This window comes from Lissotriton vulgaris, chromosome 11 (assembly GCF_964263255.1).
Source record: "Lissotriton vulgaris chromosome 11, aLisVul1.2, whole genome shotgun sequence".
Lineage (NCBI taxonomy): Eukaryota > Metazoa > Chordata > Amphibia > Caudata > Salamandridae > Lissotriton > Lissotriton vulgaris.
Window position 1 is genome coordinate 790,603,584 of NC_141699.1, and position 72,089 is coordinate 790,675,672.

Here is a 72,089-nt window from a genome sequence, read left to right on the forward strand (position 1 = left end):
CTGTTGCACTCAATGGAGTGCAATATTTTATTTTAAAGACTGTTAAATATTTTAATGTTTTAATTTATAATATCATTTTTTAATTAGATTTAATGTTATAAGTGTATGTAAATATATATATGTGTAATTTTTTATATGTATAAAATTATAAAATAAAATTTAATTATTAGTTTAATAATTGTTTTAAAGGAAATAAATATGTATAAATATATTACATTTTACATATGTTTGTTTAAATATTTTTTTAATTAGATTTGTTGTATTATATTTGTTAAAATGTATAATAAATTAAGTAATTTTTTTAAGTTACTTTTATTATTTAATATATTTAACATATATTTGATTAAAATAAAAAAATCGATATTTTGTACATCTATATTTTTTACATCAATTTTTTTGTTTCGATATTATTGCACTTACAATTTTAAATACAGGATGTGGATATTTCTGCATCAACATTTGTGTATGGGGATATTTTTGGAAATTATTTTCTATCAGTGATCCGTGTTAGACACACAACTGCAACATGTCATCTTATCGGCAAGAGAAAACCCAGAAAGATTTCTGAAACTGACAGTTTGTTTGCCATCCTGGGTCCTATCCATTGAGTAGGCGAGTCCATCTATGAAAATCAGTAAATAGCTATAGCGTTGAGGTAGCAAACTTAAATACAATTATACTAGTAAAAGTAAAGTGAAAGCAGGTGTTCCTCTCTTCCCAAACGATTTTTTGTTGTTGGCAGAAGGATAAGTCCTTGCTTGAAGTACAACACAAAGAACCACACTCATTTATAGTAAAGTTGGTTCTTTTATTTGCATAGGATAATTTATAAATCCATTTCACTCATTTGGTTTTTTTGTATAGCCAGATTTTGTACAGTGGAACAGCGGACATGTGTTTCGCCCTATTTGGCATATATAACCAAGGGCTTTCTCAAGGCGTCTCCTCATCTTCCATCCCCGCGACTCCTGAAGATCCACTTTACATGGTTTTCGTTCACTATCTGTATGTTTTTTGACGTAAAAAAACATACAGTTAGTGAACGTGTCTGCACTTTTGGGAAATATATATAGATATATATATATATATATATATATATATATATATATATATATATATATATATATATATATATATATATATATATATATATATATATATATATATATATATATATATATATATATATATATATATATATATATATATTACCTACTGGCGTTCGCCAGTAGGTATATATAGTTAGGATTATTTGTCTATGGGATTTTTGAAAATTCTATGTCTAATAACTTTGGCGTTTGTGGACGGAATCGGCTGAAATTTTCAGGAAAATGGCACATTTTGTTTCTGAGCAGCCCCTGAAAATTTGGTGGGGTTTCGTCAAGGGGGGGCTGAGAAAAAAGGGGGGTCCCAAAACGCGTTTTTTACATTGAGTTTTCCATAGGGCGGTTGGACTCACTTTTAGCTCGAACGGCTGAATGGATTTGCACGAAACTTGGCAAAATTGTAGGGACTGTTAGCCCGATGTGCCTTTGCTAGGTCTCAATATATGTGCTTCAGTGGATTTTGAGAAATTAACGTTCAAAACAAGATATATATCTGTAACAGCGCTCTGGGCAGCGATCCGGTCCGCTTACTTTTCGCGAAACGGAACTTTGCGCGCAGAAAGCTGATTGGCTCTCCGGTGTCTGTCAACATTCTAAACAGTCCGGAGCGGCCGCCATCTTGTCTCTCGGTAGGATCGAGAGAGAAGAAGAGGTGAAAAACGAAAGGGGAATTTAATGAAAGGGGGCAAGGTATCCCCCTCTTGACCCCCTAGGAATGTTGTTGGGGTTATTAAAGGGTCCCGTGGGGAAAAGAAAAAAAAAATGATTTTTCACGGTAGAAGCGCTTCACGGGCCGCGAACTGGGCCGCAAACTGGTAGCGAAACGGGAATTCGCCATTTTGTGCTTCGTTAAATAAATTATTAGGTATAAGGGGGTGCGGGAGACGTATCCTAATCCCCTATGTTTCCTGCGGGTGGCTGAGGAGGCTGATATATGTTGATACATCTCTTCCAGCGGCTGTGCGTGAGCTTTTTTTTTTTTTGCTGCGTGACAGTCCGGAGCGGCCGCCATCTTGTCTCTCGGTAGGATCGAGAGAGAAGAAGAGGTGAAAAACGAAAGGGGAATTTAATGAAAGGGGGCAAGGTATCCCCCTCTTGACCCCCTAGGAATGTTGTTGGGGTTATTAAAGGGTCCCGTGGGGAAAAGAAAAAAAAAAGATTTTTCACGGTAGAAGCGCTTCACGGGCCGCGAACTGGGCCGCAAACTGGTAGCGAAACGGGAATTCGCCATTTTGTGCTTCGTTTTAATTGTTTAGAGATAAAAATTATCGCCGCACATCGGCCACAATGCATGAGTATCGTTGAAAAGTCAGCGATATTCATGCATTATCCAGCAAATGCTCTTAGCCGTGTTATCCACCTTCCATTGGATAACATGGTTAAAAACTGCTCTGTGCGTGAGCTTTTTTTTTTTTTTTTTTTTTTTTTGCTGCGTGACGTTTGTTAACGTTCGATTCGATGGAAATCAGGAAGTGTTGACCACCATTTTGTCACTGCGAGTAAATATTTTGTTATAAATGAATCCTTATTGAAAAACATTGTCTGCGCCATCTTGCCTTTTTGTCCAATGCCACAATTTTGTCGTGCACGGCAGCCATTTTAGATGCCTTGACCAGGCCCACTCTCTGCACGCCGCCGATCCTCAGCATGGCTTCCCACCCTCGCAAGCATCTCCCCCACGCACTGGTCATCCCCGCTCTCTCTCTCATGCATGGGCCATATACTTCCCCCCATCTGCGCTGCTCTTCTCTGAGAATCACACCCTGTGCCCTCCCGACACCTCTCTTTCACCCTATTCACTACCGCACCCTCTGACACTCCTCTTCCTCTGTGTCCGATTGTCCAGGCCGGACCTAGGCTATCACCTACCCCTGCGGATGTAGTTTATGGCCCCAGCTGTAGAGAATTCAGACATGCCAACCCTCCCGATTCAGGCGTGTGACTACTGATTTCAGTGCTAGTCTCCCGCCTCCCGATTTCTGCAAGCAAAAATTCGGGGGCATATTACGAACAACTAGCGATAATTTTTGTCTCTAACTTGTTTAGAGACAAAAATTATCGCCGCACATCGGCGATTTTTATCGCAGATAAACCTTGCTATTATCGCAGAAAAGTCAGCGATATTCATGTATTATCGAGCAAATGCTCTTAGCCATGTTATCCACCTCCCATTGGATAACATGGCTAAGAACTGCTCCGGGCAGGTGTTAGATTTTGGAGATATTCGCGCTTAGCGCGAATATCTCCAAAAGTTGGTAATAGGAGATAGCGATGTTAGGGACTGTTTCCAGTCGCTAACATCTTGGCACGCCCGCTTTGCATGTCATTAGTGATAAGTATCACTGACATGCAAAGCGGGGCCCAAGATGGTCGCTATCTCCTTTTAGCTGTCACTAACTGGTGTTAGCGACAGCTTGGTAATAGGGAGATATTTTTATCTCCGCTTTCTTGGCTTTTAAAGCCAAAAAAGCGGAGATAAACCCCCTTGATAATATGCCCCACGATTCCTTGGGGGTTTCAGCTGACAGGGCTTGGTATTGTGTTACATGGTAATTTTTCCAGGAAACGTCAGAGGGTCGATGCAGGGGTTCTAGAAGAGGTGATAAACCATTTAAGCCTCATGAACAAGCGCATGGTCTTTTAAAGATTTGTGAAGTACTCGGGGCGGCGGTGTGTGTGTGTCCTCTTTCAGGAGCGGGCGGGGGGGGCACTGCCAGCAACTTGCCAGGTCAGGTAGTGTTCAACACGTGCATCACCCTTTCTCTGCCTGCTATTGCGCTCCATGCTTCGGAAAGGTAAGAAAAAGAACGTGCATTTGAGTTTGAAATGTCCGATCCTGCAGCAGCACACTTCCAAAGCCCACACATGAAAATAACCCGATTCAAGGCCCCATTCACCCGTTTTTAAAAAAATAGATAACACTCCAACAAAGTAAGATTATAAAACTTTATTAACTATTAACTATAACGAACGGAACAAAAACTAAAAACATTTAAACATTTTTCAACACAAAAAGCAACAATGGTTAGAAGCTGTCTTTTGTGCGAATAGTCCCAAGGCAGCACAACGTGCAGAGTTCTGGACGGCACCCAGGTGATGTCGCCTGGGTGCCGCACTGGTTTTGGGATCCTACAATGCAGCACAGAAAAACAGCGTGGGGCGTCCCGGGTGGTGCGGGGGGAGGCCTCGTCAGTAGCGGTCTGTTGTGCGAAGAGTCCCAAGGCAGCAGAACGCGTTGAGATGTTGATGGGACTGTGTCCAGTGTCACATGGCTGACACAACATGTACGACAGGCACCCAGGTGATGTCCAGTAAACTGCCGCACTGGTTTTGGTATCCTACAATGCTGCTCCGAAAATTGGCGTGCGGCGGCCCGGGGGTGGGGGAGGCGGCGTGAACGGGCCTCCCCAGGTGGCGGCCATCTAGCTGAGTTGCGCTCGCTTTTGCGGCTACAGCGTCTCGCTCACCATGTTGTTGAGTTGCTTCCACTCTTGCAGTTCAGCGATAGGCGGCTGCCACATGGCTCTTAAAATGGCGGACGGCTCCTCGGTTATGGGCCTGGTCCACTGAAATGGCCCTGGGACACCTTGGAACTCGGACGCTTGCCTGCTAGGGCTTGGGCTCCATTCTCGAAAAGCGTCCCCTCAGCCGTGAAGATTCTACAAAAGTCTTGGGGGCCCCCGACTCCCGCAGGCTTCCGGTGGGGAGCGGCTGCCATGATTGCTCGCGGAATGACCACGACGGAGCCACGAGATGGTGGTGCTCTCATGCTGACGCCAGCTTCAGTCTGAATGATCCAGAAACAAGGTGGGGCTTTCATCGTTTGGGAAAAAAAAATGTTCTAAACCAATGAAAAGTGTTATTTTTAGGTCATATGACCAAGCCTTCCATCTTTAGGAAACCAAAAGTAAAATGAACCAATGAAAAGTTTTATAAACAAGTCACATGACCTGTTATGCGGCATAGGGCTACAAAAAGCGTAGAAAATCCGTTGGCACGTGAGGCGGCGTCAGTAGCGGACCGATGTGCGAATAGGCCGAAGGCAGCACAACGCGCCGAGATCCGGATGGCACCGAGGTGGTGTCCAGCAAATTGCCGCACTGGTGTGGCCATCCTACAATGCTGCGCCGAAAGACGGCGTGTCCAGCTGAGTTGCGGTCACTGTTGCGGTACAGTGACTCGAACGCGCCGAGATCCGGATGGCACCGAGGTGGTGTCCAGCAAATTGCCGCACTGGTGTGTCCATCCTACAATGCTGCGCCGAAAGACGGCGTGTCCAGCTGAATTGCGGTCACTGTTGCGGTACAGTGACTCGAACGCGCCGAGATCCGGATGGCACCGAGGTGGTGTCCAGCAAATTGCCGCACTGGTGTGGCCATCCTACAATGCTGCGCCGAAAGACGGCGTGTCCAGCTGAGTTGCGGTCACTGTTGCGGTACAGTGAGTCGAATGCGCCGAGATCTGGATGGCCCCGATGTTGTGTCCAGCAAGTTGCCGCACTGGTGTGGCCATCCTACAATGCTGCGCCGAAAGTCGGCGTGGGGTGCCCCGTTGGCTTATGAGGTGATGTCAGTAGTGGACCGATGTGTGAATAGGTCGGAACCAGCACAAGGCGCCAAGATCCGAATGGCAAGTCCTGGATGTTGAGTGCCTCAGTTGAGAGTTCTGAGCAGTGCTTGTAAGACTATCTGAAGTTTATTATAAGAATCAGAGTAAGTTGAAGACTGTCTAAAGCTTATTTGCACCTTTTGCAGCTTCACTATTGCCCAAGGTGGTGTTCAGCTGAACTTTTTTCCTTTTCCTTTCTGCTTCTTTTCCTACAATCCGTTTCATCTGAAGTCACGACCAGGTCCCTGAATGTGTGTAGGGGGACGCTATTGAGTGAATGAAAATGGCGGCTTGTCCAGCTGAATTGCGGTCACTGTTGCGGTACAGTGAGTCGAACGCGCCGAGATCCAGGACCGATGTGTGAATAGGTCGGAACCAGCACAAGGCGCCAAGATTCGAATGGCAAGTCCTGGATGTTGAGTGCCTCAGTTGAGATTTCTGAGCAGTGCTTGTAAGATTGTCTGAAGCTTATTTGCATCTGCTGCAGCTTCACTATTGCCCTTGTGTGGCCAAAGGTCGCACATGACATAGGCGGCCGGCTCCCGAGGTCCGGCGGAACTTTTTGCCTTTTCCTTTCTGCTTCTTTTCCTACAATCCGTTTCATCTGAAGACACGACCAGGTCCCTGAATGTGTGCAGGGGGACGCTATTGATTGAATGAAAATGGCGGCTTGACACAAAGCTGACTCAAGCGTTACTGTTGATGCTATACAGACAAAAATTGGTTTTCAGTTTGTACATTCTTCATGTTTTTTTTTTCCATCCAAGTCTGATTGAGAGTTTGTAGAAAAATGGCTTCAGATTTTCCACATACTACTCTTCAACATTCTTCCTAAATGTAACAATGTGAAACTCACTAGGAGAACGGCTGTTTCTGTTTCCTTTCAAAATGCTGCCAACAATATTTTCTGAATGGAAGACACCATCTTGTAGCATAAAGGGCCGAAAGGGGTTCTGGTCTGGCCGATGGTTGGTGGAGACATTTTGACTATATCTTGGACCTGCCCGGCCTCGCCCAAAATGGCGCCGGTATAAATGGGACTCGTAACTCCTTGCCCGCAAATGTATATCTAGAAAATGTTATTGTAAGTGGCCCTGTCCTATTTTAATTACAAAATGTATGTCCACCGATTCCGCAACTGTTAGACACCTTAGTTCTTGCAACCTAATGGCCCGCTCGTTACGTTCCTCTACAGTGTAAATGTCTCCTCATCATATACGATTTCAGTTTGCTCCGTGGCCGGCCCACGTGGTTATAGGCCCGTATTTGTATACTGACATTTTCACAATAAAGGTTTTTAAAACAAAACACCGTAGTAGTATTTACATTGGTAAAGTTTTTACTTTTAGTCACTGTTTTCGAATCAGTAAAAGGCAAGTGAAATAAAGCAGTCCAATTACATGACGGATAAAAGGTATAATATGTAGGAACGCAGTAAAGATAAATGGTCAAGGGCAGTTGTGTTTTTCATGTCTGCAACATAAAGTGATCGATAAGAATCTGATAATCAGGCGTATCGGCGACTAAGACAGCAGGCCGAATCTCTTTTACTCAACGGTTCCGTCATGGAAGGAAGAAACGCCCTTTTTCTCGAAAAAGGAATATATTTTACTTGCAAGACAGTTGTAAATTTTCCGGGAAAGTACATTAGCCTGGAATATTATAACATATGTTTGAAAAAAAAATATTGTTCGAAAACAATAAAAAGCGTAATTTTTAGGTCATATGACCAAGCTTTTCATCATTAAATTAACAAAAGTAAAATGAACCAATGAAAAGTTTTATTAACAAGTCACATGACCTGTTATGCTTACGTTACGCGCTGCGCGCCGCGCCTCGGATCACTTCCGGGTGCGCTAACGCGGCGTGTCATATAACGCATTACGCGACAACGTAGGTCAAGAATATAGTCAAAATGTCTCCACCAACCAGCGTTCAGAACACAACCCCTTTCAGCAGTCCAAAAAGTTCTGTTAAATGACAACAGAGGGGACAGGCAACAAGAACCATCAGTCAAAGAGGGGAGGGCAAGTTCTTCTCTTCCGGGTCATGTTGGGGCGCTACCGGAACTGATCGAATTGGTAGTCTACAGTGTTTCTGGATGTTTCAGACTAAAGCTGGCGTCAGCATGAGACCACTACCATCTCGTAGCTCCGTCGTGGCCATTCCACGAGCAATCATGGCAGCCGCTCCCCACCAGAAGCCTGCGGGAGTCGGAGGCCCCCAAGACTTTTGTAGAATCTTCACGGCTGAGGGGACGCTTTTCGAGAATGGGACCCAAGCCCTATCAGGGAAGCGTCCGAGTTCCAAGGTGTCCCAGGCCATTTTAGTGGACCAGGCCCAAAACCGAAGAGCCGGCCGCCATTTTGAGAGTCCTGTGGCAGCCGCCTATCGCTGCACCGCAAGAGCGGGAGCAACTCAACTACATGATGAGCGAGACGCTGTAGTCGCAAGAGCGGGCGGTAAACAGCTGAATGGCGGAAGAGACACAGTGTAGCAAAAGCGGGCGGAATGGCAACTAAAATGGTAAAGGGGCGCCCCACTACAGCTTGTCTTCAGGTGAAACGGATTGTGGGACAAGGTCCAGAATTGAAGAGTCATCAAAAGGCAAAAAGTTCCGCCGGACCCCGGGAGCCGGCCGCCTATGTCGGGGGCGATCTCAGGCTACACCAGTGCTATAAGACTTGGGGAGGGTGTCGGAGCCAAGCGTCTTCTCCGAGTCCATGGCCATCACACCGCCCAAGTTTTCTAATGCAGTCAGGTCCACAAACGACACTCACTTACTTTGAGAATAGTGAAGCTGCAGTAGGTGGAAATAAGCTTCAGACAGTGTTACAAGCGCTGCTCAGAACTCTGAACTATGGCACCCAACATCCAGAACTTATGCTATTTGAGAATGGCAGTGACATCGAAGCATCTCAGGGACCAAAACCATTAACGTACTTTCACGTATGAAAATCTTACTTGGGGAGGGGGCAGGAGCGAAGCGCCCCCTCCCAGTCAGCGCCACCACACCGTATGTTGAAAATTTGAAGCCATCGTTCTACAAAGTCAACCAAACTTGGATTGAAAAATCTAGAAAAATGTACAAACTGAAAACCAGTTTTGGTCTGCATAGCATCAGTAGCAACGCTTGAGTCAGCTTTGTGTCAAGCCGCCATTTTGATTCAACAAAGCACAGGCATTGAAAAAGGCTCAAATTCAGAACTCTAAACTATGGCACCCAACATCCAGGAGCTTGCCATCCGGATCTTGGAGCCTTGTGCTGCTTTCGATCTATTCACACATCGGTCCACTACTGATATCATCTTATAAACCAACGTTATGTAAATAGTTTTTTAATAAAATGTTTTACCCTGTTTCTTTGCTGGTGTGTTGTCTATATTTTTAATATTTGCATAGGGTTTGTCGTTATTTTGTGCGGGATGGGTGATGGAGCCGAGCTGTCTTGCAGCCCTCATGGTGTGGAGCTCAGTTCATCTCACTATTTTCGTATTTCTCATGTATGGTTGTTCCTAATATTTCTATTTTAGCGAGGTCAAAAAGAGATCCAATTAGTGGCCTACTGATTTTGCTCGATTACTGTTATTTTTTTTACACGATTTTTCACTATCTGCAAAGACTAAACAGAGTATTGCGACTTTGTGCTTGTTTGTAATAGAGAATGATCCAAAGAGAACCAATTCTAAAACAGTAAATGCTTGGACAACAATCAATCAAATGGAGAGACAAGCAGGCACGACGGATTAAAAAGAGGGGAAAGGCTTGCGTTAACTACCGTTCACTATCTGCAAAGAGAGAGTACTACTAAGACAAAAGAGGGGAGGGGGGGGGGGTGCAGCGTTCAAAGCACATCAGCGTGCATAAATACGAAAATGTTTTCATCTATCACGTACTTGACATTTTAAAGCTTTTCATATTTGCTATTACAAAACCAATGAAATTCACAGAAAAAACATAGGTTATAGTGGATATATAGTTAGGAATTTGCATTTACAAAACCTTGAAAATTCAATGAAAAAACCATTGGTTTTAGGCCATATATAGTTAGGGATTTGCATTTACAAAACCTTATTTTACTCGCATAAAACCATTGAAATTCCATATATAGTTATAAGCACTAACTATATATCGCGCACCCGCAATCCACTGCTGATGATGTCACATATTACATCATTCATGACATGGTTAGTGACATCACTGATGACATCACTGATGACATCTCAAATGACATCACTGATGACATCACTGAAAACATCTCATTTGACATGACTGATAACATCACTGATGATATCATTCATGTGATAATACGATGAACCTCTTCAGACTCTAATATAACCTTAGATACAATCAGTGTAAACAGACACTCACAGACTGTCACTCATCCATGGAGTTACTCACACACCTAGTCAGTCATGCAAAGAATCAATCACACCTCCATTTCCTCAACTATACAGTTATACAAAATTTACTTATTCAAACATATACTAACACATATTTACTCTATTATACAATCCCTGATACAAGTTCACAATGATCCATACAGCCACTCACACATTCACTGGCTCTTATGCACAGTTATTTATATATGTCAACTCTCACATGTACTGTGTTTTACATATGTACTTACTTTGACATGTAGCACTGAGATATCCATTCACTCTCCAATGCACTCATGCACACAGTCAACCGCCCATACAGCTGTTTCCACATGCACTTTTGAAACCATACATCTAGTGAATCAACTGCTCACACATCTATGCACAGAGTCATACACCTCCCAGCCACCTACACACACACTCAGTATCCCATACAAATACTTGGGCAACCAATCAATAACCCATATAGTTACTCATATAGCTACTTATCAACACATGCAACAGTTCACAGAACAACAGACATAATGATGCACAAATTAAGACAGTTTAGTCACTAACCCATGCACTCAGTGAGACACATTTAATCACTCACTCATACAGTCAGTCATGCACCTACTAAATCCTTCATCCAGACACTTATATATCCACTCATTCTTCAATATGTAAGAGATATTTTAACTTTACAGAAACATACAGTCACTGCATGTTGTCATCAGTGATGTCATCAGTGATGTCATTTGAGATGTCATCAGTGATGTCATCAGTGATGTCACTAACCATGTCATGAATGATGTAATATGTGACATCATCAGCAGTGGATTGCGGGTGCGCGATATATAGTTAGCGCTTATAACTATATATGGAATTTCAATGGTTTTATGCGAGTAAAATAAGGTTTTGTAAATGCAAATCCCTAACTATATATGGCCTAAAACCAATGGTTTTTTCATTGAATATATATATATATATATATATATATATATATATATATATATATATATATATATATATATATATATATATATATATATCAACAAACTCCTGGTAGTTTCGAGCTAATAAATCAGCAACACACCAGAGCCGGGGCCCAAATGTTCGTTCAAAGTGCTAAATATTTATTGGCACATGGACAAACCCTACGCGTTTCGAAGCTTGCGCCTCTTGCTCACGGGTAAAGTGTTTTGGTGGCCATTCATTACTTAAAGTGATACAGACATGGTTCACGTGCACGTGATCACGAATAAACATGAAAGAGTTACTTTGTTGCATACAAGGTTTTCAGTATCGTGTTACCAGGTTGCAAATAATAATACACATTTTTCTTTTATGGAACTCAAGTGAAATAAATGCCTTTCACAATAAACAATAAAACAGTATCTACAAAGCATGATGTATCATGAAAATAAAACCCGCTTTTTAGTTGATTGGATTCATGCTATTCCAGCGTGAAAAATATCAAAATGAACACGGTTGTTAAAGTTCATGAATATAAGTAAATGAAAGCGTCTAGCCCCAGTGGGCACAGAAGATATAGTTCTCAACTTCTTTTTGTTGACAAAGATAATCCATGGCTCATGTTTGTAGGTGTCATGCCCCAGTGGGCTTGTTAGTTCCAAATATCGTGTGTATATTCAGCATACCTAGAAATTCAAAGTTAAAAAACAATGTATCAGAGATTTGCTATACCCAAATATCGTGTCACGTGACAAAATGTGCATATTTAAAACAGACAGAATGGAAATTATAGGAAAGCAGACATAATATATCAATCATGATTGTAAGTGTACTGATAATTCTTCCCCCATATTGTGCCCAAAGGGCTGCGTGGTGTTGTACCGGATGATGTATTTGGATTCCAGTTTGCGTAGCTCTAGTAACCTGTTACCACCTCTCTCATTTCTGGTTACACAATCGATCACATAAAATTGTACAAGATTGGGGTTTTGTTGATGCTCAACTGCAAAATGCCTGGCCACAGGGTATTGTGGATTTGCATTTTTAATGGCACGAAGGTGTTCCAATGCCCGCAGTTTTGCTTTCTTAGTCGTCATTCCAATGTAAAACTTTTCACACGGGCATTTGAGTGCATACACTGCATACTCAGTGTTGCAGCCTAGCATTTTGGTGATTTTGTGCTCAGTCTGATCCTTACAAATTCTGAGGCTCTTACATTTATGGCTGTTTTTGCATGCTTTGCATTTGGTGCATGGAAAAAATCCACTCACTTGGGGGGATTTGACGGGTTCCTGTAGTGTGGCCTTACTGAGAGAATCTTTTAATGATCTTGCTTTCCTGAAAGTAAGTGAAGGATTCTCACTGAGTACCTCATTAAGGTCATGATCAAGTTTGAGGATGCTCCAGTGTTTATCCAGACTCCCCCTAAGTTGCCAAGTTTGGCTGTCAAAGCTGGTTATAAACCTGATTTGTTCAGACTCTTTTCGTTTTTTTGGGACCAACAGTTCGGTCCTTTGCATGGTATCAACCTTGGTAACAGCCTGTATGATAACTTTACTACTGTACCCCCTTTCCTTGAACCTGTCACACATTGTAATTTTCTCTGCCTCAAAATTTTCCTGAGCACTACAATTGCGTTTAGCTCTGATAAGTTCCCCCAATGGGATGCTCCGTATTAATGATGGAGGGTGGCAACTCTTGGCGTGGAGCAAACTGTTCCCAGCAGTGGGTTTACGAAAAAGAGAGCTAATTAATGACCCATTGATAATTTCTAGACTCACATCTAGAAATTCCAATTTTTTGGTGCTCATGTGGCTAGTAAATTGTAGATTCAATGAGTTGTCATTGAGGATGTTCTCAAAATCATTAGCTTGCTCAAAGGTTCCCTTCCACACACAAAAAATATCATCGATGTAGCGTGCCCAGAGAACTACGTGGTCAGTGAAGTGGGAGATGTTATTCACCACTTGCTCCTCCCACCAGCCCAGGTACAACCCTGCGAAACTGGGGGCGAAGCAACTGCCCATCGAAGTTCCCCGGGTTTGCTGATACATCTGTTTGTTAAAGATAAAAAAATTATTCTTTAAACAAATCTCAATCATGTCGAGTAACATGTGTGTGTGGAGCAGATGGGAAACAGATCTTTTTCCCAAAAAATGTTTACAAGCATCAACCCCCAAGTCATGGGGTATACAAGTATATAAACTTGTGACGTCAAAGCTGATAAGCCAGTATTCTTCTTGCCATACCAGGTCACTAATGACTTTCAAAAAGTCAGAGGTATCTCTGACAAAAGAGGGAAGGGACTGTACTAGTGGCTGTAGGAAATAATCAATATACCTGGAGGTATTTTCCAGCAGGCTACCATTGGAAGAAACAATGGGTCTTCCTGGGGGCACTTCAAAGTTTTTGTGTAACTTCGGGAGTAGATAGAGTGCAGGAATGCGAGGATATTTGCACATCAGAAAATTATACTCGTCCTCCTCCAAAACACCTCTATCTCTCCAGTCACCAAGTTTGCAGAAATATATTTCTTTGGATGCGTTATACTCATGTATGTTAGATATTTTGTAATTCTCAGTATTGTTTAACTGCATAAGACCCTCTTTCAAATACATATCTAGAGGCCAGATGACCACATTGCCTCCTTTGTCGGAGTTTTTAATTACCACATCCGACCAATCCTGCATCTCTTTTAACGCCAAGTACTGTTTTTTGTTCAAGTTAAAATTTGAATGTGAAACCTGTTTGTCAATTTTTCTCATCTCATTAATCATTCCTGTTTCAAAACATTCAATACAGTTGCTATTAATTTGTGGAACAAACAGGGATTTAGGTTTAAAGTTACTTCCACTGCTTGCCCCAATGTCAATGTCACTGTCCAACAAATTGAGGACTGGATTGTCTAATACATCCTCACAGCCTGCCAATTCTTGTACCGCCTGTAATGTTTCTGCATCGTTGATGCAAAGGGTACTCGCATTGTCATTTCTGTCCTGTTTAAGACGTGGCCTGGAGGCAAACCATTTTTTTAGCTTGAGCTTTCTAGTAAACTTAAACAGGTCAATGCGTGTTTCGGTAAAGTTAAATTTTGCTGTCGGGCAAAAAGACAATCCACGTGACAAGACATACAACTGTTCAGAAGATAAAACATGAGATGAAAGGTTTACCACTGTCTTGTTGTCTTGGCTCTTCATTTTTTTGCCTTCTTGCCCCTTGTTTGAACTCCCACGGGGCTTGCTGATTGCATTGAATTTGTTAATCCTCCTCTTGCTCCCTTGCCTCCTCTTGCGCCTCTGCCACGACCTCTTGGCGGAGTTTGGCGTTCCCTGGCAAGAAGCACCACCTCGTTTAAAATGCGGTCTTTTACATTTTGCGGTTCCATATTTACCGAGACATCGCTTTCCACACTTTCACCATCCGATTGATCCAATGTGGTGATGCCTTCTATCAATGTCTCGTCTTGTGCCGCCGGCTCATTTGCAGGTGGTTTAGTTTTTTTAGGTGTTTTTGTTGACACCCGGAGTGCCTCATACTTTTTGGCAAAGGTGAGGATTTGTCCCTTTTTATAATCAATTTCATCTCTTACGAATTTCCTATGTTTTTTGGCCTTTATTTCCTCCTCCACCTTTTCCAGTCTCTTTTCCATCTTGGTCATTTCAGTAGTGAACTCACTTTCGGTATATCTTTCCTTTAATTTTGTTATCAGCGTTTCACTTTCAATGTTGAGCTCACCACATTCTTTTTCAGCATATTTTATTAGAATGTGGAGCATATTCATAGAACAAGAATGATTGTTGGTCATCCACTCATTGATCAATTCGGGATCGGGCTTCTGGAACGTGGGGATTATGAAAATCCGAAGACCTCGTGGAATACGCCCACATTCCACATATTTCGTGAGGGCAGCCGCCTCCCACCACTTGGATTGTTCTCTTTTAAGCATTTTCCATAGTGCGTCCCAAAGCTTTTTTACATCATCCACCCTCGAGCTGGGTGGCAGTGTCTCATCACCAACATCAGTTACTTTAGCTGTGAACAACTTAGAAGCTGCCTCTTTCCTTTTACTATTCCGTGTCTCGGCCATTGTAAAATATATCGCAGCGTGGACACGGCGTGTGGCTGCTAGCACTGAACTTAATGCTGCTTTGCCTGGGACTGCGCTGTATTCAAGTTTCAAATACCGGCTTAAGGATCCCACTTCCCCGCGCTGCCAGAGCCAGCTGACAGCCGTCCGCTTCGCTCGTCAACACAGGAAAGAACAATTCCTTACGGTCAAGCCCCTTTTCCAATGCTTCAGATCCTTCGGCGGGCAGGAGCGTTTTCCAACAAAATTCCAAACACTCGTTTAGCGTTTTGCTCCAGCCTCTTTTCGCAGTGGGCTTCCTGGCGGGATCGCCACCTCCCAAAATATCAACAAACTCCTGGTAGTTTCGAGCTAATAAATCAGCAACACACCAGAGCCGGGGCCCAAATGTTCGTTCAAAGTGCTAAATATTTATTGGCACACGGACAAACCCTACGCGTTTCGAAGCTTTCGCCTCTTGCTCACGGGTAAAGTGTTTTGGTGGCCATTCATTACTTAAAGTGATACAGACATGGTTCACGTGCACGTGATCACGAATAAACATGAAAGAGTTACTTTGTTGCATACAAGGTTTTCAGTATCGTGTTACCAGGTTGCAAATAATAATACACATTTTTCTTTTATGGAACTCAAGTGAAATAAATGCCTTTCACAATAAACAATAAAACAGTATCTACAAAGCATGATGTATCATGAAAATAAAACCCGCTTTTTAGTTGATTGGATTCATGCTATTCCAGCGTGAAAAATATCAAAATGAACACGGTTGTTAAAGTTCATGAATATAAGTAAATGAAAGCGTCTAGCTCCAGTGGGCACAGTAGATATAGTTCTCAACTTCTTTTTGTTGACAAAGATAATCCATGGCTCATGTTTGTAGCACCAAAAAATTGGAATTTCTAGATGTGAGTCTAGAAATTATCAATGGGTCATTAATTAGCTCTCTTTTTCGTAAACCCACTGCTGGGAACAGTTTGCTCCACGCCAAGAGTTGCCACCCTCCATCATTAATACGGAGCATCCCATTGGGGGAACTTATCAGAGCTAAACGCAATTGTAGTGCTCAGGAAAATTTTGAGGCAGAGAAAATTACAATGTGTGACAGGTTCAAGGAAAGGGGGTACAGTAGTAAAGTTATCATACAGGCTGTTACCAAGGTTGATACCATGCAAAGGACCGAACTGTTGGTCCCAAAAAAACGAAAAGAGTCTGAACAGATCAGGTTTATAACCAGCTTTGTCAGCCAAACTTGGCAACTTAGGAGAAGTCTGGATAAACACTGGAGCATCCTCAAACTTGATCTTGACCTTAATGAGGTACTCAGTGAGAATCCTTCACTTACTTTCAGGAAAGCAAGATCATTAAAAGATTCTCTCAGTAAGGCCACACTACAGGAACCCGTCAAATCCCCCCAAGTGAGTGGATTTTTTCCATGCACCAAATGCAAAGCATGCAAAAACAGCCATAAATGTAAGAGCCTCAGAATTTGTAAGGATCAGACTGAGCACAAAATCACCAAAATGCTAGGCTGCAACACTGAGTATGCAGTGTATGCACTCAAATGCCCGTGTGAAAAGTTTTACATTGGAATGACGACTAAGAAAGCAAAACTGCGGGCATTGGAACACCTTCGTGCCATTAAAAATGCAAATCCACAATACCCTGTGGCCAGGCATTTTGCAGTTGAGCATCAGCAAAACCCCAATCTTGTACAATTTTATGTGATCGATTGTGTAACCAGAAATGAGAGAGGTGGTAACAGGTTACTAGAGCTACGCAAACTGGAATCCAAATACATCATCCGGTACAACACCACGCAGCCCTTTGGGCACAATATGGGGGAAGAATTATCAGCACACTTACAATCATGATTGATATATTATGTCTGCTTTCCTATAATTTCCATTCTGTCTGTTTTTAATATGCACATTTTAACACGTGACACGATATTTGGGTATAGCAAATCTCTGATACATTGTTTTTTAACTTTGAATTTCTAGGTATGCTGAATATACACACGATATTTGGAACTAACAAGCCCACTGGGGCATGACACCTACAAACATGATCCATGGATTATCTTTGTCAACAAAAAGAAGTTGAGAACTATATCTACTGTGCCCACTGGGGCTAGACGCTTTCATTTACTTATATTCATGAACTTTAACAACCGTGTTCATTTTGATATTTTTCACGCTGGAATAGCATGAATCCAATCAACTAAAAAGCGGGTTTCATTTTCATGATACATCATGCTTTGTAGATACTGTTTTATTGTTTATTGTGAAAGGCATTTATTTCACTTGAGTTCCATAAAAGAAAAATGTGTATTATTATTTGCAACCTGGTAACACGATACTGAAAACCTTGTATGCAACAAAGTAACTCTTTCATGTTTATTCGTGATCACGTGCACGTGAACCATGTCTGTATCACTTTAAGTAATGAATGGCCACCAAAACACTTTACCCGTGAGCAAGAGGCGCAAGCTTCGAAACGCGTAGGGTTTGTCCGTGTGCCAATAAATATTTAGCACTTTGAACGAACATTTGGGCCCTGGCTCTGGTGTGTTGCTGATTTATTAGCTCGAAACTACCAGGAGTTTGTTGATATTTTGGGAGGTGGCGATCCCGCCGGGAAGCCCGCTGCGAAAAGAGGCTGGAGCAAAACGCTAAACGAGTGTTTGAAATATATATATATATATATATATATATATATATATATATATATATATATATATATATATATATATATATATATATATATATATATATATATATATATATATCAAGACAAGATTCCGGTATATTACCAGTCCCGCTCGCGAGTGGGTCAAAGTAGGGCTCCCGGTCACCCAAAATGTTCACAATTCTCCATTCAATTAAACAGACATCTCCGACACTCCAGGGTTGCTGTGCGCGTAATATTTAGTCAGCAGGAAAAACAACGCATTTCGCAATGTAGCTTGATCACGTTTACAACTTCCAACCAAACCTGTGTCCATTTACTCTTTCCCAAAACATAATCATAGAAAATGGACTTACACCCAAGTGTGTCGGTACTGGTTTTGTCTGACATTTTGAACGAGTCAAATAATATGAAGTTACCTAGCAAATACCTGGCTTAAATATAATGTTCAGCCTACCATAGGTTTCACTGGTGTGAAACCTATGGTTTTTTCAGTGAATATATATATATATATATATATATATATATATATATATATATATATATATATATATATATATATATATATATATATATATATATATATATATATATATATATATATATATATATATATATATATATATATAAATTTCTATGGCAAAATGAAACCCCTCATTTTGTCCCTTTTCAAATTAAATGTATTAAGTGTTACCACTTTATTCCAATCAGGATGACTTCAGGTGTGCCATACTTTTGTCAAAAGTAAGACTGTTAGCGTTCTAGTTGTTCTTTAGAACACTCTGTGACATTCTGTCATTGGGCTATAGTTGGGCGACATCTGGCTGATATTTGGGCTACATTTGGGCTCTTTTGTCTCTGGTGGCCATCTTGGGAGACTGCATATCAGAATGTTTTTAATGAAATATAAGAGGATTTGAGAAGTCACTCAAAATGTGCCCTAATTTTTCTTTCTGCAGCACTAATCATAATTTCTATGGCAAAATGAACCCCCTCATTTTGTACCTTTGCAAATTAAAAGTTTTAAGTGTTAACACTTTATTCCAATCAAGATGACTTCAGGTGTGCCATACTTTTGTCATAAGTAAGACTGTTAGCGCTCTAGTTGTTCTTTAGAACACTCTGGGACATTCTGTCATTGGGCTATAGTTGGGCTGCATCTGGCTGATATTTGGGCTACATTTGTTTTTTTTGTCTCTGGTGGCCATCTTTGGGCTACATTGGGCTACATTGGGCTACATTTGGGCTCTAACATATATATAGCCCAATGTAGCCCAATATATATTTTTTCAAAGTTAATTTTCGTAAAAACCACTTGAGCACATATCTTGAGACATAGCAAAGGCACATCGGGCTACCAGTCCCTACAATTTTGCCAAGTTTGGTGGAAATCCATTCAGCCGTTCGGGCTAAAAGTGAGTTTGACCGCCCTATGGAAATTAACATGGGGAAAACACGTTTTGGGACCCCCTTTTATCTCGGTCCCCGCTTGACAAATCCCCCCCAAACTTTTAGGGAAGGACCGGAGCAGAGCAGGCCACCTACTTTTAGAAATTCGCGAAGATTCGTCCACCGGCGCCAAAGTTATTCCCAATAGAATGTTGCGGATTTCCTATGGAAAGTAGATCCTAACTATAACTACCTACTGGCGACCGCCAGTAGGTAATATATATATATATATATATATATATATATATATATATATATATATATATATATATATATATATATATATATATATATATATGTATATATATACATTACCTACTGGCGATAGCCAGTAGGTATATATAGTTAGGATTTTTTCTCTATGGAACTTTTGAAAATTCTATGCCTAATAACTTTGGCGTTTGTGGACGGAATCGGCTGAAATTTTCAGGAAAATGGCACATTTTGTTTCTGAGCAGCCCCTGAAAATTTGGTGGGGTTTCGTCAAGGGGGGGCTGAGAAAAAAGGGGGGTCCCAAAACGCGTTTTTTGCATTGAGTTTTCCATAGGGCGGTTGGACTCACTTTTAGCTCGAACGGCTGAATGGATTTGCACGAAACTTGGCAAAATTGTAGGGACTGTTAGCCCGATGTGCCTTTGCTAGGTCTCAATATATGTGCTTCAGTGGATTTTGAGAAATTAACGTTTAAAACAAGATATATATCTGTAACAGCGCTCCGGTTCGCGAACTTTTCGCGTATCGGAACTTTGCGAAGCGAAGCTGATTGGCTCTCCGGTGTCTGTCAACATTCTAAACAGTCCGGAGCGGCCGCCATCTTGTCTCTCGGTAGGATCGAGAGACAAGAGGAGGCCAAAACAAAGGGGGAAATGAAGGAAAGGGGGCAAGGTAGACCCCTTCTGACCCCCTAGGATTGATGAGGGGGATATTATAGAGCCACGCCGGGCCCAAAAAAAAAAAAAAAAATCCGATTTTTTCGCCGTAGAGACGCGTCTTGGTTCGCGAACCGGGCAGCTAACCGGGCAGCTAACCGGGAAGCTAACCGTCAGTGTAACCCAAAAAAAAAAAAAAAATTCCGATTTTTTCGCCGTAGAGACGCGTCTTGGTTCGCGAACCGGGCAGCTAACCGGGCAGCTAACCGGGAAGCTAACCGGCAGTGTAACCCAAAAAAAAAAAAAAAAAATCCGATTTTTTTGCCGTAGAGACGCGTCTTGGTACGCGAACCGGGCAGCTAACCGGGCAGCTAACCGGGAAGCTAACCGGCAGTGTAACCCAAAAAAAAAAAAAAAAATCAGATTTTTTCGCCGTAGAGACGCGTCTTGGTACGCGAACCGGGCAGCTAACCGGGCAGCTAACCGGGAAGCTAACCGGCAGTGTAACGGGAGTCTGAGGAGTAGCTGATTGGCTGTCAATATTGTAAACAGTCCGGAGCGGCCGCCATCTTGTCTCTCGGTAGGATCGAGAGACAAGAGGAGGCCAAAACAAAGGGGGAAATGAAGGAAAGAGGGCAAGGTAGACCCCTTCTGACCCCCTAGGATTGATGAGGGGGATATTATAAAGCCACGTGGGGCCAAAAAAAAAAACAAACAAAAAAATCCTATTTTTTCGCCGTAGAGACGCGTCTTGGTACGCGAACTGGGCAGCTAACCGGGCAGCTACCGGGAAGCTAATCGGCAGTGTAACGGGAGTCTGAGGAGAAGCTGATTGGCTGTTATCATTGTAAACAGTCTGGAGCGGCCGCCATCTTGTCTCTCTGTGGGATCGAGAGACAAGAGGTGGAAAAAAAAAAGGTGTAAATGAATGAAAGGGGTAAAGCAGACCCCTCCTGAACCCCTAGGATTGATGAGGGGGCTATTAAAGTTCCCTGGGGGGTGAAAAAAAAAATTTGCGATTTTTCGCGGTAAAGGTGCTTCCTGGTACGTTAACCCGGCAGCTAACCGGCAGCGTAACGGGAGTCCGACATATTGTGTTTTTTGAACGTTTGTGATATGTGCACGTGTGGATTTTGTCTAATTAAGGTTAAAAAAATATATATATATCTTTAAGCGTGTTCTGGCGCGCTTACGTTTTGGGTTTGGTTTGCGCTGCAGAGACGATACGTCACGGTTATGCGATGCATCATGAGGCGTCTCACGGGCTACGTGATACGTCACTTAATAAAGAATATATTTTACAGCTATAGATATTAGCTTTTAAAAAACCAATGAAATTCACAGAAAAAACCATAGGTTATAGACCATATATAGTTAGGAATTTGCATTTACAAAACCTTGAAAATTCACTGAAAAAACCATAGGTTATAGACCATATATAGTTAGGGATTAGCATTTAAAAAACCTTATTTTATTTGCACAAAACCATTGAAATTCCATATATAGTTAGTTGCACTAACTATATATCGCGGACCCGCAATCCACTGCTAATGATGTCACATATTACATCATTCATGACATGGTCAGTGACATCACTGATGACATCACTGATGACATCTCAAATGACATCACTGATGACATCACTGATGACAACACCCAGTGACTGTATGTTTCTGTAAAGTTAAAATATGTCTTACATATTGAAGAATGAGTGGATGTATAAGTGTCTGGATGAAGGATTTAGTAGGTGCATGACTGACTGTATGAGAGAATGATTAAATGTGTCTCACTGAGTGCATGGGTTAGTGATTAAAGTGTCTTAATTTGGCAATCAATATTTATGTTCTTCTGTAAACTGCTGCATGTTTAAATCAGTAGCTATATCAGTAACTATATGGGTTATTGAATGGTTGCCCAAGTATTTGTATGGGAGACTGAGTGTGTGTGTGGGTGGCTGGGAGGTGTATAACTCTGTGCATAGATGTGTGAGCGGTTGATTCCCTAGGTGTATGGGTTCAAAAGTGCATGTAGAAACAGCTGTATGGACAGTTGACTGTGTGCATGAGTATATTGGTGAGTGAATGGAGATCTCAGTTCTACATGTCAAAGTAAGTACATATGTAAAACACACTCCATGTGAGAGTTGACATATATAAATAACTGAACATAAGAGTCAGTGAATGTGAGAGTGGCTGTATGAATCATTGTGAACTTGTATCAAGGATTGTATAAGAGAGTAAATATGTGTTAGTATATGTTTGAATAAGTAAGGTGTGTATAACTGTATAGTTAAGGAAATGGAGATGTGATTGATTCTTTGCATGACTGAATAGGTGTGTGAGTAACTCCATGGATGTGTGACAGTCTGTGAGTGCCTGTTTACACTGAGTGTATCAAAGGTTATATTAGAGTCTGAAGATGTATTATCACATAAATGATATCATCAGTGATGTAATCAGTAATGTCAAATGAGATGTCAGTGATGTCATCAGTGATGTCATTTGAGATGTCATCAGTGATGTCATCAGTGATGTCATTTGAGATGTCATCAGTGATGTCATCAGTGATGTCACTGACCATGTCATGAATGATGTAATATGTGACATCATTAGCAGTGGATTGCGGGTCCGCGATATATAGTTAGTGCAACTAACTATATATGGAATTTCAATGGTTTTGTGCAAATAAAATAAGGTTTTTTAAATGCTAATCCCTAACTATATATGGTCTATAACCTATGGTTTTTTCAGTGAATTTTCAAGGTTTTGTAAATGCAAATTCCTAACTATATATGGTCTATAACCTATGGTTTTTTCTGTGAATATATATATATATTCAATGAAAAAACCATTGGTTTTAGGCCATATATAGTTAGGGATTTGCATTTAGAAAACCTTATTTTACTCGCATAAAACCATTGAAATTCCATATATAGTTAGAAGCGCTAACTATATATCGCGCACCCGCAATCCACTCCTGATGATGTCACATATTACATCATTCATGACATGGTCAGTGACATCACTGATGACATCTCAAATGACATCACTGATGACAACACTGATGACAACATCCAGTGACTGTATGTTTCTCTAAAGTTAAAATATCTCTTACATATTGAAGAATGAGTGGCTGTATAAGTGTCTGGATGAAGGATTTAGTAGGTGCATGACTGACTGTATGAGTGAGTGATTAAATGTGTCTCACTGAGTGCATGGGTTAGTGACTAAACTGTCTTAATGTGTGCATCATTATGTTTGTTGTTCTGTATACTACTGCATGTGTTGATCAGTAGCTATATGAATAACTATATGGGTTATTGATTGGTTGCCTAAGTATTTGTATGAGAGACTGAGTGTGTGTGTGTGGGTGGCTGGGAGGTGTATGACTCTGTGCATAGATGTGTGAGCAGTTGATTCACTAGATGTATGGGTTCAAAAGTGCATGTGGAAACAGCTGTATGGGCGGTTGACTGTGTGCATGAGTGTATTGGTGAGTGAATGGATATCTCAGTGCTACATGTCAAAGTAAGTACATATGTAAAACACAGTACATGTGAGAGTTGACATATATAAATAACTGTGCATAAGAGCTAGTGAATGTGTGAGTGGCTGTATGGATCATTGTGAACTTGTAAAAAGGATTGTATGAGAGAGTAAATATGTGTTAGTATATGTTTGAATAAGTAAAGTTTGTATAACTGTATAGTTGAGGAAATGGAGGTGTGATTGATTATTTGCATGACTGACTAGGTGTGTGAGTAACTCCATGGATGAGTGACAGTCTGTGAGTGTCTGTTTACACTGATTGTATCTAAGGTTATATTAGAGTCTGAAGAGGTTCATCGTATTATCACATGAATGATATCATCAGTGATGTGATCAGTAATGTCAAATGAGATGTCATCAGTGATGTCATCAGTGATGTCATTTGAGATGTCATCAGTGATGTCATTTGAGATGTCATCAGTGATGTCATCAGTGATGTCACTGACCATGTCATGAATGATGTAATATGTGACATCATCAGCAGTGGATTGCGGGTGCGCGATATATAGTTAGCGCTTCTAACTATATATGGAATTTCAATGGTTTTATGCGAGTAAAATAAGGTTTTCTAAATGCAAATCCCTAACTATATATGGCCTAAAACCAATGGTTTTTTCATTGAATTTTCAAGGTTTTGTAAATGCAAATTCCTAACTATATATCGACTATAACCTATGTTTTTTTCTGTGAATTTCAATGGTTTTTTAATAGCAAATATCAAAAGCTGTCAAATGTCAAGTACGTGATAGGTAAAAACGTTTTCGTGTTTATGCACGCTGATGTGCTTTGAACGCCGCCCCCCCCCCCACTCCCCTCTTTTCTCTTAGTAGTACTCTCTCTTTGCAGATAGTGAACGGTAGTTAACGCAGACCTTTACCCCTGTTGTAATCCGTCGTACCTGCTTGTCTCTCCATTTGATTGATTATTATCCAAGCATTTACTGTTTTACAATTGGTTCTCTTTGGATCATTCTCTATTTACAAACAAGCACAAAGTCGCAATACTCTGTTTAGTCTTTGCAAATAGTGAAAAATCGTGTAAAAAAATAAAAGTAATCAAGCAAAATCAGTAGACCACTAATTCGATCTCTTTTTGACCTCGGTAAAATACAAACATTAGGAACAACCCTTCATGAGAAATACGAAAATAGTGAAATGAACTGAGCTCCACACCATGAGGTCTGCAAGACAGCTCGACTCCGCCACCCACACCGCCCAAAATAACGACAAACCCTATGCAAATATTATAAATATACACAACACACCAGCAAAGAAACAGGGTAAAACATTTTATTAAATAACTATTTACATAACTATTTTATACTTTTTATTGCCCGATCCGGCTAGCTCAATCGATCGAGCATGAAACTCATGCACTGATAGCAAGCGTTGAGAGTTTGTAGAACGATGGCTTCAGATTTTCCACATACGGTGTAGTGGCGCGGACTGGGAGGGGGCGTTTGGATTCTACCCCTTCCCCAAATAAGATTTTCATACGTGAATGTTCGTTCATGCTTTTTGTCCCCGAGTTGCTTCCATGTCACTGCCTTACACAAATGGCATAAGTCCTGGTTGTTGAGTGCCATACTTCAGAGTTCTAAGCAGCTCTTGTAACACTGTTTAAACCTTATTTGCACCTGCTGCAGCTTCACTATTCAAAGTAAGTGGGGTCCATTTGTCGACCTGACTGCATTGGAAAACAATGTGATACGGTGCCTCCCTAAACCGCTTGACGGAGGCCCCCGAGGGGCGGTGAGATGGCGCGGACTGAGAGGGGGTGCTTGGCTCCTGCCCCCTCCCCAAGTCGTGTTGCCCTGGTGAGGCCTGAGATCGCCCCCGGCATAGGCGGCCGGCTCCCGGGGTCCGGCGGATTTTTTTCCCTTTTGAAGAATCTTCCATTCTGGACCTTGTCCCACAATCCATTTGACCTGAAGACACGCTGTCGTGGGGCGCCCCTTTACCGTTTTAGTTGCCATTCCGCCCGCTTTTGGTACTCTGTGCCTCTTCCGCCATTCAGCTGTTTACCGCCCGCTCTTGCGACTACAACGTCTCGCTCACCATGTAGTTGAGTTGCTCCCGCTCTTAAGATTTAACCGAATTTTTTGGACTGCTGAAAGCGGTTGTATTCCGACCGCTGGTTGGTGGAGACATTTTGACTATATTCTGGACCTGCATTGTCGCGTAATGCGTCATATGACGCGACGCGTTAGTGCACCCGGAAATGCTCCGGTGCGCAAGGCGCAGCTTCCCGGAAACGATCCAGAGCGCGCCGCGCAGCGCGTAACGTAAGCATAACAGGTCATGTGACTTGTTAATAAAACTTTTCATTGGTTCATTTTACTTTTCTTTTCCTAATGATGTAAGACTAGGTCATGTGACCTAAAAATAACACTTTTCATTGGATTAAAACATTTTTTTCCCAAACGATGAAAGCCCCACCTTGTTTCTGGATGTTTCAGACTGAAGCTGGCGTCACCATGAGAGCACCACCATCTCGTAGCTCCGTCGTGGCCATTCCGCAAGCAATCATGGCAGCCGCTCCCCACCGGAAGCCTGCGGGAGTCGACGGCCCCCAAGACTTTTGTACAATCTTCAAGGCTGAGGGGACGCTTTCGAGAATGGAACCCAAGCCCTGGCAGACAAGCGTCCGAGTTCCAAGGTGTCCCAGGGCCATTTTACTGGACCAGGCCCAAATCCGAAGAGCCGGCCGCCATTTTAAGAGTCCTGTGGCAGCCGCCTATCGCTGCACCGCAAGAGTGGGAGCAACTCAACTACATGGTGAGCAAGATGCTGTAGCCGTAAGAGCGGGCGGTAAACAGCTGAATGGCGGAAAAGGCACAGTGTAGCAAAAGCGGGCGGAATGGCAACTGAAACGATAAAGGGGCGCCCCACTACAGCAGACGAGCCTCCGCTATGTGCTTCAAAACTGCATACGTATCTCGTGATATCAAGGTTGGGCAACCAGTACACAACAAGCAGTTACGAGTCCCATTTACACCGGCGCCATTTTGGGCGCGGCCGGGCAGGTCCAGGATCTAGTCAAACATAACAAATGAGGCTGACGTCTCTGAAGCAGTTGACGCACAGCAGGACATAGCAAATAAACATGAAGTCTCTAAAGCTGTTAACTCACTGCAGGACAAAACAAGTAAACCTGAAACCTCTGGAATAATTGTCGCACAAAATAACAACACACAAAACTCTGTAGAGCCTGAAGAAAAAAAAACAGAAGGGCACTGTAGTTTCAGACACACTTAACACTAATGACTAAACAAAGATATCGTCTGTTTATGAAGCAGTTATCATCTTCACAGAATTGACAAAGAAGTGTACAGACACCAATGCTATTAAGAAACACAAGGAAATCCTAACGCATCAGCATTCTCGGAAGAGGTTGACACAGATAACATCTTAAGGAACAAAGAAAGACCTGTTCACTCTTGACACCCCAGGTGCTGTGTATGTTGCACTATAGTGCTGCATCGAGAAAACGGACAACCCTATTGATGTGGATTTTTCATTATTGATTATTGTAAAGAAATGGCGACTCCCCCCTTTAGCAGATTAGCTAAATGTTTGCGTAATTTAGGCATAAAAGTTATATTATTGTTGTTGTTGTTGTTATCGTTATAGTTCTGGTTAATTTCAAAAAATGGTTAAATATATTTACAGTTTTTGTTGCGTTCGTTATATTTAAAAGTTAATAAAGTTATATTATTGTTGTTGTTATCGTTATAGTAATAGTTTTCTTTGTAGATGTTTTTCCATCACCCACCCAGGATATCACCACTGTTCCCCATGTCATAAAACTTTAGGATGTTCAATAACTGAAACAGCTAATATGGGTTTACTTACAGGGGACATCTTTTGTTCTGTTTTATAAAGTAAAACTATTGTGAACGCAAGTATTATACATAGTAAGTGTTTAATATAGCATTTGTCAGTCATTGGTTAAGCAGGTAGGACCTGTTCACTCTTGACACCCCAGGTGCTGTGTATGTTGCACTATAGTGCTGCATCGAGAAAACGGACAACCCTATTGATGTTGATTTTTCATTATTGATTATTGTAAAGAAATGGCGACTCCCCCCTTTAGCAGATTAGCTAAATATTTGCGTAATTTAGGAATAAAAGTTATATTATTGTTGTTGTTGTTCTTATCGTTATAGTTCTGGTTAATTTCAAAAATTTTTAAAATATATTTACAGTTTTTGTTGCGTTCCTTATATTTAAAAGTTAATAAAGTTTTAAAATCCAACTTTGTTGGAGTGCTATATATTTTTTAAAAATCGGGTGAATGGGGCCTTGAATCGGGTTATTGTCATGTGTGGGCTTTGGAAGTGTACTGCTACAGGATCGGACATTTCAAACTCAAATGCACGTTCTTTTTCTTACCTTTCCGAAGCATGGAGCGCAATAGCAGGCAGAGAAAGGGTGATGCACGTGTTGAACACTGCCTGGCCTGGCAAGTTGCTGGCAGTGCCCCCCCCGCCCGCTCCTGAAAGAGGGCACACACACACCGCCGCCCCGAGTACTTCACAAATCTTTAAAAGAGCATGCGCTTGTTCATGAGGCTTAAATGGTTTATCACCCCTTCTAGAACCCCTGCATCGACCCTCTGACGTTTCCTGGAAGAATTAGCACGTAACACAATACCAAGCCCTGTCAGCTGAAACCCCCGAGAAATCATGGGGCATATTATCAAGGGGGTTTATTTCCGCTTTTTTGGCTTTAAAAGCCAAAAAAAAAGAGATAAAATTATCTCCCTATTACCAAGCTGTCGCTAACACCAGTTAGTGACAGCTAAAAGGAGATAGCGACCATCTTGGGCCCCGCTTTGCATGTCAGTGATATTTATCACTAATGACATGCAAAGTGGGCGTGCCAAGATGTTAGCGACTGGAAACAGTCCCTAACTATCGCTATCTCCTATTACCAACTTTTGGAGATATTCGCGCTAAGCGCGAATATCTCCAAAACCTAACACCTGCCCTGAGCAGTTTTAGCCATGTTATCCAATGGGAAGTGGATAACATGGCTAAGAGCATTTGCTGGATAATGCATGAATATCGCTGACTTTTCAACGATATTCATGCATTGCAACCGTTTTTTATCGCATTTGCGATAAACCTTGCTAATAGCAAGGTTTATGTGCGATAAAATTCGCCGATGTGCGGCGATAATTTTTGTCTCTAAACAAGTTAGAGACAAAAATTATCGCTAGTTGTTGGTAATATGCCCCCGGGTTTTTCCTTGCAGGAATCGGGAAGCGAAAGACTAGCACTGAAATCAGTAGTCTCACGCCTGAATCGGGAGGGTTGGCATGTCTGGATACTCTACAGCTGGGGCCATAAACTACATCCGCAGGGCTAGGTGATAGCCTGGATCCGGCCTGGACAATCGGACACAGAGGAAGAGGAGTGTCAGAGGGTGCGGTAGTGAATAGGGTGAAAGGGAGGTGTCGGGCGGGCACAGGGTGTGATTCTCAGAGAAGAGCAGCGCAGATGGGGGAAAGTATATGGCCCATGCATGAGAGAGAGAGCGGGGGTGACCAGTGCGTGGGGGAGATGCTTGCGAGGGTGGGGAGCCATGCTGAGGATCGGCGGCGTGCAGAGAGTGGCCCTGGTCAAGGCATCTAAAATGGCTGCCGTGCACGACAAAATTGTGGCATTGGACAAAAACGCAAGATGGCGCAGACAATGTTTATCAATAAGGATTCATTTATAACAAAATATTTACTCGCAGTGACAAAATGGTGGTCAACACTTCCTGATTTCCATCGAATCGAACGTTAACAAATGTCACGCACCAAAAAAAAAAAAAAAAGCTCACGCACAGAACAGTTTTTAGCCATGTTATCCAAAGGAAGGTGGATAACAAGGCTAAGAGCATTTGCTGGATAATGCATGAATATCGCTGACTTTTCAGCGATATTCATGCATTGTGGCCGATGTGCGGCGATAATTTTTGTCTCTAAACAATTAAAACGAAGCACAAAATGGCGAATTCCCGTTTCGCTACGGCTGGGGCCATAAACTACATCCGCAGGGCTAGGTGATAGCCTAGGTCCGGCCTGGACAATCGGACACAGAGGAAGAGGAGTGTCAGAGGGTGCGGTAGTGAATAGGGTAAAAGGGAGGTGTCGGGCGGGCACAGGGTGTGATTCTCAGAGAAGAGCAGCGCAGATGGGGGGAAGTATATGGCCCATGCATGAGAGAGAGAGCGGGGGTGACCAGTGCGTGGGGGAGATGCTTGCGAGGGTGGGGAGCCATGCTGAGGATCGGCGGCGTGCAGAGAGTGGCCCTGGTCAAGGCATCTAAAATGGCTGCCGTGCACGACAAAATTGTGGCATTGGACAAAAACGCAAGATGGCGCAGACAATGTTTATCAATAAGGATTCATTTATAACAAAATATTTACTCGCAGTGACAAAATGGTGGTCAACACTTCCTGATTTCCATCGAATCGAACGTTAACAAACGTCACGCAGCAAAAAAAAAAAAAAAAGCTCACGCACAGAGCAGTTTTTAGCCATGTTATCCAATGGAAGGTGGATAACATGGCTAAGAGCATTTGCTGGATAATGCATGAATATCGCTGACTTTTCAGCGATATTCATGCATTGTGGCCGATGTGCGGCGATAATTTTTGTCTCTAAACAATTAAAACGAAGCACAAAATGGCGAATTCCCGTTTCGCTACCAGTTTGCGGCCCAGTTCGCGGCCCGTGAAGCGCTTCTACCGTGAAAAATCATTTTTTTTTATTTTCCCCACGGGACCCTTTAATAACCCCAACAACATTCCTAGGGGGTCAAGAGGGGTATACCTTGCCCCCTTTCAATAAATTCCCCCTTCGTTTTTCACCTCTTCTTCTCTCTCGATCCTACCTAGAGATAAGATGGCGGCCGCTCCGGACTGTTTAGAATGTTGACAGACACCGGAGAGCCAATCAGCTTTCTGCACGCAAAGTTCCGTTTCGCGAAAAGTAAGCGGACCGGATCGCTGCCCGGAGCGCTGTTACAGATATATATCTTGTTTTGAACGTTAATTTCTCAAAAACTACTAGAGCACATATATTGAGACCTAGCAAAGGCACATCGGGCTAACAGTCCCTATAATTTTGCCAAGTTTCATGCAAATCCATTCAGCCGTTCGAGCTAAAAGTGAGTCCAACCGCCCTATGGAAAAATGAATGGGAAAACGCGTTTTGGGACCCCCCTTTTTTCTCAGCCCCCCCTTGACGAAACTCCCCCAAATTTCCAGGAGCTGCTCAGAAACAAAATGTGCCATTTTCCTGAAAATTTCAGCCGATTCCGTCCACAAACGCCAAAGTTATTAGACATAGAATTTTCAGAAATCCCATAGGGAAAAAATCCTAACTATATATACCTACTGGCGACCGCCAGTAGGTAATATATATATATATTAACCCTGGGCGGAGTTGGCGGAGTGGGGCTTCGCGGAGCTACGCGAAGTCGGCGAGAAACTACGCCCACCTCCGCACTCCGCGTAGCCCCACTCCGCAAACACCACTGGCCGCCAGCCCCGCCACCCGCCTCCCTCCCGCCCTCCCTAAATTCTTTAAATTAAAGGGGAAAAATAATTTAAAATGCACTTACCTTGCCCGCCGCTGCCCGCCGCGTCCCCGGGGCTCGCTATCTTCCGTCTTCCGTCTTCCGTCTTCCGTCTTCTTTATTAATGCGCATGCGCGGGCGGCAGCGCATGCGCATTTCTCACGAGAAAATGGGCATGCGCGGCCGCCCGCGCATGCGCATTAATAAAGAAGACAGAAGACGGAAGATAGCGAGCCCCGGGGACGCGGTGGGCAAGGTAAGTGCATTTTAAATTATTTGTCTCCTTTAATTTAAAATATTTAGGGAGGGCGGGAGGGAGGCGGGTGGCGGCCAGCTACGCTCCGTCTGCGGAGCGTGCGTAGTGCCGCCTGGCTACGCCCGTTCCGCAAAATGCGGAGTAGGCGGCACTACGCACACTCCGTGCACGGAGCGTAGCTGGCCGCCCACCCCTAATATATATGTATATATATATATATATATATATATATATATATATATATATATATATATATATATATATATATATATATATATATATATATATATTCACTGAAAAAACCATAGGTTATAGACCATATATAGTTAGGGATTAGCATTTACAAAACCTTATTTTACTCGCATAAAACCATTGAAATTCGCATATATAGTTAGTTGCGCTAACTATATATCGCGCACCCGCAATCCACTGCTGATGATGTCACATATTACATCATTCATGACATGGTCAGTGACATCACTGATGACATCACTGATGACATCACCCAGTGACTTTATGTTTCTGTAAAGTTAAAATATGTCTTACATATTGAAGAATGAGTGGATGTATAAGTGTCTGGATGAAGGATTTAGTAGGTGCATGACTGACTGTATGAGTGAGTGATTTAATGTGTCTCACTGAGTGCATGGGTTAGTGACTAAACTGTCTTAATTTGTGTATCATTATTTCTGTAGTTCTGTAAACTGCTGCATGTGTTGATCAGTAGCTATATGAGTAACTATATGGGTTATTGATTGGTTGCCCAAGTATTTGTATGGGAGACTGAGTGTGTGTGTGGGTGGCTGGGAGGTGTGTGACTCTGTGCATAGATGTGTGAGTAGTTGATTCACTATATGTATGGGTTCAAAAGTGCATGTGGAAACAGCTGTATGGGCGGTTGACTGTGCATGAGTGTATTGGTGAGTGAATGGATATCTCAGTGCTACATGTCAAAGTAAGTACATATGTAAAACACAGTACATGTGAGAGTTGACATATATAAATAACTGTGCATAAGAGCCAGTGAATGTGTGAGTGGCTGTATGGATCATTGTGAACATGTATCAGGGATTGTATAAGAGAGTAAATATGTGTTAGTATATGTTTGAATAAGTAAGGTGTGTATAACTGTATAGTTGAGAAAATGGAGGTGTGATTGATACTTTGCATGACTGACTAGGTGTGTGAGAAACTCCATGGATAAGTGACAGTCTGTGAGTGTCTGTTTACACTGATTGTATCTAAGGTTATATTAAAGTCTGAAGATGTTCATTGTATTATCACATAAATGATATCATCAGTGATGTGATCAGTAATGTCAAATGAGATGTCATCAGTGATGTCATCAGTGATATCATTTGAGATGTCATCAGTCATGTCATCAGTGATGTCATTAGAGATGTCATCAGTGATGTCATCAGTGATGTCACTGACCATGTCATGAATGATGTAATATGTGACATCATCAGCAGTGGATTGCGGGTGCGCGATATATAGTTAGCGCAACTAACTATATATGCGAATTTCAATGGTTTTATGCGAGTAAAATAAGGTTTTGTAAATGCTAATCCCTAACTATATATGGTCTATAACCTATGGTTTTTTCAGTGAATTTTCAAGGTTTTGTAAATGCTAATTCCTAACTATATATGGTCTATAACCTATGGTTTTTTCAGTGAATTTCAATGGTTTTTTAATAGCAAATATCAAATGCTGTCAAATGTCAAGTACATGATAGGTAAAAACATTTTCGTGTTTATGCACGCTGATGTGCTTTGAACGCTGCCCCCCCTTCCCCCCCCTCTTTTCTCTTAGCAGTACTCTCTCTTTGCAGATAGTGAAGGGTAGTTAACGCAGGCCTTTGCCCCCGTTGTAATCCGTCGTGCCTGCTTCTCTCTCTATTTGATTGATTGCTATCCAAGCATTTACTGTTTTAGAATTTGTTCTCTTTGGTTCATTCTGTATTTACAAACAAGCACAGAGTCGCAATACTCTGTTTAGTCTTTGCAGATAGTGAAAAATTGTTTAAAAAAACAAAAGGAATCGAGCAAAATCAGTAGGCCACTAATGGGATCTGTTTTTGACCTCGCTAAAATAGAAACATTAAGAACAACCCCTCATGAGAAATACGAAACTAGTAAGATGAACTTAGCTCCACACCATGATGGCTGCAAGACAGCTCAACTCTGCCGCCCACCCCACCCCACCCAAAGTAACGACAAACCCTATGCAAATATTATAAATATATACAACACACCAGCAAAGTAACAGGGTAAAACATTTTATTAAATAACTATTTACATAACTATTTTATACTTTTTGTTGCCCGATCCGGCTAGCTCAATCGATCGAGCATGAAACTCATGCACTCTGGTAGCAAGCGTTGCTGCTGATGCTATGCAGACCAAAACTGGTTTTCAGTTTGTACATTCTTCTAGATTTTTCCATCCAAGGCTGGTTGAGTTTGTAGAACGATGGCTTCAGATTTTCAACATACGGTGTGGTGAGGCGGACTGGGAGGGGGCGCTTGGCTCCTGCCCCCTCCCCAAGTAAGATTTTCATACGTGAGTGTACGTTCATGGTTTTGGTCCCTGAGTTGCTTCGATGTCACTGCCATGCTCAAATGGCATAAGTCCTGGATGTTGGGTGCCATAGTTCAGAGTTCTGAGCAGCGCTTGTAACACTGTCTGAAGCTTATTTGCACCTACTGCAGCTTCACTATTCTCAAAGTAAGTGAGGGCCAATTGTGGACCTGACTGCATTGTTAAACAATGTGATGCGGTGCCTCCCTGAACCGCTTGACAGAGGCCCCCGAGGGGCGGTGAGATGGCACTTAGCTCCTGCCCCCTCCCCAAGTCGTGTTGCCCTGGTGTGGCCTGAGATCGCCCCCGACATAGGCGGCCGGCTCCCGGGGTCCGGCGGAACTTTTTGCCTTTTGATGACTCTTCCATTCTGGACCTTGTCCCACAATCCGTTTGACCTGAAGACACGCTGTAGTGGGGCGCCCCTTTACCGTTTCAGTTGCCATTACGCCCGCTTTTGCTACACTGTGCCTCTTCCGCCATTCAGCTGTTTACCGCCCGCTCTTGCGACTACAGCGTCTCGCTCACCATGTAGTTGAGTTGCTCCCGCTCTTGCGATGCAACGATAGGCGGCTGCCACAGGACTCTCAAAATGGCGGCCGGCTCTTCAGATTTGGGCGTGGTCCACTAAAATGGCCCTGGGACACCTTGGAACTCGGACGCTTGCCTGATAGGGCTTGGGTCCCATTCTCGAAAGCGTCCCCTCAGCCTTGAAGATTCTACAAAAGTCTTGGGGGCCCCCGACTCCCGCAGGCTTCTGGTGGAATGGCCACGACTGAGCTACGAGATGGTGGTGCTCTCATACTGACGCCAGCTTCAGTCTGAAACATCCAGAAACACTGTAGACTACCAATTCGATCAGTTCCGGTAGCGCCCCAACATGACCCGGTAGAAAGAACTTGCCCTCCCCTCTTTGACTGATGGTTCTTGCTGCCTGTATCTTCTGTTGTCATTTAACAGAACTTTTTAGACTGCTGAAAGGGGTTGTGTTCCGAACGCTGGTTGGTGGAGACATTTTGACTATATTCTGGACCTACGTTGTCGCGTAATGCGTTATATGACACGCCGCGTTAGCGCACCCGGAAGTGCTCCGGTGCGCGAAGCGCAGCTTCCCGGAAGCGATCCGGGGCGCGGCGCGCAGCGCGTAACGTAAGCATAACAGGTCATGTGACTTGTTAATAAAACTTTTCATTGGTTCATTTTACTTTTGTTATTTTAATGATGAAAGGCTTGGTCATATGACCTAAAAATTACGCTTTTTATTGGTTTCGAACATTATTTTTTCTTAAACATATATGTTATAATGTTCCAGGCTAATGTACTTTCCCGGAAAATTTACAACTGTCCTGCAAGTAAAATATATTCCTTTTTCGAGAAAAAGGGCGTTTCTTCGTCCCATGACGGAGCCGTTGAGTAAAAGAGGCTCGGCCTGCTGTCTTAGTCGCCGATACGCCTGATTATCAGATTCTTATCAATCACTTTATGTTGCAGGAGTGGAAAACACAACTGCCCTTGACCATTTATCTTTACTGCGTTCCTGCGTATTATACCTTTTATCCGTCATGTAATTGGACTGCTTTATTTCACTTGCCTTTTACTGATTCGAAAACAGTGACTAAAATTAAAAACTTTACCAATGTAAATACTACTACCATGTTTTGTTTTAAAAACCTTTATTGTGAAAATGTCAGTATACAAATACGGGCCTATAACCACGTGGGCCGGCCACGGAGCAAACTGAAATCGTATATGATGAGGAGACATTTACATTGTAGAGGAACGTAACGAGCGGGCCATTAGGTTGCAAGAACTAAGGTGTCTAACAGTTGCGGAATCAGTGGACGTACATTTTGTAATTAAAATACGACAGGGCCACTTTCAATAAAATTATCTAGATATACATTTGCGGGCAAGTACCATGGGTGACGTTAATTCGAACTTTCAATAGTACAGTAATCAATAACACATCAGAACTTAATATCAATAGGGATGTCGAAATATTCAATCAATTCTCATCCCCGCCCGCCATGTGCATCAAAACTGCATTCATATCTCATGATATCAAGGTTGTTCAACCAGTACACAACAAGGAGTTATGAGTCCCATTTATACCAGTGCCATTTTGGGCGAGGCCGGGCAGGTCCAGGATATAGTCAAAATGTCTCCACCAACCATCGGCCAGACCAGAACCCCTTTCGGCCCTTTATGCTACAAGATGGCGTCTTCCATTCAGAAAATATTGTTGGCAGCATTTTGAAAGGAAAGATAAACAGCCGTTCTCCTAGTGAGTCTCACATTGTTACATTTAGGAAGAATGTTGAAGATTAGTATGTTGAAAATCTGAAGCCATTGTTCTACAAACTCTCATCCAGCCTTGGATGGAAAAAAAAATCCTGAAGAATGTACAAACTGAAAACCAATTTTTGTCTGTATAGCATCAACAGCAACGCTTGACTCAGCTTTGTGTGAAGCCGCCATTTTGATTCAATCAATAACGTCCCCCTGCAAACATTCAGGGACCTGGTCGTGTCTTCAGGTCAAACAGATTGTGGGACAAGATACAGAAAGGAAAAGGAAAAAAGTTCCGCCAGACCCCGGGAGCCGGCCACCTATGTCATGGGCGATCTTTGGCCACACCAGGGCGATAGTGAAGCTGCAGCAGGTGCAAATAAGCTTCAGACAGTGTTACAAGCACTGCTCAGAACTCTCAACTATGACACCCATCGGTGCCATCCGGATCTTGGCGCCTTGTGCTGGTTCCGGCCTATTCACACATTGGTCCGCTACTGACACCACCTCACAGGCCAACGGGGCACCCCACGCCGACTTTCGGCGCAGCATTGTAGGATAGCCACACCAGTGCGTCAACTTGCTAAACACCACCTCGGTGCCATCCAGATCTCGGCGCGTTGTGCTGCCTTCGGCCTACTGTAGCCGCAAGTGCGAACGCAACTCAACTGGATAGCGAGTGAAACACCAAGGGGCGCCCCACTGCAGCCGAGGAGCCTCCATCTTGGGGGCGACGCACAGCATCACATTGCTTTCCAATGCAATCAGATCCTCAAACAGCTCCCACTGACTGACGCGACCTCACAGGCCAACGGGGCGCCCCACGCCGACTTTCGGCGCAGCATTGTAGGATAGCCATACCAGTGCAGCAACTTGCTGGACACCACCTCGGTGCCATCCGGATCTCGGCGCGTTGTGCTGCCTTCGGCCTATTCGCACATCAGTCCGCTACTGACGCCGCCTCACGTGCCAACGGATTTTCTACGCTTTTTATAGCCCTATGCCGCATAACAGGTCATGTGACTTGTTTATAAAACTTTTCATTGGTTCATTTTACTTTTGGTTTCCTAATGATGGAAGGCTTGGTCATATGACCTAAAAATAACACTTTTCATTGGTTTAGAACATTTTTTTTTCCCAAACGATGAAAGCCCCACCTTGTTTCTGGATGTTTCAGACTGAAGCTGGCGTCAGCATGAAAGCACCACCATCTCGTGGCTCCCTCGTGGTCATTCCGCGAGCAATCATGGCAGCCGCTCGCCACCGGAAGCCTGCAGGAGTCGAGGGCCCCCAAGACTTTTGTAGAATCTTCACGGCTGAGGGGACGCTTTCGAGAATGGGGTCCAAGACCTAGCAGACAAGCGTCCGAGTTTCAAGGTGTCCCAGGGCCATTTTAGTGGACCAGGCCCAAAAAGGAAAGAGCCTGCCGCCATTTTGAGAGTCCTGTGGCAGCCGCCTATCACTGAACCGCAAAAGTAGGCGCGACTCAGCTGAATGGCGGATTTTGGCACAGTGTACCAAAAGCGGGCGGAATGGCAACTGAAACGGTAAAGGGGCGCCCCACTACAGCACACGAACCGCCACCTGGGGAGGCCCGTTCAAACCGCCCCCCCCCCCCCGGGGCGCCCCACGCTGTTTTTCGGAGCAGGATTATAGGATACAAAAACCAGTGCGGCAGTTTACTGGACATCACCTGGGTGCCATCCACATCTCAGCGCGTTCTACTGCCTTGGAACTATTCGCATAACAGACCGCTACTGACAAGGCCTCCCCAGGGACGCCCCACGCCATTTTTTGGACCTGCATTGTAGGATACCAAAAACCAGTGCGGCACCCAGGTGACATCACCTGGGTGCCGTCCAGAACTCAGCTCGTTGTGCTGCCTTGGGACTATTCGCACAAAACACAGCTACTGACCATTGTTGCTTCTTTTTTCAAAAAAATGTTTAAATGTGTTTACTGTTTTTGTTGCGTTGTATATATTTATAAGTTATTAAAGTTTTATAATCCTACTACTTTTTTGGCGTGTTATATATTATTAATGTGACACATAATTGTAAAAACTTTGATGTACAAAGAGGCATCCCTGGAATCTTCCGCTTCAGGCTCGGTCCCACACACCCTCACAGTGAGAACCCCTCCCCAAGCACAATACAGGATGGTTATCAGATAGTAGGAACCCGTATGGTGTGACGGATCTCATGGGGTGGGGGCCTTCATCTACTGTAACTCCTTTGAAGAGGGATGATTCTCATACAATGCCAACATTTCAGAAGAGCAAAGTGGGAGATTTTTTTTTTTTAAATCGGGAGAATGAGGCCTTGAATCGGGTTATTGGCATGTGTGGGCTTTGGAAGTGTGCTGCTGCAGGATTGGACATTTCAAACTCAAATGCACGTTCTTTTTCTTACCTTTCCGAAGCATGGAGCGCAATAGCAGGCAGAGAAAGGGTGATGCAAGTGTTGAACACTGCCTGGCCTGGCAAGTTGCTGGCAGTGCCCCCCCCGCCCCCCGCCCACTCCTGAAACAGGGCACACACACCGCCGCTCGAGTACTTCACAGATCTTTAAAAGACCATGCGCTTGTTAATGAGGCTCAAATGGTTTATCACCCCTTCTAGAGCCCCTGCATCGGCCCTCTGACGTTGCCTGGAAGAATTAGCACGTAACACAATACCAAGCCTTGTCAGCTGAAACCCCCGAGGAATCGGGTTTTTGCTTGCAGGAATCGGGAGGCGGGAGACTAGCACTGAAATCGGTAGTCTCACGCCTGAATCGGGAAGGTTGGCATGTCTGGATTCTCTACAGCTGGGGCCATAAACTACATCCGCAGGGCTAGGTGATAGCCTGGGACCGGCCTGGACAATCGGACACAGAGGAAGAGGAGTGTCAGAGGGTGCGGTAGTGAATAGGGTGAAAGGGAGGTGTCGGGCGGGCACGGGGTGTGATTCTCAGGGAAGAGCAGGGCAGATGGGGGAGGTTTATGGCCCATGCATGAGAGAGAGAGCGGGGGTGACCAGTGCGTGGGGGAGATGCTCGCGAGGGTGGGGAGCCGTGCTGAGAATCGACGGCGTGCAGAGAGTGGGTCTGGTCAAGGCATCTAAAATGGCTGCCGTGCATGACAAAATTGTGAAATTGGAAAAAAGGCAAGATGGCGCAGACAATGTTTACAAATAAGGATTAATTTATAACAAAATATTTTATCGCAGTGACAAAATGGCGGTCAACACTTCCTGATTTCCATCGAATCGAACGTTAACAGACGTCACGCAGCAAAAAAAATAAAACGCTCACGCACAGCCGCTGGAAGACATGTATCAACATATATGAGCCTCCTCAGCCACCCTCAGAAAACATAAGGGATCAGGATACGTCTCCCGTACCCCCTTATACCTAGTAATTTAATTAAATCGAAACACAAAATGGCGAATTCCCGTTTCGCTACCAGTTTGCCAATTAAACCTTGAGCACTGAAAACACAATTTGGGCCTCGACTCTGGTTTCTACATATAGGACCATACCAGTCTTCTAACTCATATATATATATATATATATATATATATATATATATATATATATATATATATATATATATATATATATATATATATATATATATATATATATACAGCTCCAAATCCTTACTGTACTGACGTACCAAAGGAACACCGCACTCCGGGCAGCTTCAAATGCAAGTTTCCTTATTTACAGCAACAGACGCGTTTCGGCTGAAGTGCCTTTCTCGATGTTACCAGCACTCATTTGAAACGCCATATTTTATTTACATTCCAATGGTCAAAATTAAGGAAGGACTCGTGTTCCACTACTAATGTGGGCACCATTTTATAACATGTTATATTACATGTTCAATTCATCCATTATTCAACAATTCATCATTTTGTTGATGTCTCATGATTCATTATACAAATAATTAAAAAAAATTAGAATCAGAATGAGCAAATACTTAAATTCATAATAAAAATAACATATTTTGCAATGCATCACCATGGATGTGAGTTTACTAATAGAGCCGTGGATCGGCTAATATCCTTCCATATGCAACCCCAATCACACCTCGAGATAACATAGCTAATCGTAGACAGTTGGAATGCGTGAACATATTGCTGTTAATCTATGCAGAAATTCATCTAGGTGCATATCAAATCAAAACAAGACCTGAAATTATCTAATATTTACACATTAATATACTACTCAGTTCATTATTTGCATATACTAATCAAAACACATAAAGATAGTAATTCATTCTCCAAGGATACTCTCATCATGTTCAATATTTAAACACATTCTAATCAAGTTCATGATTATGATGTAAAGCAAGATGTAAAACCAAAGATGAAAACTCAAGATAAAATATCCAATGCCCAATTCCTACTGCCCTATAGATTTACCTCAATTTTGACCTATATGGACTGTCAGTTCCTCTCCACAATTCAAACCTTGCGGATGTTTGGTATGCAGATCTATGATGTAGCGCAATTCTAATCTACGCAACTTCTTCAGTCTGTCCCCACCCCTCGGACTCTGAGCTACAAAATCCAGACCAAAATATTGCGGTCCTACCGTGTTTTTCTGCGAAGTGGCGCGCAACCGGGTATGCTTGGTCATTTTTGTTGATGGCCAGCACGTGCTCTAACACCCGCATCTTTACTGGGTTGACGGTACTCCCTATTTATCAGAGACCGCACGGGCACATCAAACAATACACAACAAAGGGTGTCATGCAGGTGATAAATTTCTGGATCTTTTTAGTAATCCCTGCATCTGGTATTTTATATGTCAACACCCTGTTTGCACAGGCCTTGCCTTTACTGCAAGGAAAAAAGCCCATCATCTGTATTAGGCTGCTTACTTTTTCGGGCAATTTATCTAGGTGACTTTTAACCAAGATATCCCTCAGGGATCTCACTCTTTTAAAAGTAACCAAAGGTTGTGGGGGAATGTCCATACCAATGATGGTATCTGATAGGAAAATGGGCCAGTTCTACGGAGCATTTTCTTGAGGTGGTTTGCCTCGGCTGAGTAGGGAGTTACCATCTGGAACTTGCCTACCTCTTACTGCCAGTAAGCAATTGTTTTCTGTGTATACCTCTCACCTTGTGTAATGTACTGTCGCAACTTTATTGCGAAATTTGCACAGAAAGATAAATTGATTATGTACATGTTACTATGTAAATGTGTCTTAAGGTATTTATACCGATATGAAATGTTTGCCAAATTGCAATGTGGAGCCAAAAATGCTTTCATAGCGAATGTACAGATTTGTTATTGTAATTAGAGCACTGTCACTTTAAATTGCATCACTAACAAAAAAGAAAAAAACGTAAATGTTGGTATATAAGAAACCAGGTGACCATTTACTGTGTCATGTGATCAAGGTACGTCAGTACCGAAACGCGTAATGGCCGACTGAGTAGCAGCTAATAAACCAACGATTTTTCTACTAACTTGGGTCTGTGCTCCATGTGTCTCTTCGGGAGAAGAGAGCGCCTGCGTCTTGCGTGCGAAGTGGAGTGGCGGAAATGTTGATGACCGGTGTTCCTTCTCTACCGGTACTACACAGAACCCTCGCCTGAGAACTGAAAAGGGCTTCATCCGGAGTGCAAAGGAGGCGTCCGGCAACGGACAGAAAACCCATAAGTTATCCAGGAGGATTGTGAATCTACGGAGAAGCCCCCCAACGGTGCTATACGTGCTGAAAAAGTTCCTTACGGAGTAAGCGGAGTAGCGGGGAGTCCCGGGTCGGAGGACGCGAGGCGTACCGGCGAAAAGCTGAAGGTAAGAGCCGAAAAAGCACGGCATCGACAAGTTGGGTGGAGAGTGAAAGTAAGCGTAGTCACGTGACCGCAGTGTTCTAGATACAACGGACGCTCAGAGGCGGTAGTGACTAAGCGTCATTGGTAGAATACTATAGCTGCTACAATGTCGTCAGACACGTTGAGAGATCGAGAGACCAAAGCGGCAGCAATGTTTGATGAAGCTGTAACGCTGCGACCAAACACCAGATCCCAGAATGCACCTGGGACATCAAATGCAATAAGTGATACATTAAAGGACAAATTTCGGGCACTGGAGAAAATGTGCAAACAGGAACAAAGCAAATGGTGGGAGGGAAGGTCATTACAAAATTACTTGGATGTAAAACGAGTACCGAGGGGACTGCGAATCCTCCTGGCTCCGAGTTACGAAACCCCCGACCCAAACATGCTGAAAGAGTGGGCGGAAGCCAATCTGGAGTCATCGAGAAAGCTAATGACCATTTTGGTAAAATACGCGGAATTGGACCGCGAAAAACTACAAGAAAAAATAGACAAGCTAAATGAAGAAATAAATAACATGGGACAAACAGATGAAGCAAATAAACTAAGACAAGAAATGACAAACAGGCTTCAAAAAGAGGAAGAGAAAATAAGAGAGCGCAAAACGTACAAGTATCACCGAGACAAAAACGATTATGAGTGTGGCAGAATTTTCACTTTCGCAAAAAAATATGAAAACATGAAAATCTCAAAATTTAGTGGCATAAGAGGTGCAAAACAAAACTCCCGACAAGATATTCAGGGAGGATCTTCAACCTCCAGCTTAAGCTCGGCAATTGAGAGTGACTCTGAAGATATAAGATCTGGACGAGTACCAACAAATATAACAATGGTGGAAGAGCTTGATTTTTTAGTCGAGGAACAGAAACAAATCCTTCGGCCAAAGCGCCAAACATCAAAACCACCGGGAAAATCAAAAGCCAAAGCCGCAAACGAAGAGAAAGGAGAAGGGCAAGGAAAAGGAGAACCGACAAGGAGATATCAAACGCGCAGGTGGAATCGAAAATAGGATCCCCCAATACAATGATGGCGCCAGCAGCAATTACAGTCACAAATCTATCTGACATAACGTTAAATTCGGCTGAACTACAACTTCTGTCCTTAGGGTTGTCCTTTGCCCCAGAAAGTACCTTCGACTACGCGAAAACGCGAATGGACATTTACAAAGGGATCAGGAAATTAAAACTGCGCAAATACCATCTGATAAAAGGCGGTAAAGAAATACCAATACCTGAAACAGCCTTTGTAAATGAACAAATTGAAAGAGACCAAATGTTCAATACCCAAGAAAGACAATTCATTGAGGAATTGGCGGAAATGGAAACAACACAAACACAAGACGGTGAACCATTTATCGAATTGGAAATTCCAACAGAAATAAACACAACTTGTACTACTAATTTCAAACCTCGATCTAAGTTTGTCCCAATAATGCCAAGAGATGGGATAGACATCTACCATGAACAGATCACGAAGGAACTGAAGGATCTCAATATGGCTATAAATAAACCAAAAAACAGGAAGAAAAGAAATATGGAAAAAAGATATAAACAACTAATGAATAAACTATCCAAAAACAGACAAGTGGTAATCAGGAATGCGGATAAAGGGGGCAATCTAGTTATCTGGAAGAAAACAGATTACTTACTAGAAGCCCAAAAGCAACTCATGGATCAGGACTGTTACCGCAGATGTGACCCAACTATTTTGAAATTGACAAATGAGAAATTATATGCCAAGTTACTTGCGTGGAAAAGCAAAGGTTTGATAAATAAGGAGGAATTTTTATTTTTGAAAAATACTACCCCAACTACACCGGTGCTATATTTCATTCCAAAGCTTCACAAAAATAATTTGAACCCGCCTGGCAGGCCGATCATTTCTGCAATAAACAGCCTAACAGAACATATTTCGCAATATATCGACCACTTTCTACAAGAACATGTCCAACAATTACCCTCATATCTGAGAGACACAGGGGACTTCTTGGCTAAAATAAAAGATATAAAGTGGCAATCAGACTTCCTGTTGATAACAATGGACATTACCTCGTTATATACGAGCATCAGCCATAGAGATGGCTTGCGGGCCACGGAATTCGACCTGAATCAAAGAGACATTGTTTATGCAGAACATAGTAAAATGTTATTAGACATGATGGAATTCTGTTTATTTAATAACATCTTTCTCTTCCAACATAGCTTGTACCAACAAATAAGAGGCGTAGCTATGGGAGCTAGTTTCTCCCCTAGCTACGCCTGCCTCCATATGGGGTGGTGGGAGGAAGTGATTCTCCATCGAAATTTCAACAACACACTGAATGATCATGTAAAATGTTGGTGGAGATATATCGATGATCTGTTTATTATATGGCAAGGCACCAAATCAGAGGCAGAAACATTCATTGATAAGCTTAACCAGAATGACATTAACTTGAACTTTACTGCAGATATCAGCCCTACAAATGTAACATTCTTAGATGTAGAGGTGTTCATCGAAAATGGTAATGTAGAGACAAAAATACACAGAAAGCCAACAGCTGTAAACTCTATACTACACGCAACCAGCCATCACCCGAAACACCTTATAGACAGCATACCGTACGGTGAAATGCTACGAATTAAACGCATATGTAGCACACCAGAAGAACTTTCCAAAGCACAAGAATCAAGCAAGAACAGATTCTTAGAACGAGGGTATTCTTTAAATTGCATTGACAAGGCAATAACAAAAAGCAACGAGATAGACAGAAGCACCCTTTTAGAAACAGCCTTAGCAAAAACAAGTACACAAGTATCTAACACAAAGAAACCACAAGATGACGACTTCAGAATGATTGTAAGTTACAATAAACAAAACAAAGAAATTGGTCGAATTATTCGAAAAAATTGGCCATTGGTTAAGAATGATCCGGTATTAGGTCCTCACCTACCAAGTAAACCAACTGTCACTCATAGAAGAGCACCGAATATGAGAGACAGATTAGTAGTGAACAATCCAATAGAAGTCGCCAAAAAGAACTGGTTTAACCAGAGACAAGGTTTCTACAAATGCCAAACGTGTAAAGCTTGCTTGAATGGGGTGAACAAAAAGAGTTTTTCACTAGCATTTGGAAAAGGTGAACAACAGATTAAACATATGCTAACGTGCAAAACGGAATATGTGGTCTATATCCTCGAATGTCCCTGCAATTTAAGATATGTGGGAAGAACAAAATTGCAGGGACATAAAAGAATATTGCAACATATACGTGCAATTAAAAATAAAGACCCAAGTTACCCAGTCGCCCGTCATTTTAATGAAAAACATCAGGGAGATGTCAAATCGCTGAAATACTACCTCATTGACACAATACCCCGAAGTAAGAGAGGAGGGGATCGGGATGAAAAATTACGAAGATTGGAAACTAGCTATATATTAAAGCTAGATTCTAAACAACCGTATGGGCTTAATATAACTGAAGATTTGTACACATGCCTATAATAACAGCCAAGAGGAAAGTAGTATAGAAACAGTGTAAATGGAGTATATTGAAAGTAACAGAACAACAAAATATACCCATAAACAACTCCCCTGGTACATATAAATGAATTTAGTGTATCACAAATGCATAGCCGTAACAGAAAACAACAAAAATAATATAAAAAGGTTTTAATAGCAATTGATTTTCAACAATAACAACTCATGGACAAAAAATCGTGAATTGTATGTTGCCACACTTTTTCTAGGGTGTTTTCTTTTCTCCTTTTCTGTCATCAGGGTTTACACGACAACACGTTTCTTTTTTCTATTCTTTTATATTACTGTCCTTATCGGAGGCTTCTGAATAGGACTTTTTAAACCACATCAAAATCTGTCTAAAAACACACAAGTGGCCCCAATAAATCAAACTTCATGGATACTAAACATATGTAATGTGAAAACCGATAAAGGTATTATCTTGTACATGCGAATTTGCACAGAGCTAGAAGAGAAATGAGTCTTTTTAACCAAATGTATATATATTTATTTATTTATATATTTATTACACTCTTCTTTGAAATCTGCTCTAGGGTATTTATACCGAGATACAATGCACTTTATTGCGAAATTTGCACAGAAAGATAAATTGATTATGTACATGTTACTATGTAAATGTGTCTTAAGGTATTTATACCGATATGAAATGTTTGCCAAATTGCAATGTGGAGCCAAAAATGCTTTCATAGCGAATGTACAGATTTGTTATTGTAATTAGAGCACTGTCACTTTAAATTGCATCACTAACAAAAGAGAAAAAAACGTAAATGTTGGTATATAAGAAACCAGGTGACCATTTACTGTGTCATGTGATCAAGGTACGTCAGTACCGAAACGCGTAATGGCCGACTGAGTAGCAGCTAATAAACCAACGATTTTTCTACTAACTTGGGTCTGTGCTCCATGTGTCTCTTCGGGAGAAGAGAGCGCCTGCGTCTTGCGTGCGAAGTGGAGTGGCGGAAATATATATATATATATATATATATATATATATATAGGGACTTGAGGAGCTTATAACACTGGAATTACGGGGCCACTCAGCAAACATTGTGCCCCCTCCTGCTTCAGGCACAACGTCGCTCACCACGAGCATAATTTTGCCCCCCTGAAGGTACTTACCGGAACAGTGCATGCTGATAACCGTAGTGTCTAACACCAGGACATCAGCTGTTAACAGTCGGGTAGGGCCTGCCTAAACTTCCACCAATGGGAGAGCCTGTGATTGTTCTTTAGGAGGGTAGAAGTGAAACCCTATGCAAGCGGCATCTGAGGAAGGGGTTGTACGCCGAAATGCATTATGCCAAAAGTCTGTGATTAAAGAGCCCCTTGAAATTCCCCGTTGTGTCCTCTGAATTACTCAGGAGTGGAGTGGTTTTTTGGTGCACGTTATTTTGCACATGGTGTGTGAATAAACTACTTTTATAAACTGAATCTGTTGCTGTGCCGTGACTTCAGCCATGGTAACTATGGTGAGAAGAGACAAGGTATATATATATATATATATATATATATATATATATATATATATATATATATATATATATATATATATATATATAATCTCCAATTGCACCACGATGCAGTGCACTCCCGGACGGGTGCTTGTAACGTGATGGTGCATTCGCGTGAATATGCGCGCTCACTCCTTACTCCTTCTAGGTCTCAGGAAAGCACTCCACAGGGACTCCAATTGTCATAAATTACTTTAATCCATGATTCACAGGAACAAGCGTAACATGACACGTTTCGGCGATGCCTTAATCGTATGTTTACATTACACACACCGTGAAGCAGCCATTTTAAAACCAGGGTAATGCAAATCACATGGTCAATAATTCATCAAAATCAAAGACGGACTACTTGTGACGATGATAGGCGCCATCTTAAAGTGTCTCAATATAACTTAATTGAGTACATTAAAACTCTATTGCCTAGATGCATCAACCTTTTTAGGAAGTGCAAACGGTGCGATTCGTAAAAATCGGCCTTTTGCACTTCCTAAAATGGTTTTTGGGATGCATCAAGCATTTTTGGAAAATCGCTTTTTTTTGCGAGTTCCAAAAATGCGATTGCTTTTAAGGAATCGCAAATTTGCGATTCCTTAAATGCAATGCATCATTCTCAAAACATTTGCGATTTTCAAAATTGCAAATGCAAATTACCACGAAGTTGAACTTCGTGGTAATTTGCAAAACTGTTTAAAAACGTACAAAAATGCATTTTTTAAACTGTTAAGTTACAGACACACATGTCCTTAGGACATGTGTGTATGTAACTTACATGTAAAAGTGCATTTCATAGATGCAGGGGGGGGGGTCCTTTGGACCCCCCTCTCCACCCTTGAAAGGCTTTGTTGAATTCCATTTTCAAATTGCGAATTCGCAATTTCCATTCATTCCTATGGGCATTTCAGCCCATAGGAATGAATGGGAATTGCGAATTCGCAATTTGAAACTCGCAATTTTATTGCGATCCGGTAAAAATTGCGATTTTTACTGAATCTCAATAAAATAGCGAAATTAATGATGCATTGCCATTTGCGATTCCTTATTTGCGATACCTTATTTTTTGCAAATAAGGAATCGCAGCGTGGCGTCAAGCGTCCGAGTTCCACGGTTGCCTAGAGCCATCTTTGCAGGCCAGGCCCAAGTCTGTGGAGCCGACCGCCATTTTGTGAGCTCCGTAGCAGCCGCCTGTCACTGTACCGCAAGATTGGGTGCAATTCCGTTGGATGGCGGGTGAGACGTTGTAATAGCAAGAGCAGGCGCAATTCAGCTGGCCGAGCGAAGCACTGTGTCGCAAGAGCGGGCGCAAGTCAGCTGGTCGAGTGAAGCGCTGGGGTGTAGCTGAGAAACCTTCACCTGGGGAGGTGGAGGAGGCTCATTTGCGCCGCCTCTCCCTTCTACTGCACCCCATGCCGTCTCCTGGCGCAGATATATGTGATGGTTGGACCAGGGCACCGCAGGACGTGTCTTCAGGTCAAACGGATTGTTGGACAAGGTGTGGAGCAGGCGCAATTATCTCGGGGGCCTCCGTCAAGTGGTTCAGGAAGGCACCGCATCACATTGTTTTCCAATGCAGTCAGGTCCACAAACAGCCCCCATTTACTTTGAGAATAGTGAAGCTGCAGCAGGTGCCACTAAGCTTCAATAAAAAACACTACGGTGGGGGAGGACCTCGGGGAAATTTATAGACCTGGCTCTGGATACAATCCCCAAAGAACCTACAAACAACAAAAAGTACCAGAGGGTCTCAAAACAAGCACCGCCCAGAGGTGTACGTAAGTTGCCCAATTCACCACACATGCCTAATCACCCACAGCTCAAAATTGATTCGGCACAGGAGGCTCTCAAAGGATGAGGAAAATACCCATCAGTCACCATACGGATCCGCCCTTCATCATTTGGGATTTTATCCGGACCACCCGTCTGAGAAAGTCAGGGCCACGATCAAAGGTTGACCCGGTGGTAAGGAGGTCCCTTTGGTGGTATTTTTGGTTACAGTGTGGTCTGCCACTCGTTGTTAATGAGTGTGAAAAGACATGGGACTGGGGTGTGCAGTGCAAGGAAAAGTGAGTGAAAAAAGAAGAAACCAAGACAAAAGAGTGTGTTAAAATTGGTTTAGAAAAGCACAGAACAATATTTATTCTATGTGTGCTTTTAATACCAAGGTTAAAAATATGTGACCTTAAGCAGTCCGGTTATGTAGACTGCCTGAGGTAAGGTTGGTCGACATGTTTCAGCAAACATGGACTACTGCGTCCTTGCTTTCATCAGGACCAGGACTGCAATGCTAAGGCTACTGCACAACGTGAAAAAGTAATAAAGTGAAAAAGGTGACAAAAGGAAATATAAGACAAGTGCACACGGTCACCTGAATAGTCCTAATGCCCTTACAGTCTGTGTCGATCACTGTGGAGAGAGAAGGGGTGTGGGTATCAGGTTAAACTGTCTGTATCCTATGGGCTATGAAATTAGTCCATAATCTATGGATCAATATTAAAATCACATTCAAGAGGTTGATCTATTCACTCTTATTATTACAGAGTCAATTATTATCCATTTGGTAAGAAACATCATTATCCAAACGTCATCCAGTTCTTACCTTGATCTGTAAGGTAGACTAGCCTCACCCCACCTGGCAGCGGCTCAGGGGAAAATGAAGCACCGCTCTAAAAACATGTGAAACACATGTAAGTCACAGTGTGCACAACAAAATACAGAACATCCTCTATTGTCAAAAACCGGAAGTGAACGGGACTTGTATCTATATCTAGTGCTGCCGTTCCCCAAGGCGACGGAGAAAGACCTCCGCCGCGTGAAATGGAATTGTTCGGGAATGGAGCAGCATAGCGAGTGACCAGGAAGCAAGGAGCTCGTCTTACCTATCTGTCGGTACTCCGAGGCCGGCGTCCTGGCCGACTGGGGAGGTACCGGACGGCAGGCGCGAGGCTGTCTTTAAACGCGCTGCCACTGGTAGCGGGATCACGGGGTGCGCATGAACGCGCGTTGTCATTGGTTCTGCTCGCGTCTGTGATGCAACAAGCACGCCTATTGGCTAACCCGACATAAACCTCGAGTGTTATTGGTCGGTTATCGGGCTGGTTGTCAAGGAAACCACGTGGGCAGTGGAAGTAAACACAGATTCGAAAGCATCTAAGCGAGGTCAAATGATAGGGAATTTAAAGGCCAGCGTTCATTACGTTTATCTATTGTAGCCTCTTATTAAATATTATGATGAGAAGCACCATATTTGTATACTGAGGAGACTTCCCTATGTGGGTGAAAGTTTTAGTACATTGCGCTCATACACTAGAATGGACGGATTTAAATATCCTCATAAAGGTCTGGCTATAACTAACCCTGTAGGGTATTACATACAAAGCCAAAGTGCTTGTACAATAAAATGGACAGGTGTTAGTATCCAGCAGAGCTTCCCGATTGCTGGAACCACGGCCTCCAAAGGCTACTTTGGATCGCCTAACCTTTGTCCACACTTTTGGGAATCTCTCCAACAGTATCCAAAGTATGGTCCGGAAGCATTGGCCAATATTGAACTCGGGACGTTTGACCCTTCCTCGCCCTTTGGTCGCCTTCAAGAGGGGTCCAAATCTAAAAGACAGACTGGTGCACACCAGACCACGTGAAGACCAACCAAGAGCCATAGGTTCACTGTGGAACCTCCCTCCAGTCCAGGGACATCACCCCTGTGGCAATTGTCAGGTGTGCACGCAGACAACAAAGTCGGTGGAAATTGATATTGGCACATCGAGACCATGGAAGCAGATAAAATTTACTAACTGCAACAGTGATCATTTGATCTATCTGATTACTTGCCCTTGTGTTTATAAATATGTGGGCATGACCACACGGAAGGTCCGAATAAGGATATCAGAGCACAAAAGTACCATCCGTTGTGCCAGACAGGCCACGAAACTAACCACCCACTTCCTGGAAGCTAAACATCTGGCCAAGGAATTTCACTGGACTGTCCTGGAACAACCATTCATTCCAACGCATACAGCGGATGTGGCGAAGTACCTAATGACAAAAGAACAAAGATGGGTACTAAAGCTTAAAACACATAAAGAAGGTTTAAATGATGATATCCCATGGTCCACACTGTAGTCTGTTATCTGTAAACAGTAGGTTCCTGCACGGAGTTCTTTCCTGGTTAGTAATCACTAGCCCCCTGTAAGCCAAGACCTGTATGAGGATACTAAAACCTGTCCATTTTATTGTACAAGCACTTTGGCTTTGTATGTAATACCCTACAGGGTTAGTTATAGCCAGACCTTTATGAGGATATTTAAATCCGTCCATTCTAGTGTATGAGCGCAATGTACTAACACTTTCACCCACATAGGGAAGTCTCCTCCGTATACAAATATGGTGCTTCTCATCATAATATTTAATATGAGGCTACAATAGATAAACGTATTGAACGCTGGCCTTTAAATTCCCTATCATTTGACCTCGCTTAGATGTGTTCGAATTAGTGTTTACTTCCACTGCCCACGTGGTTTCCTTGACAACCAGCCCGATAACCGACCAATAACACTCGAGGTTTATGTCAGGTTAGCCAATGGGCGTGCTTGTTGCATCACAGACGCGAGCAGAACCAATGACAACGCGCGTTCATGCGCACCCCGTGATCCCGCTACCAGTGGCAGCGCGTTTAAAGACAGCCTCGCGCCTGCCGTCCGGTACCTCCCCAGTCGGCCAGGACGCCGGCCTCGGAGTACCGACGGATAGGTAAGACGAGCTCCTTGCTTCCTGGTCACTCGCTATGCTGCTCCATTCCCGGACAATTCCATTTCACGTGGCGGAGGTCTTTCTCCGTCGCCTTGGGGAACGGCAGCACTAGATATAGATACAAGTCCCGTTCACTTCCGGTTTTTGACAATAGAGGATGTTCTGTATTTTGTTGTGCACACTGTGACTTACATGTGTTTCACATGTTTTTTAGAGCGGTGCTTCATTTTCCCCTGAGCCGCTGCCAGGTGGGGTGAGGCTAGTCTACCTTACAGATCAAGGTAAGAACTGGATGACGTTTGGATAATGATGTTTCTTACCAAATGGATAATAATTGACTCTGTAATAATAAGAGTGAATAGATCAACCTCTTGAATGTGATTTTAATATTGATCCATAGATTATGGACTAATTACATAGCCCATAGGAAACAGACAGTTTAACCTGATACCCACACCCCTTCTCTCTCCACAGTGATCGACACAGACTGTAAGGGCATTAGGACTATTCAGGTGACCGTGTGCACTTGTCTTATATTTCCTTTTGTCACCTTTTTCACTTTATTACTTTTTCACGTTGTGCAGTAGCCTTAGCATTGTAGTCCTGGTCCTTATGAAAGCAAGGACGCAGTAGTCCATGTTTGCTGAAACATGTCGACCAACCTTACCTCAGGCAGTCTACATAACAGACTGCTTAAGGTCACATATTTTTAACCTTGGTATTAAAAGCACACATAGAATAAATATCGTTCTGTGCTTTTCTAAACCAATTTTAACACACTCTTTTGTCTTGGTTTCTTCTTTTTTCACTCACTTTTCCTTGCACTGCACACCCCAGTCCCATGTCTTTTCCCACTGATTAACATCGAGTGGCAGACCACACTGTAACCAAAAATACCACCAAAGGGACCTCCTTACCACCGGGTCAACCTTTGATCGTGGCACTGACTTTCTCAGACGGGTGGTCCGGATAAAATCCCAAATGATGAAGGGCGGATCCGTATGGTGACTGATGGGTATTTTCCTCATCCTTTGAGAGCCTCCTGTGCCGAATCAATTTTGAGCTGTGGGTGATTAGGCGTGGGTGGTGAATTGGGCAAATAAGCTTCAGACAGTGTTATAAGCGTTGCTCGGAACCCTTAACTATTGCACCCAACATCCAGGACTTATGCCATTTGTGCAAGGCAGTGACATCGAAGCATCTCAGGGACCAAGCAACATACCATATCCAGAGTCCTTCCCACAACGTCTGCCTTCCTTCTTACCTAGTTATTGTTCTTTCACTCCCACTCCAGGCTTTTAGTCTGTGGATGGAAAACCATGAACCTACACTCACCTATGAAAATCTTACTATTGATGCTTGACTGAGGCCAAGGAGATCAGAGTGCATGAGTCTCATGCTCGATCAATTGAGCTAGCCGGATCAGGCAATAAGAAGGTGGTGGTGGGGGTGGCGGCATCAGCAAGGCATCCCCCCACACAACTTGTTTGACATCACCTCTGGATGTACTGGGGACGAGCCTAGGCGCATGGTGTCGTCCCCGGGCAATTTGCACAACGGTCCTCCACCCCTAGGCCGCCAGCTGTGCTACCTCAACAGGAACAGTGATGGATGTTGCAGCAGGCTGCCATGTAAATAGTTATTTAATAAAACGTTTTACCCTGTTACTTTGCTGGTGTGTTGTATATATTTATAATATTTGCATAGGGTTTGTCGTTGTTTTGGGCGGGGTGGGCGGCGGAGCCGAGCTGTCTTGCAGCCATCATGGCGTCGAGCTCAGTTCCTCTCACTAGTTTGGTATTTCTCATGAGGTGTTGTTCCTAATGTTTCTATTTTAGCGAGGTCAAGAAGAGATCCCATTAGTGGCCCACTGATTTTGCTTGATTCATTTTGTTTTTTTAACGATTTTTCACTATCTGCAAAGACTAAACAGAGTATTGCGACTCTGTGCTTGTTTGTAAATAGAGAATGAACCAAAGGGAACCAATTCCAAAACAATAAATGCTAGGATAACAATCAATCAAATGGAGAGGGAAGCAGGCACGACGGATTACAACGGGGGCAAAGGCCTGCGTTACCTACCCTTCACTATCTGCAAAGAGAGAATACTCCTAAAAGAAAAAGGGGGGGGGGGGGCAACGTTCAAAGCACATCAGCGTGCATAAACACGAAAATGTTTTTACCTACCACGTACTTCACATTTTACAGCTTTTGATATTTGCTATTAAAAAACCATTGAAATTCACTGAAAAAACCATAGGTTATAGACCATATATAGTTAGGAATTAGCATTTACAAAACCTTGAAAATTCACTGAAAAAACCATGGGTTATAGACCATATATAGTTAGGGATTAGCATTTACAAAACCTTATTTTACTCGCACAAAACCATTGAAATTCGCATATATAGTTAGTTGCACTAACTATATATCGCGCACCCGCAATCCACTGCTGATGATGTCACATATTACATCATTCATGACATGGTCAGTGACATCACTGATGACATCACTGATGACATCTCAAATGACATCACTGATGACATCACTGATGACATCTCAAATGACATCACTGAAGACATCACTGATGACATTTCATTTGACATTACTGATCACATCACTGATGATATCACTGATGACATCACTGATGACATCTCAAATGACATCACTGATGATATCACTGATGATATAATTCATGTGACAATACAATGCATCTCCTCACACTTTAATATAACCTCTGTTACATCCAGTGTAAAATACAGAATATAGGGGCATATTATCAAGGGGGTTTATCTCCGCTTTTTTGGCTTTAAAAGCCAAGAAAGCGGAGATAAAATTATCTCCCTATTACCTAGCTGTCGCTAACACCAGTTAGCGACAGCTAGTAGGAGATAGCGACCATCTTGGGCCCCGCTTTGCATGTCAGTGATATTTATCCCTAATGAGATGCAAAGTGGGCGTGCCAAGATGTTAGCGACTGAAAACAGTTGCTAACATCGCTATCTCCTATTACCAACTTTTGGAGATATTCGCGCTAAGCGCGAATATCTCCAAAAGCTAACACCTGCCCTGAGCAGTTCTTAGCCATGTTATCCAATGGGAGGTGGATAACATGGCTAAGAGCATTAGCTCGCTAATGCATGAATATCGCTGACTTTTCAGCGATATTCATACTTTGCGGCGATTTTTATCGCATTTGCGTTAAACCTTGGTAATACCAAGGTTTATTTGCGGTAAAAATCGCCGCAGCTCAGCGGTAAATTTTTCCCGCTAACCAAGCAATAGCGATAATTATCGCTATTGCTTGGTAATATGCCCCATAATTTTTTAAACCATTGACACACCAATACTAGTTACTACATACGCACTCACTGATTCCTATGTCTACACACAGATTCACTCATTCACCCATACAATCATTCATACATACAATCACTCATCTTTACAACACTATCATATGCACTCATACACCTATACAGACACTCACACTCTGCCACTCATCCATGGAGTTACTCACACACCTAGTCAGTCCTGTAAAGAATCAATCACACTTCCATTTTCTAATCAATACAGTTAAATATAGAGTACCTTACATTTTCAAACCTATACTAACACATACTTACTCTCTTATACCATCATTGATACAAGAGCACATTGATCTGCACAGTTACACATCTCCAAGCCAGCCACACACACACTCAGTCTCCCATACAAATACTTCGACAATCAATCAATAACCCATATAGTTACTCACATAGCTACTGATCAACACATGCAGCAGTTTACAGAACAACAGACATAATGAAGCACAAATTAAGACAGTTTAGTCACTAACCCATGCACTCAGTGAGACACATTAAATCACTCACTCATACAGTCAGTCATGCACCTACTAAATCCTTCATCCAGACACTTATAGATCCACTCATTCTTCAATATGTAAGACATATTTTAACTTTACAGAAACATACAGTCACTGGGTGTTGTCATCAGTGATGTCATCAGTGATGTCATTTGAGATGTCATCAGTGATGTCATCAGTGATGTCACTGACCATGTCATGAATGATGTAATATGTGACATCATCAGCAGTGGATTGCGGGTGCGCGATATATAGTTAGTGCAACTAACTATATATGCGAATTTCAATGGTTTTGTGCGAGTAAAATAAGGTTTTGTAAATGCTAATCCCTAACTATATATGGTCTATAACCCATGGTTTTTTCAGTGAATATATATAGATATATATATATATATATATATATATATATATATATATATATATATATATATATATATATATATATATATATATATATATATATATATATAAATATAAATTATATTACCTACTGGCGTGTTGCCAGTAGGTATATATAGTTAGGATTTTTTCCCTAAGGGATTTTTGAAAATTCTATGTCTAATAACTTTGGCGTTTGTGGACGGAATCGGCTGAAATTTTCAGGAAAATGGCACATTTTGTTTCTGAGCAGCCCCTGAAAATTTGGGGGGGTTTCCTCAAGGGGGGGGCGAGAAAAAAGGGGGGTCCCAAAATGCGTTTTCCCCATGTTAATTTCCATAGGGCGGTTGGCCTCACTTTTAGCTCGAACGGCTGAATGGATTTGCACGAAACTTGGCAAAATTGTAGGGACTGTTAGCCCGATGTGCCTTTGCTAGGTCTCAATATATGTGCTCCAGTGGATTTTGAGAAATTAACGTTCAAAACAAGATATATATCTGTAACAGCGCTCCGGGCTGCGCTCCGGTCCGCTTACTTTTCGCGAAACGGAACTTTGCGATGCGAAGCTGATTGGCTCCCCGGTGTCTGTCAACATTCTAAACAGTCCGGAGCGGCCGCCATCTTATCTCTCGGTAGGATCGAGAGAGAAGAAGAGGTGAAAAACGAAGGGGGAATTTAATGAAAGGGGGGAAGGTATACCCCTCTTGACCCCCTAGGAATGTTGTTGGGGTTATTAAAGGGTCCCGTGGGGAAAATAAAAAAAAAATTATTTTTCACGGTAGAAGCGCTTCCCGGGCCGCGAACTGGGCCGCAAACTGGTAGCGAAACGGGAATTCGCCATTTTGTGCTTCGTTTTAATTAAATTACTAGGTATAAGGGGGTGCGGGAGACGTATCCTAATCCCTTATGTTTTCTGAGGGTGGCTGAGGAGGCTCATATATGTTGATATATGTCTTCCAGCGGCTGTGCGTGCGCCATCTTGTCTCTCGGTAGGATCGAGAGAGAAGAAGAGGTGAAAAACGAAGGGGGAATTTAATGAAAGGGGGCAAGGTATTCCCCTCTTGACCCCCTAGGAATGATGTTGGGGTTATTAAAGGGTCCCGTGGGGAAAAAAAATTGATTTTTCACGGTAGAAGCGCTTCCCGGGCCGCAAACTGGTAGCGAAACGGGAATTCGCCATTTTGTGTTTTGTTTTAATTAAATTACTAGGTATAAGGGGGTGCAGGAGACGTATCCTGATCCCTTATGTTTTCTGAGGGTGGCTGAGGAGGCTCATATATGTTGATACATGTCTTCCAGCGGCTGTGCGTGAGCTTTTTTTTTTTTGCTGTGTGACGTCTGTTAACGTTCGATTCGATGGAAATCAGGAAGTGTTGACCGCCAATTTGTCAGTGCGATAAAATATTTTGTTATAAATGAATCCTTATTGATAAACATTGTCTGCGCCATCTTGCCTTTTTTCCAATGCCACAATTTTGTCGTGCACGGCAGCCATTTTAGATGCCAGGCCGGTCCCAGGCTATCACCTAGCCCTGCGGATGTAGTTTATGGCCCCAGCTGTAGAGAATCCAGACATGCCAACCCTCCCGATTCAGGCGTGAGACTACTGATTTCAGTGCTAGTCTCCCGCCTCCCGATTTCTGCAAGCAAAAACCCGGGGGCATATTACCAACAACTAGCGATAATTTTTGTCTCTAACTTGTTTAGAGACAAAAATTATCGCCGCACATCGGCGATTTTTATCGCAGATAAACCTTGCTATTAGCAAGGTTTATCGCAAATGCGATAAAAAACGGCTGCAATGCATGAATATCGCTGAAAAGTCAGCGATATTCATGCATTATCGAGCAAATGCTCTTAGCCATGTTATCCACCTCCCATTGGATAACAAGGCTAAGAACTGCTCAGGGCAGGTGTTAGCTTTTGGAGATATTCACGCTTAGCGCGAATATCTCCAAAAGTTGGTAATAGGAGATAGCGATGTTAGGGACTGTTTCCAGTCGCTAACATCTTGGCACGCCCACTTTGCATGTCATTAGTGATAAATATCACTGACATGCAAAGCGGGGCCCAAGATGGTCGCTATCTCCTTTTAGCTGTCACTAACTGGTGTTAGCGACAGCTTGGTAATAGGGAGATAATTTTATCTCCGCTTTCTTGGCTTTTAAAGCCAAAAAAGCGGAGATAAACCCCCTTGATAATATGCCCCACGATTCCTCGGGGGTTTCAGCTGACAGGGCTTGGTATTGTGTTACGTGGTAATTCTTCCAGGAAACGTCAGAGGGTCGATGCAGGGGTTCTAGAAGGGGTGATAAACTATTTAAGCCTCATGAACAAGCGCATGGTCTTTTAAAGATCTGTGAAGTACTCGGGGCGGCGGTGTGTGTGTGTCCTCTTTCAGGAGCGGGCGGGGGGGGGGCACTGCCAGCAACTTGCCAGGCCAGGCAGTGTTCAACACTTGCATCACCCTTTCTCTGCCTGCTATTGCGCTCCATGCTTCGGAAAGGTAAGAAAAAGAACGTGCATTTGAGTTTGAAATGTCCGATCCTGTAGCAGTACACTTGCAAAGCCCACACATGACAATAACCCGATTCAAGGCCCCATTCACCCGATTTTTTAAAAATATATAGCACTCCAACAGAGTAGGATTATAAAACTTTATTACCTTTTAAATATAACGAACGCAACAAAAACTGTAAATACATTTAAAAAGTTTTTGACAAAAAAAAGCAACAATGGTCAGAAGCTGTCTTTTGTGCGAATAGTCCCAAGGCAGCACAACGTGCTGAGTTCTGGACGGCACCCAGGTGATACACAAAAATAACAAATTTCCCCCATGGTCAAATCTTAGTTTCTTTTATGGCATTGCTCTGGGTGCCGCACTGGTTTTTGGTTTCCTACAATGCAGCTCAGAAAAACAGCGTGGGGCGTCCCGGGTGGTGCGGGGGGAGGCCTCGTCAGTAGCGGTCTGTTGTGCGAATAGTCCCAAGGCAGCAGAACGCGCTGAGATGTGGATGGCACCCAGGTGATGTCCAGTAAACTGCCGCACTGGTTTTGGTATCCTACAATGCTGCTCCGAAAATTGGCGTGGGGTGGCCCGGGGGGGGCGTGGGGGAGGCGGCGTGAACGGGCCTCCCCAGGTGGCGGCCATCCAGCTGGGTTGCGCCCGCTCTTGCGGCTACAGCGTCTCGCTCACCATGTAGTTGACTTCCGCCCACTCTTGCAGTGCAGCGATAGGCGGCTGCCACAGGACTCTTAAAATGGCGGACGGCTCTTCGGTTTTGGGCCTGGTCCACTAAAATGGCCCTGGGACACCTTGGAACTCGGACGCTTGCCTGCTAGGGCTTGGGCTCCATTCTCGAAAGCGTCCCCTCAGCCGTGAAGATTCTACAAAAGTCTTGGGGGCCCTCGACTCCTGCAGGCTTCCGGTGGGGAGCGGCTGCCATGATTGCTCGCGGAATGACCACGACGGAGCCACGAGATGGTGGTGCTCTCATGCTGACGCCAGCTTCAGTCTGAATCATCCAGAAACAAGGTGAGGCTTTCATCGTTTGGGAAAAAAAAATGTTCTAAACCAATGAAAAGTGTTATTTTTAGGTCATATGACCAAGCCTTCCATCTTTAGGAAACCAAAAGTAAAATGAACCAATGAAAAGTTTTATAAACAAGTCACATGACCTGTTATGCGGCATAGGGCTACAAAAAGCGTAGAAAATCCGTTGGCACGTGAGGCGGCGTCAGTAGCGGACCGATGTGCGAATAGGCCGAAGGCAGCACAACGCGCCGAGATCCGGATGGCACCGAGTTAGTGTCCAGCAAGTTGCTGCACTGGTGTGGCTATCCTACAATGCTGCGCCGAAAGTCGGCGTGGGGCGCCCCATTGGCCTGTGAGGTCGCGTCAGTCAGTGGGGACTGTGCGTCTCCCCCAAGATGGAGGCTCCTCGGCTGCAGTGGAGCGCCCCTTAGTGTTTCACTCGCCGTCCAACTGAGTTGCGTCCGCACTTGCGGCTACAGTAGGCCGAAGGCAGCACAACGCGCCGAGATCTGGATGGCACCGAGGTGGTGTCCAGCAAGTTGCCGCACTGGTGTGGCCATCCTACAATGCTGCGCCGAAAGACGGCGTATCCAGCTGAGTTGCGGTCACTCTTGCGGTACTGAGGAAATATAAATTTTGGTCAAGTTGTGTTCCCTAGCGTGTACCCCACCGTCTCCATGTACGAGTCAAAGTGCATGTAACTTCCCTCCTGTACCAGCTATAAAGACGCAAATACATTTGCGTCCAACGTTAACATGTCCTCTTTCAGACCCACCCTGAATGGGTTGGATAGCCCGTTCCTAAGCATACTATGCCAACGTCTTTTTGTAGTGTACTCTACATGTTTTTCAGCTCTGGCAAAGTAGGCCCAGAATATCTGCCATCGAGCCTTTTTCTCCCTCCTGACTCTGGGAGCCTCAGACCAGGCTGCCCAGGCTGCCCCCGTACCCGTGAACTCTGCCTTACTTCTAGCGCGGCCCAGCGCGCTCAGCTCAGCCTGCTGCCTGCCAAGATTGACTATAACCTTCGAGTTATCTGTTCCGCTCCTCGAAAATACATTCCTGCCTGCTAGCTTCAGTAAACATCCCCCTCAGCTACAGGGCCAAAGGGCCGACCTGTCTCCGTGCAAGTAATTCATAGCTTCTGTTGCCATGCTCCCATGGAAGGCCCATGCCCCACGCTTCTCATGCAGACACTCAGGCGCTTATACATGCACTCACAGTCAGTATAGAATAGCTTCTGCCCCAGAGACCTTTCTGCCCAGATAGCTCAGTTCCTAAATACCAGATATCAGATATGATAGAAGCACAAGTTGATCTGACATGCCAGACTTCTGTCTCTTTCCGTCAGTGCAAATGTCAAGCCCCCTGCACCCTCCAGTTTCACGTCCATCACACGTCATGCAGCTGCGCGCGCATCCAAGCTCCCGATTTCTGCTGACATTGCAACATTTCTGTTTAGTGCCACCCCTTTTGTGACACCTATCTGTGACGTTTCTAGCATACGCCTAGTCCACGCCTTCTGATTACGTACTAGTAACACGTGGCTACTGTTATCTTGTCTTCTCTCAGCTGCTACGCCTACTGTACTGTTTTCCATGACATGAATTAAGTATATAAGCTATGTACTGTCAATAAAATGTGGCGCGCTCTATCCCTTCTTCCACCCCTGTGGTGGGAAGAATATGATATCCTGGTCTAGACCATTCCTTTTTAAGGAATAAAACCCCTAAGAACTCTAACACCACGGACTCTGTCTTCTTTCTTTCTGATTGAGTTATTATTGACTAAGTACTTACCTGCATAGAAATTTCGACGGTAAATTATATATTTACATCATTTTGGCGCCCGAATAGGGACCCCTCCCCCACCTCACGCGCCGGTTGGTGCGTTGTAAACTCTGTCCCCTGCCATCAGCTAGAAGGAAACTACGCGTACCGGCAGGATTTCCTGTATCTCCCTCTGGCCCACGGAGGTGACGAAGATTACGATCAGTACCCAGACGAGGCGGTGAGGAGTGCGGAGGATCCCGACCAGAGCCCAGCCGAAAGAAGCAAGGTCCGAGGTGTCAAGAGGCCCACCAGTTTTCCGAAGTTTTCCGAGGTTTTCCGAAGTTTTTCCGAAGTTTTCCGAAGTGTCGAGTCCAGTCGAGTTTTCCGAGGCCTTCTGTTTCCGTGCTTCCCGGTGAGTACCATTGCTGGGACGTATCTAGACGGGTTTGGGTACACAAGTCCGGTCTGCACTGTTTTTAGACAGTGTATCTGTACTGTTTAGCAGTACATCCGTTCTGCACCGCTTTAGCAGTGTATCTGTGCTGTTTAGCAGTACATCCGATATAGGGGGTAGTCATATGTGTTTTCAAAATGTCTTTTCATGTGATTAATGTCGTGGTATGAGTGTGACTGTTTCCTAATGTGCATTTATGTTTTCTTGTATAACTAGCTGTATTCACTATTAAGTAGCAAGGATCGAGCATTCAGTACCAAGTAAACAAGATGCCGTTTTTTAACAAGTTAAAGCAGATAGGAACTAGGAAAGGGATACTAGAGGAAGAAATTCCTATCCCCCCTAGGGACACCCCAGGTAACTTTATGTACAACAAGCATGGCATAGATGCCATATTATATCTCGATTTATGGGCTGACTATACCAAACATCTAGACGAAAGACACAGATTGCCCGTTACCGGAACATGGGATGCCGAGTGCATCATGAAGGTAGAGGAAGCACTATGGAAAAAGAAAGCCAGACAATCTCAGAAGGACGCCATAGAATTTTGGCGTAAGGAATCACATAAACGTGCTGAAAGAACATTACGTAGAGAAGATAGACTTAATGAATCAGAGAAAGCCCAAGAAAACGAACTAGTTACCGAGGGGATCCGAGTAAAAACAGAACAGATAGACCGCGCACGAAATAATCTCGTAAACGGTATGTATCTCGTGGCCGAGGGTTCACCTGAGGCCATTTCAGAAATACCGAAAGACCTACCGCCCCCATTGGTTCCAACTAAAGTAACTCATAGGACCACTAAAGACATATTCCTGAATTCCTATCTAGAGGATGTAGCACCCGCTTACACCAATCTGCCTGTCCGCGCCCTGCCTAACGACGGGGACGGGGGTGGTAACCCGCCCCAAAACCATCTTCTACCAGTATCACGACAGGTTTCCCCTGTTCCACCAGCTCCACCACTTCCCGTACCTAAAACTGATCCACCGAAACCACTTCTACCTGATCCTACTAAAAGACACATTCAAGTTCAGGTACAGACTCCACAAAGAAATAATGCTCAAGCTTCCGCCTCAGGGGGTGCTACCGGGGGTCTTCACACCCCGCCACCGACACGCAGGTTACCGCTTGGGGACTTGCGGAATCCTTTTTCGTTCAAATCACCCCGTCTTGACATGTTTAAAGAAACTATTTCAGTTTGCAGATATGATCCAGTACCCGGCAAAGACGATATAATGGTGATGGCATCACTACGGTTAAGATCTGCTACTGATTTCCTGCTGTGCTATGCAGGAATGAAGGAGCGCCTAGATAGAATATATGAATTTATTCAGACTGGGAAAGACCCCGACAGTATTAAAGATGCCATGGAGCGTCAGAAAGTTGACGTTCAAGCACAGATACTACGTTTTTTCATAAATTGCCTAATAAGAGAACGAGATAGGCCTGGGACCGACCAGAGTGAATTAGATGCATTAAACAAGTGGGGTCAAAATATATCTGAAGGAAAACATGATAAGGGGACTTGCATAGCTAGTATGTACAAGAAAATTAGAAAAGCAGTGATAGAAATACACCAAAAAGAGAAAGAGAAGGCTTCCTCCGAGGGGGAAGAAGAATGTGAAGAACCAGAAGAAACTCTAGACACTATAGCATATGTGGGTAAAGGAAATTACCTTAGGAAAGGCATCCGTCCAGAAAGCAAGAGAGTTCTTTTCTGTGCCTTAACAAACCCGAATTCTGCTGAACATCAGTTCCAGGAAACTGATAAAAGGCTTTGAGATCGAGTAGGGTACCATGTGCTAAATTCTATGGATGAACAAGAACTAGCCCGGTCAGCCATATCATGGGCCGAAAATCCAGACATATATAATGATGATACCGTAGCACAGACATTTCTGAACCTCTCCCCAGACGAGCAGAAATTAGCAGGTGTATACATGATTCAGCACCTTCTCATAAAGTACAGACATCAGCATTCGGACCCAGGTCCCTTACCCGAATTATTAGAAGCGCTACTCATGGATAGATGGAGAGGTCTAAGTACCAAATTAATTCAAATAATTCTAGAACAACGCCGTAGATATGACACTTTCATAAGCTCTGAATATGTTCCTGCTCCGCCCCCAGAAAGAAAAACGTATCACATGCAATGCCTGGGTGGCTTTGAAAGTCAGAACCCCTTACGAGAAGTACACCCAGTTATGGGTACGGACAATCTCTTGAAACGTGTATATGTACACACGCCATTGACCAAGTTAGAACTGTTAGAAATGAAGAAACTAGTCCCGAGCCATGATAAAGACCCTGAGGTTTCCACAGAGAGCTTAAAGACATGTTACTGATGGGGGATTACACATATGATGATATCATGAAAATGTTAAAAGTACTGCTGCCCACGGGCATCTACGAGAAACTAAAGGAAAAGGAATGGGAGGTGGGAGAGAAAAAGATTGTATGGGCAGAAATAGAAGACGAAGAGAATAAACGTGTCCCAGGGGTAGGCCTTGGGGACAAAACTAAAGCATTACCAGGTTTAATAGTACAGGTTCTGCCAAGATTATTGGCAACTAGAAAAGAAGACTGGGATGCAATCTCAGCATGTAAACAGAAGCCCGACGAAGATACTAGTGACTTTTATTCAAGATTCGAGAAATGTTTTATTATTAATAGTGGTCTTAAACCAAGTAGCGCATCGTACCCGCATCTTTTTGTATCAAAGTTAGTTGAGAATTCCCTGTTAGCAGTCAAGAATCGTGTATACAAGGTGGAGAGTACATGGCAAGCAAATACGCCGTCACAAATGTTACAAATGTTACAATACCATCAGAATAGAATTAGAGAAGAACAGGATCAAGAACAGAAACGTATGAAAGACACAAAAATGAAAATGTTGGTAGCCCAGTCGGTCCATACCGACGGGAATAGAAAGGGTACGACCCAAACCGGTCACGCCGCAGCTCCCGTTAAAGGGACATGCAACTATTGCAAGCAGCCAGGTCACTACGTACATGAATGCCCCGTTCTGAAACATAACATAGCGACAGGTAAAACTAAAGAAAGACCGCATCCGCCTAGACAAGACCATAACCAGCATCAGCCTTCACAGAATACACAGCCTATGCATGCTTCCTCACCTCCAGCACAGACAGTAGCGGTATCACAGCCACAGCCCATTGCCGCGTCCCAGCAAGTTTCACAACAGATGTACCAGTATGCCCAGTCCGCTTACCCCGATTATCCACGATATACATGAAACAGCCTAGAGAGGGAGTTTGGTTTGCCTCTTATTGAGATTCCTGTAGATCAAGAGGGTCCTTATGTACACAGTCAAGTATTGGGAAAAGACAGAAAGTTTTTAATTGACACAGGGGCAAGCCGCACAACAATAAGTCATAATGAAGTCCCAGGGGCACCCCTCTCAGGCTCACAGAATGTTTCCCTTGGCTTTTCAGGACAGCCCATTGTAAATGAAGTATCAGAACCAGTCCCCCTGGCTGTGGGTCCATTATCACGTGTTACAGACTTGTTACTTACGAAATCATGTCCAGAAAATCTGTTAGGAATTAAAACATTGAAGGCTCTAGGAGCTATAATCTGCTGTTCCCCGGAGGGAGTTAGACTCTTTCTACGGGATTTCAAGGGTCATTATGTTTTGCGAGAATTCGATGTCAGATTGAAAAATGTACCAGATCACCTATGGGCAAAAGGCCCAACTGATGTAGGTTGTATGCATATCACACCATACCGTGTTACACTCAAGACAGGAGTTGTACTACCCCGAATCAGACAATACAAGTTACCACCCGATGCTGTAGTGGCTTTACTGGAAATCATTGAAGAGCTTATAGCACAAGGAGTGGTCGTAGAGACCGACTCCAATATCTGTAATTCACCCATTATTCCGATTCTTAAACGTACTGATCCCAATGCACCGCCAGTATATCGGCTGGTGATTGATCTTCGAGAACTGAATAAATGTATTGTGCCACAGTACCCTGTGGTTCCCGATATCTCTTCTCTATTGACTACTATTGATTCAGAAGCAACGTTCTTTACTGTAATTGACCTCAAGAACGCCTTCTTCAGCGTGCCTATTGATCCAGAGAGCCAGTATCTCTTCGGATTCAGTTTAAATGGACGCAGTTTCAAATTTTCACGCGCACCTCAAGGATTCACAGAAAGCCCCAGCATCTATAGCCAAGCACTGAAGAGACAACTTGATTGTATCACAATGCCAGTTAACACTGCTTTACTGCAATACGTCGATGATCTGCTGATCACCGCACGAAGTGAGCCCGAATGTGAACAAGCATCACTGACAGTTCTACATTTTCTGGCAGACAAGGGACACAAGGTGTCTCCTTCGAAGCTACAATTCTGTGTTCAGCAAGTTGTGTACTTGGGTCACTTGCTGTCCAAAGTGGGGAGACAGCTCACTCCCGATCGCATTCAGTTAATTGCAAATATGCCACAACCCCAGACACAAAAAGAAGTGCGGGCCTTCATAGGCCTCACCTCGTACTGCAGACAATGGATTCCTCAGTATGCATTTCTAGCTAAACCACTCATTCAGTTAACAACGCAGGAGGCAGCAACTTCGACTGTCCTTCCTTGGACTCAGGAACATACACAAGCCTTTGAGGAATTAAAGAAAGCATTATGCCAAGCACCAGTTTTAGCGACACCATGTTACAGCAAACCGTTTACACTTTTTGTTACAGAACGTGATGGTACAGCGTTGTCTGTCCTCACTCAAGATCAAGCAGGTTCATATAAGCCTTGCGCTTATTTTTCAAGTACATTGGATTCAGTAGCCCAGGCACTCCCTGCGTGCTTAAAGTCAGTAGCAGCAACAGCACTAGCAATCAGACAGAGCGATTCAATTGTTTTAGGCCATCAGTTAACCGTACAAGTTCCACATTCTGTTGAAGTTCTTTTAAACAGAACTCAGACTCAGCACTTGACTATAGCACGACTGACAGGTTACGAGTTAACGTTATTCCAACCACACATAGAAATCAGACGCTGCAGAATTCTGAACCCCGCAACACTGTTACCTACAATTATGACAGATCCAGCCCCGCATGATTGTATAGAAATCATTAATGCAGTAACAAAGCCACGGCGAGACTTAACAGATGTCCCACTGACAAATCCAGACCTGACACTTTATGTGGACGGTTCATGCATGAGAACAAGTACAGGAGAATTAGTGGCCGCGTATGCAGTGACCACTGAAACTGAAGTTAAAGAAACACATCGTATTGACACACTGTCTGCTCAAGCAGCAGAGCTCATCGCTCTGACCCGAGCTTGTATACTAGCCAAGAACAGAAATGTTAACATATACACTGATTCCCGCTATGCGTTCGGAGTCGTACACGACTTCGGAATGTTATGGCAAGAACGAGGTTTCCTGACCTCTCATGGTGCCAAGATACAACACGGTCCCCTCATTCAAGCACTGTTAGAAGCAATACATCTGCCCTCAGGCATATCCGTCATGAAGTGTAAAGCACATACTAAGGTTACAGATTCTGTTTCCCAGGGTAATGACCTGGCAGATCAGACAGCGAAACATACAGCATTGACTCACACTCAGACAACTGACATGACAAAGACAATAGGACCGACAAATTGTATGACAGTTAGGGATCCCGCACTAGATGTTATCGATATTCAGACACATGCTACCCCAGATGAAATAAAGAAATGGATCGAACTAGGAGGGATCCAGACAGATCAAGGTTGGATGACGAAGGGAAAATCTACATGGTTTCTCCCTGACTCTATGGTTCAAGTCATAATCAATACAGCACATAGTCCAGCACATCTAGGGGAAAAAGCAATGTTAGACAGTTTACAGAATCTCTGGAGCAATAAACACTTACGAGCAGCAGCAAAACAGAAAGTGCGTACTTGCATGATCTGTTGTCAGTTCAATCCAGGTAAAAGCGTCCCTGTAGAGCAAGGTGGATTTCATCCTCCCGATCATCCTTTTGAAGTCCTCCAGATGGATTATATCCAGATGGACCGATGTCGGGGATTTAAATATGTCCTCGTAGTTGTTTGTGCACTGTCCCGTTGGACCGAAGCCTACCCAGTCCCAGATTATACTGCTCCAACCACTGCCAAGCAGTTGGTTCGTGAATTCTTCCCACGGTACGGCATGCCTCGTGTCGTGTACTCAGATAACGGTCAGCCATTCTCATCCGAATTTATGAAACAGGTTTCCTTGCTGCTAGGATATCAGTGGAAATTCCATTGTGTCCGACATCCCGAAGCCGCAGGCCTTGTAGAAAGGCATAATCAGACACTAAAGACACGTCTTGCTAAAATATGTCAAGAGAAAGGGGTCGACTGGATAGTCGCCCTGCCAGTGGCACTGTTCTATATGAGAATGGTTGCCCATTCGAGATCAGGACTATCCCCGTACGAAGTGGTCTTTGGTAGACCACCGAATATGTGGGGGACGCCCATTCCTAAAAAAATTACCGATGTTGATTGCAATATGTTAACCGATTACCTTGCCTCCTTGATGTCTGCACTCCAATCATGTCGTTCACAGGTTGCCGCAGCCTTCCCTGACAACACTGATGTAAAGCCACACGATGTCCGTCCAGGTGATCTGATCCTCATAAGGAACTTCGACCGGAAAAGTCCGTTGGAGCCCCGCTGGAAATCGCCGAAGACCGTTCTACTTACTACGAGGACAGCGGTGAAGGTTGAGGGCAGGCAGGGGTGGGTCCACATGAGCCATGTTAAGCTGTGTAATGAACTGAAATCCGACCCAGGCTCATCCACCCCTTCCAAAGACTGTATCAAGCCCAGTGACTTTGAAGTTTCCAAACGAGAGAAAACTCCCCAAGAGGAATACAGACTCAAGCTTCGATCTAGCAAGTCAGACAGTTTAATTGTTTAAGTCCTCCCCTAGGTGAATCGGTTAAATAGTTTCTGACATGTATCCCCTAGATCGAAATAGAGAGAGAGAGAGAGAATTCAAGAAACGTACATACTGCAAATCACTGCGTAGTCACTGTATAGTGACATTATTAATCATGTTTTTTCTAAGTATTCTGATAATTGTTGCAAGCGTACTTCTCCCTATCTATTGCCCTATTTTCAAGAATGGACAATCTGCTTACAATGTTTCTGCTGAACACTCTTTTAGCGAGTTACCTCCACACGAACTCTCCTACAGACTTGCGCTGCGCAACAACACATTCATTAGTATGCTGCATCATTCCCATCAGACTAACAATGCTACAGACTGCTGGATATGTGGCCGACTCCCTCCCTATCAGAACTACAAGGGAGCTCTGCCACTCTTTCCGTACCCGTTCACTCACAATGGCTCCTGTGGGGCATGGTTTAAAATAATTAATTCCTTAGATCCTGATATTGCTGTTTTCGATGGGGGCTGGGTTTGGGGAAACTTGAACTTGGTCCTGCTCGACGTCTGTTACCCTGATAAGGAGGGACTCCCCACTCGAATAGGAACTGATCTAGAAAATGAAGTATATGGATTAGGTAATTACACAATTAGCCTTATGATCCTTACTGTTGAATCCGAAGCTGCACCAGTCCTGCCCGCTATGCTAGTATTACCAGTCACTGGTGAATTATGTGTCAGAAAGAAAGGTTCAGTACACTTAGGTCATAGTAAATGCACTACTGTGGTCGAATTCAGTGATCATGGTAAATCGTCCTTCAAAGCTATCAGTCACTCTTATTTTGTTTGTGGTCATACCGCATATATACGCCTGCCTCCAGATTGGGATGGTACTTGTTATATTGCATTCCTTCTGCCACCTGTTTTTCTAGCCCCTCCTGATTACCACAGAAACACAAATCTAGTAAAGAATAGACTCCGAAGAGATCTCCCGCTTGTCGACTATACAGAAACGGCATGGGAACAATACACCGATTTTAATAAAGGATTCTTTTTCTTTTTAGGCCCCGTCCAAAACAGTAAATTAATACGTAGATTAACTAGAACACTTGAAGCTGTAGTACATGAAACTGCCTCCGCCTTAGGTAACCTAACAGAGGAGCAATCTGCCATGCGGGTTGTTGTCCTTCAAAATCGTCTTGTTATTGACGTCATCTTGGCAGATAGAGGTGGAGCCTGTAAGGTCATCGGGTCAAGTTGCTGTGTTTTCATTCCACAAAACGCGCCATCTGTATATCAAGCTATTACACGTCTGCATAAAATTGCAGATCAGATACATCAGAATCCAGGCACCTGGACTTGGTCAGGTTGGTTCTGGACAACGTTAACAGCTTGGGGATGGAAGATCCTATCCTTCCTAGGTTTTGGCCTTGTCATAGTATTCAGCTGTTGCCTGTGCCTACAGTGTGGGCCGGCGATATGTGGACTGTGTGCCACATCGTGCATTGAACATTCCAGTTTTCTCTCAAATAGACAACGGAAGAGAGACGAACAAATTATGTTACAAGAACAAACTGATCAATTTATGATGATTGATATATCATGAAGGGTCCGTAGGGAACAAGGAGGGAATGAGGAAATATAAATTTTGGTCAAGTTGTGTTCCCTAGCGTGTACCCCACCGTCTCCATGTACGAGTTAAAGTGCATGTAACTTCCCTCCTGTACCAGCTATAAAGACGCAAATACATTTGCGTCCAACGTTAACATGTCCTCTTTCAGACCCACCCTGAATGGGTTGGATAGCCCGTTCCTAAGCATACTATGCCAACGTCTTTTTGTAGTGTACTCTACATGTTTTTCAGCTCTGGCAAAGTAGGCCCAGAATATCTGCCATCGAGCCTTTTTCTCCCTCCTGACTCTGGGAGCCTCAGACCAGGCTGCCCAGGCTGCCCCCGTACCCGTGAACTCTGCCTTACTTCTAGCGCGGCCCAGCGCGCTCAGCTCAGCCTGCTGCCTGCCAAGATTGACTATAACCTTCGAGTTATCTGTTCCGCTCCTCGAAAATACATTCCTGCCTGCTAGCTTCAGTAAACATCCCCCTCAGCTACAGGGCCAAAGGGCCGACCTGTCTCCGTGCAAGTAATTCATAGCTTCTGTTGCCATGCTCCCATGGAAGGCCCATGCCCCACGCTTCTCATGCAGACACTCAGGCGCTTATACATGCACTCACAGTCAGTATAGAATAGCTTCTGCCCCAGAGACCTTTCTGCCCAGATAGCTCAGTTCCTAAATACCAGATATCAGATATGATAGAAGCACAAGTTGATCTGACATGCCAGACTTCTGTCTCTTTCCGTCAGTGCAAATGTCAAGCCCCCTGCACCCTCCAGTTTCACGTCCATCACACGTCATGCAGCTGCGCGCGCATCCAAGCTCCCGATTTCTGCTGACATTGCAACATTTCTGTTTAGTGCCACCCCTTTTGTGACACCTATCTGTGACGTTTCTAGCATACGCCTAGTCCACGCCTTCTGATTACGTACTAGTAACACGTGGCTACTGTTATCTTGTCTTCTCTCAGCTGCTACGCCTACTGTACTGTTTTCCATGACATGAATTAAGTATATAAGCTATGTACTGTCAATAAAATGTGGCGCGCTCTATCCCTTCTTCCACCCCTGTGGTGGGAAGAATATGATATCCTGGTCTAGACCATTCCTTTTTAAGGAATAAAACCCCTAAGAACTCTAACACCACGGACTCTGTCTTCTTTCTTTCTGATTGAGTTATTATTGACTAAGTACTTACCTGCATAGAAATTTCGACGGTAAATTATATATTTACATCAGTACAGTGACTCGAACGCGCTGAGATCCGGATGGCACCGAGGTGGTGTCCAGCAAATTGCCGCACTGGTGTGGCCATCCTACAATGCTGCGCCGAAAGACGGCGTGTCCAGCTGAGTTCCGGTCACTCTTGCGGTACAGTGACTCGAACACGCCGAGATCCGGATGGCACCGAGGTGGTGTCCAGCAAGTTGCCGCACTGGTGTGGCCATCCTACAATGCTGCGCCGAAAGTCGGCGTGGGGTGCCCCGTTGGCTTATGAGGTGATGTCAGTAGTGGACCGATGTGTGAATAGGTCGGAACCAGCACAAGGCACCAAGATCCGAATGGCAAGTCTTGGATG